General features: G+C 33.7%; 7 protein-coding genes and 2 pseudogenes across 7 annotated transcripts; 3 read left to right on the top strand and 6 right to left on the bottom strand.

Moving 5' to 3' along the window:
* Positions 1 to 2,822: 2,822 nt before the first annotated feature.
* Positions 2,823 to 5,011, bottom strand: LOC123561481 (ovomucoid-like). Its single transcript, XM_045353882.2, has 4 exons — positions 4,887 to 5,011; positions 4,230 to 4,332; positions 3,295 to 3,510; positions 2,823 to 2,955 (listed from the first exon to the last, which is right to left on the bottom strand). The coding sequence occupies exons 1-4, from the start codon at positions 4,924 to 4,926 to the stop codon at positions 2,886 to 2,888; spliced, it is 429 nt and encodes a 142-aa protein (XP_045209817.1). The 5' UTR covers positions 4,927 to 5,011; the 3' UTR covers positions 2,823 to 2,885.
* A 644-nt stretch (positions 5,012 to 5,655) lies between these two features.
* On the top strand, positions 5,656 to 8,279 carry LOC123561488 (agrin-like). The gene is made up of 4 exons (XM_045353895.2): positions 5,656 to 5,817; positions 6,113 to 6,227; positions 7,539 to 7,751; positions 8,124 to 8,279. The coding sequence occupies exons 1-4, from the start codon at positions 5,775 to 5,777 to the stop codon at positions 8,185 to 8,187; spliced, it is 435 nt and encodes a 144-aa protein (XP_045209830.2). The 5' UTR covers positions 5,656 to 5,774; the 3' UTR covers positions 8,188 to 8,279.
* A 4,682-nt stretch (positions 8,280 to 12,961) lies between these two features.
* LOC123561494 (perlucin-like protein) lies at positions 12,962 to 20,372 on the bottom strand. Its single transcript, XM_053524355.1, has 5 exons — positions 20,252 to 20,372; positions 18,828 to 18,910; positions 17,220 to 17,310; positions 15,743 to 15,968; positions 12,962 to 13,045 (listed from the first exon to the last, which is right to left on the bottom strand). The coding sequence occupies exons 1-5, from the start codon at positions 20,289 to 20,291 to the stop codon at positions 13,024 to 13,026; spliced, it is 462 nt and encodes a 153-aa protein (XP_053380330.1). The 5' UTR covers positions 20,292 to 20,372; the 3' UTR covers positions 12,962 to 13,023.
* A 3,650-nt stretch (positions 20,373 to 24,022) lies between these two features.
* On the bottom strand, positions 24,023 to 27,180 carry LOC123561496 (perlucin-like protein; annotated as a pseudogene).
* Positions 27,181 to 31,045: 3,865 nt separating this feature from the next.
* On the bottom strand, positions 31,046 to 35,094 carry LOC128548840 (perlucin-like protein; annotated as a pseudogene).
* Positions 35,095 to 38,311: 3,217 nt separating this feature from the next.
* Positions 38,312 to 41,013, top strand: LOC123561505 (uncharacterized). The gene is made up of 3 exons (XM_045353935.2): positions 38,312 to 38,875; positions 39,334 to 39,493; positions 40,561 to 41,013. The coding sequence occupies exons 1-3, from the start codon at positions 38,744 to 38,746 to the stop codon at positions 40,743 to 40,745; spliced, it is 477 nt and encodes a 158-aa protein (XP_045209870.2). The 5' UTR covers positions 38,312 to 38,743; the 3' UTR covers positions 40,746 to 41,013.
* A 1,687-nt stretch (positions 41,014 to 42,700) lies between these two features.
* LOC123552504 (uncharacterized) lies at positions 42,701 to 46,654 on the bottom strand. The gene has a single exon (XM_045342217.2). The coding sequence runs from the start codon at positions 45,844 to 45,846 to the stop codon at positions 45,268 to 45,270; it is 579 nt and encodes a 192-aa protein (XP_045198152.1). The 5' UTR covers positions 45,847 to 46,654; the 3' UTR covers positions 42,701 to 45,267.
* A 2,171-nt stretch (positions 46,655 to 48,825) lies between these two features.
* Positions 48,826 to 51,149, bottom strand: LOC123561510 (uncharacterized). The gene is made up of 2 exons (XM_045353947.2): positions 50,504 to 51,149; positions 48,826 to 49,750 (listed from the first exon to the last, which is right to left on the bottom strand). Exons 1-2 carry the CDS (start codon positions 50,609 to 50,611, stop codon positions 49,364 to 49,366), a joined length of 495 nt encoding a protein of 164 aa, XP_045209882.1. The 5' UTR covers positions 50,612 to 51,149; the 3' UTR covers positions 48,826 to 49,363.
* A 1,859-nt stretch (positions 51,150 to 53,008) lies between these two features.
* On the top strand, positions 53,009 to 54,336 carry LOC123561517 (uncharacterized). The gene has a single exon (XM_045353959.2). The coding sequence runs from the start codon at positions 53,374 to 53,376 to the stop codon at positions 53,959 to 53,961; it is 588 nt and encodes a 195-aa protein (XP_045209894.2). The 5' UTR covers positions 53,009 to 53,373; the 3' UTR covers positions 53,962 to 54,336.
* The last annotated feature ends 543 nt before the right edge of the window (positions 54,337 to 54,879 follow it).

Below are 54,879 nucleotides of genomic sequence, written 5' to 3'. Positions count from 1 at the left end.
ACTTTAACATTACAATATTATTAAGCATATTCTAAGTCGAAAAAGAGCCATAATTCAGCCATAATTCTGCTTGATAGAGTTGCCTCCTCCTTTTTACAGACTGGGGTCATAATGGTAAACAAGTATGCAAAATATCAAAGTAATATCTCAACGGACTTTGAAAATATTTGAGGTGGTACGCAAACTTTAACATTACAATATTATTAAGCATATTCTAAGTCGAAAAAGAGCCATAATTCAGCCAAAATGCTTGATAGAGTTGCCTCTTCCTTTTTACAGACTGGGGTCATAATGGTAAACAAGTATGCAAAATATCAAAGCAATATCTCAACGGTAATATTTGAGGTGGTACGCAAACTATTGTGTGACGCTCACGCTCACGCCGACGATGGGGCGAGTAGGATAGCTCCCTATTCTTCGAATAGTCGAGCTAACAATGTCAATAATACTGAAGATTTTTTTCTGAAAGAACATAACATGCACCATTAACAACAAGGGTCACTACTGATCACTTGACTTAATTGAATCGAAATAATTTATAGCAGAAGGGTGTTTTAACACTGTTTATACACACGGGCGATAATATAACCGCCCATCGTGCATAAGTAGTGTTAAAACACCCTTCTGCTATAAATTATTTCTTAATTAATCAGCCAGCAAAGGCATTGACACACTCTTACTAAGGCAGCTGACCGCTTAAGGCCGGTTAAAATTAGAAAAAAAATGTAAATTTGGAGAGTAAGTTGACTGGCTGCGTACGGCAAGTGGCCGCTAAGTCCTTACACATTTTAGCACAAATTGGAAAGTTTTACCTGTCACTGATTACAACTAAAAGGTTATTAAACCGTTTGGATATTCATCCTTGTTCCACTTCCCCCTTCACCCACCTCACCCCCACCCACTTGCCTTTTTTCTACTCCTTACCCCTTCCTCCCCTCTTTTTCTATATTTTGCATTAAGTTCAAATGTACTTGTTGGATTTTGCCGTAGCTTACTCAAAAGTAAATGGTTTGCTTTATATAGGTATGAGAAAATCAAAATAAATATCGAGACATTAATTTTTCCAATATCTAAATAGAACAGCCAAAAAGACCCGCCCACGTTCAATACAAATACAGTTCTTAGTCTTCTTTAAAGGCATATTAGATTCAAATTGCATATCTAAAACATGAGCATATACTTTATAATATAAAGTATATGCTCATGTTTTAGATATTATTATATTGTATGTTAACATAGAATTAAGACGTTTATGTGTATTAACAGTACTAAGCATTAGGAATAAAATAATACACACAATACATAGATAACACAATATAAATGTGTCCTATCAACTGTTCTTTGTGACATTTATTTATAAAGTTTAGATAAGGTCAATGCAATTAATGAGGATTTTATACATTAGAAGTAAATATTAAAAGATTAAATAATTTAGTGAAAGACGCCCATTGGATATCTTTAACGTGGAATGCGCCTAATTTGGAGTTATTGGGTTTCGTTTCGAAATTTTGATTAATATAAAATTCAGCATATTCCCCATAGACTGCTTATTTTACTTTTTTGATATTTCTGTAACTTTTTTTCTGCAAACCTTCAAAAACGACAGTTGACGCCCATTTTGGATGAACCGCGATTTCACGTCTATCAGACGATTTTTGTAAATCGTTCTGTTCATTCTAAAGAAATCGATTTGCTTGCTACTCATCACATTTTCATTTAAAAATGTCTTTAAAATGGTGTATAATTTATGGAGATCATTTTAACTTTAAAGTCGATATTTACGTTAAAGTGACGTCAGAGTGACAAATATGACGTTGAATTTCGAATAAAAATTTTGCTTTAATCTTATCTCATGTAAAACCCAAACGATAGAATTTGAGAAAAAACTAACATAATGATGAAAATTTTATTTTCTGTCGATTGAAGGAATAAAATTATGGGGTCACCGAATTCATTTTCGCGTAAAATTACATTATGCTACCCCTACCCACAAATCACAAGATAGCATAATTTAGTATTTTTCCAGAAACTCTTCTTCCATAAATCTACTATTTTATTTTCTTAGTACAATTAAATCAAAATACTCTTTAAAACTCTGCTACCTTCGGCAAAATCATTTCAGTGTAGAACTCAAATTTTAATGTTTAGATTATATTGCGACAAAATCGATACCACATTACCGTTGTCCTGAGTTACATTACTCTACCACAATCCCAGGTAAAAACAAAAATGCGTAATTCAGTGGATTTTCTAATGTTTTGTGATAAAGACAAACACATTTTTGAGTTCTTTACAACTGTGCAATGATTTCATTCAACATTAAAATTGAAATGATTTATTTCGCAAGTTAATAATAAGATACTCCACCCTTTCCCACAAAAGGCATGGACGAGATATATTGTATTTTCCCTCATAATTGGGATTTACAAAATATGTGTTACATTGGATTTACTCCCAATATGAAGATGAACAAAATATAGGTTTCCTTATATCTACACACAGAATGGGGATGGAAAGAATATATAATTATTGTATTTACTCCCACAGTTGGGATGGACAAGATATATGTTACATTGTATTTATAACAAATTTAAGTAAATTGTGAATAAACCTATTAAGATTCATAATTTTCTATTTGTGAAAATAATATATTGGAATTTACGAGGACTTCACAATGATAAATATCGACCGTTTTCACTAAAACAATATTTAATTTGTGCGTTATATCCTGGAATATCGTGATACATGTATAATATTCTAATATTTATCTGATCCTTTGGTAAGTTATGAAAATGCATTAATTTTTTGCAATGAAAACAATCTTTTCAAGATGATACATTTATTGAAAAGTTACGATAAGACCGCAAAACATTTCATACAACATTTCAGGCACAAGGTCCAAAGTTCTTTATCTTCAAATTTCTGTGAGTACATTTCGCTTTGTCGTATTCACAACTGAAAATAGTAAAAAAAAATCGTTAAGTGAACTTCAAGCTCGACTTAAGAGCGAGGTTGGATGCGTGAAAGAATAATCGAGTTCTTTCATGCAAAAACAAAAACAACATATCATTGTATTTCATAGCCTAATTACAACAATTTATTGTCTTTTTTATTAGTGATTAAGTCAATAAGCTGAGTCGACAGGAATACAAAATAATATACAAAATACTAATACAAAGGACTCATTTAAAAGATTGTGTTTTAGCATACTTTCCTATTTCGTCCATTTCGACGAAAGTTCAACGAAAACATCTTGATTATAATTTAGTTATGAGGTTTTATCAATGTACTTACTAGTTTCTGTAAGTCCAGTTGTCAGTTGCACACACTTCCTGAATCTCAGGCCCACAATTTTCTTTGCTTAGCGCCGTGCAGAAGAAATCGAGTACAGCATCATTGCCATTGACGAAATTTGGTTCTGGAGTCGTACTTGATTCAGAAGGGAGACACGCACCGTCGTGGAGAATATGAAGGTTGCTGTCGACACATTGTTGTTTTGCGAAATAGCATCTGAAAGATATATTCATAGCAAATATGAAAACGTTAATTCATTTCCCCGGAATTCCACACACTCGTGCACGATCTAGCTGGTTGAACGCATTCACAAATTAGCTTGTACTGTTGCTTCTGTATTTACCAATGGTGCAGAAACGTCTATAAATCAAACAAACAGGCCAAGTTACGCATACGAAAATTTCAATTGCTTATGTAACCATGTAAGTTCCATAACCTTAAGAAAGTTAAAGACACATTCATAAATATAAAAGATATTAGTTTAGCACAGCCACATTAAGGCAATGTCAATTTTCAATACGCGGCGTCAGTTTTTATTTTCATCTTATATGCTTTGCCATCTAATATGCATTTGTTAATATTTAGTATGACTGAGGGATTGTACAATTTTCTCTGTATTTGATACACGACTCCCGCCGGCAGAACGAACTAAAATATAATTGCTCATAGACTTTCTTAAAGACAGACTTTCTTAAAGACAGACTTCAACACATTTTGAAAATTAAATTAAAGACTTGTCAAGCGACTGCAAACTTTCTTATATTCAATTTGCTTCCACAGTTGTTCTCCAGATATTCGTGTGATGAAATGGCAATACTATTTTCCTTCCACACGGACTTTCTACAGTCACCTGGACTCGGTCAATGGGCAATAACTTTTACTACTGACCGCAAAGCCTTCCTGTAAGTATAAAATATAAACTAATTTCCTCTCACCTGTTATCATACGTAAGACCGTCCGTGCCACATTCCAAGGAGGGTGTATATGTTGTGCAATCCAAACTGTTCACCCACGGACAGTTTAAAAACTGGCCGCTCACTAAAGTAACGAAAAAAAAAAACAATTTGTTTGTTTAATGCTATTTGCATGGTCATTTTTTCCAGTTTTGTTACTACTAGTACTCGATCCTGAAATAACCGACAATGATAAGGATTGCCACCTCAGTATAGCTGGTCGTATGCTCTGTCTACATATACAATATTTATTTTTTCAAGTATTACTTAATCCTGGGGGCCTCCGTGACCCGGTGGCTAAGGTCGCTGACTTCAAATCACTTGCCCCTCATCGATGCTGGTACGTGCCTCACTTGGGACATTGAATTCTTCATGTTAGAATCCATCCAGCTACTTTACGGAAGGTCGATGATTCTACCCAGGTGCTGGCCCGTGATGCATGGAGAGGCACCTGGGGGCTCCCTCGACCATCAAAGCTGGAAAGTCGCCATTTGGCCTATAATTATTAAACCTAACAAAACAATAATTTGATAATCTCTTCATACAAAGAAGCGTACCATGCCGTCTTTTTGAATATTGTAAAGGTCAAGTACAGATGTGACATTTCGTAAATAATAATTATATATGTATTAATTTTACCTGACGATATAGCCAACACAAAGACAGTGAAAACAAGCATTGTTACGTTGGTGACCCCTCCAGATCTAAGATTTCACATCATGACTTCTTACAAATGTTATCATATCTCTAAAAATGGAATAAAACGTGACTATTTCATGTAGTTAAACGGTATCTTCGGCGTGTCTAATTGGTTGCTTTCAAGTACAATTGTTAAGGAGAATTTACATATTCATTGGTTTGAAAGAAACATTTAATATATTTCTTGATTTTGAAGCTAACGATTTCAATGCAACTGTTAGTTAGCATGTAGTTTCAGACAAGTACGTATAATACCCAACAATGGCCTAGAATTGTTTTACGAATAATTTCGGCCTATTTAAATCATTCGTCATTTTGTTACAAGTAACTGTAAATGAAACGTGACTCAAAGGCGACCGACGTAGTTTTACCCTGTACCTACCTTTGAAACACCCATCTGTGAAATATGCACAAAATGTCTCTACTTCCTTAGTTACACAGCATCCTCGCAGTCTGGTCAGGATCCATGCTGTTCGCTAACAATTTCTCTAATTGCAATAGGCTTTGAAAGCGAACAGCATGGATCCTGACCAGACTGCGCGGATGCGCAGGCCGGTCTGGATCCATGCTGGTAGCTAACGCACTATGTTGGTTTTCTCATGGCACGGCTCATTTGACTTTGCTTCCTTCGGAACGTACTACAACCATTAATACTGGAACAGAGTTATATAAGCATTCCTAAAGAAAGTTAAATTTGTTAAGTGAACAGTGCTTGATTCCCACGTTTTTGCGATAACAACATTCTTGTGTAACTCGTACATGACCGTTTTCTGTTTTCAAAGTCTACAAATGTTCAGATAATTTAAAACTGACTTTCTAAAGATAGCAATGAGACGGCTAGCAATATTGGTTGGTCTTCTATGCTGTTCTGGTAAGATTAGTTCTTTTAAGTATAGTTTTATTGCTCAAGGAAAATAAAATAAGTATTTTATGTACTATTTAAGGAGCATGCAAATTTCAACAGAATCTGAAACAACAAAAAAACGATGCTTTGAAATTCAGGGGCACGAGAAAACGAATAAAATTTTGGATTTACTAAACTTAGCCGACTTGGGACTAATCTTTTGCCTTGGTAAAGCTAACTTATTTACGTCTCCATTTAGCATGTTCAGTGTGATTACAATTTGTTTGTTTGTCAAATTAACAAAATATTTATGATATTTCAGTAACATTTTGTGCAAAATTTTATCAGTGCTACTGGGTCAACTCGCCTACTGTTGACTGCAACAAATTTGCCACTGATCCAACGTGTGGAACTGATCTTGTTACTTACAAGAACAAGTTAGTATAACTCTACCTTCCAACAGCATTGAATATCGACAGTGCACTTTTCTTTATAGGGCAAGCGGTGGGCGGAGGGTCAAGTAGTATAATACTATTGCAGTGATAATACACATCTACCTGACCATTATTCTTTTGACTGCTTATGCGTTTGGGAAGGGGCAATTAGTATAATTCTATCTTCCTGTAGTGATATACCCTCCTAGCTGACCATTATACTTTTGACAGCTTATGGGTTTGGGAAGGGGCAATTAATATAAATCTATCTCCTGGAATGTTTAAATTTTCTATTAGCACATTATTCATTTTACTGTAAAAAGGTTGGGGAGTTCTAACTTCCTGCAACGTTTAAAATTCCTATCAGTACATTGTTCATTTTACTGTTATAGGGTTGGTGGAGGTGCAAGCAGTATGATTCCTGTTTCCCACAACGATTTTGATTCCCTGCAGTACATTATTCATTTTACTGTGATAGGGTGTGTGTGTGTGTTTGTGGGGCGGGGGTAGGGGGGGGGGGGCAAGCAGTATGATTCTAGCTTCTCGCAACGTTTAAAATTCATAGCAGTACATATTTTTCATTCTACTGTGAATAATAGTGGGGGTAAATTATTCAACGGGAGGCGCTAAAGCTAATATACGTATGTATCTTATTCTAGTACCTACAAACATAATACTGCTTTTATTTTTCAAAGTCGAAGACATAGTTATGTCGAAATTAAGTTTTCAATGCATTTTTTCATATTTTCATAATATTTTCTTGTTTCCATAACCGTGATGCGGAAACTTTCAGATCGACGCATCTTCACACTAGATTTCGGCATTTTATTCCAAACTACAAGATTAATGTATCGCTGTATCTGCTACTGGTGTTAACAAATTAAAAGTTAATACTTATATTGCTTAGTTTTATGGATGTCAGTTTATTTGAATCACTCAAGACTACACCATAGTACTGAGCCAGTTTTAAGAATGAAGCTTAAATATTGAAATTAAAGCTAAAGTAGCTATTTTCCCTATAGTTGTTAATTGTGTAAGGGTTTAAATGGACCATAGGATAAACAACAACAATATGAGCAATATAGATTCATTAAAAAAATAAAAAATAAAGTCACAAGAATTTGAACTTAACATGCTTAATGTTGATGAAAAAGGACCCTTGTGACATACGTGAAGCAAGGAGAATATCCAATTGGGATTCAAGTCTACGACCTTCGGGTTGACACACAAGAAGTGTTGCATCAGTATGGTAATTTTCGCTTTTATATTGCAAGTTGAATTAAACGCCATTCAATGTAGAGACATTCGTTACAGATGTGAGTTCAGCAGAGCGCACTGTAAAGACAGCACCCTTGATCTGAGGCACAGCGGATCATGTACTGCTGCTGATGGCTCAACACCGGCGCCAGTGAATGCTGCTGGTTCTGAGGTGGTGTTTGACTTTATGTGTACAAGCCTCAGTCACATGGATTGTCAAGCAGGGGGAGAAAAAACGTGTGCGTCTGACGGACGGGCATACGATAACTAGTTAGTATGACATTTACTTTTAGTCAGTGTCAAATCATATGCAAGACGTAAAAAGGCAACATTCCTTCAGAGCGTTGTTATTAAGAATAAACGTAGTCATTTACAATGCATTTTGGGGAGACTTAAATAATGTATTCCTTAAATTATATACTAGATAATTCTATTTCGTATATAGAAAGGAGTTACTGCTTAGTAATGCAACATACAGCAATCTTTCTACATTATCAACTTCTTTATAAAAGGTATGGATGTGCCTTTTTTCCACCTTTATCATGTTGTATAGCTGTATAACACCTATATTATCAGAGTGAACTGAGAAAATAAAGGATTTACGTACTACATCTAATTAAACATTGTAACTTTGATTTTCAGTTGCGAGTATGAGAAGCAGAAGTGTACACACCGTCACCTCCATGTGGTAGACTGTGATGTCTGAATTTTTGTTCGTTTTGCTTGTACGTTTCATATTTGTGTAATATTCATATATTTCATATATCAAATATGGATAAAATTACCCATAGAATTCAACTTTTTTGTTCATAATTCTAACACGAACCGATTTATCTCCCACTTAAACAAATCAGACTGAAACTTCTTTTTTACATAACGGAAAAAAGGCACGGAGGAAATAGATTCCGTTAGTTCGTTCAATGAATTTTTGGCTAAGCTGTTACCATTTCCTACACCTAGTTGTCAGTTTCATCAAAATTCTTTTTATTATTTAATTCTAATTTGGATTCATTGATATTGTTTCTGGTTTTTAGATAGACAAACCGTACACTGGAGCATATATACAATAATTACTCGGTGGTTTTGGGATTACTCTGAGATATTCTGCATAGATACATTTCTTCACCCAACATGAAAATGCCGTTCGTCGCTAATACATATTTCAGCATTTGTAGATAGGAAAGTGCATGGAATGGTCATAGCGAAGTCAAATTTTTATTGACCGAACCGTCAAAATCCCTCTCCTCCGTGCAATTGTGCTTTATTTAAGAAATAGTATATTCCAAACTCATGTCCATCGCTCCTCTAAGTAGATTCTTACATATATTCAAGAAGACGTTAAATTGTTAATCAATTATAGATCACACTTAGGCTTGATCATGTGCAGCAAGTTGGGGTATGGGACAAAGCGGGGTAAGGGGAAAGCAGCAGACTCAATACATATTCATTTCAAAATAAAGTTACACCCTTACAACTTTTATTTTTTAAAACATTTTTAAACTATTATTATTATTATAGACTGAGACCGCTAGATTGCAAGTGCTCCCATGTTTATGCCAAGATTTCCATTTAGAATTTAACTCCATCAATATGATTCTTGTTTCGGTATTTCATTTTTCTAACACTTACCTACAATACTATACAATTAGTTAAGACGTGTTTTGTGAATTGTTAGAGATCGTACCGAAAAATTCAAATTGCATCTGATCTAACTTAATACTGAAGTGCCTCAATTATATAATGGTTTTACTTTCATACATCATTTTTCATGCTGAAAGGCAATATTTATTCCGAAAAATTTGGTCCTTCTTGGAAAAGTGAAACCAGTAACAGATAACTCTTCTATGGCTATTTAGGTAACTGAACAAAGTATACATAGATTCGGATGTGTTTTCCAAAACTATAGTTTACTTCAAGATCTATCAATAATCATTCAAACATAAAAGTTGAGCATTATCTTTCATTTTCAAACGAACTCATTCAAAGACATTCTTTTTATTTATTATTGCCGACAATTTACAGGTCTGGTATGATCATAGAAAAGAAAACATTATTCGTGTGAAAAAATATAAATAGACTATATGAATTTTACGACATCGAATCCCTCAACAATTTACAAAATTCGTTTGCCAAGAATAATCAAAGCCTCCAAATGTATGAGTTAAAAACAGAGCGATATAAAAATGTATATTCTATCTCATGGTGACACCAGAACCACACCAAAAACTGTGCCGAAAGAAGTTATTTCACTTTTTATGACACGCACCTTGTGTTAACAAATGTACCTAATTTGCATATTGACCGAGGCGTGCGGAATCGCATTTATCTTGCGGAATCTACCGTTACAGAAACTTCTGTCAATATAATACAGACGTTCTTTAGTATAAATAAAATGGTAGTGTTAATTAAAATGAAATTACAATCACCTTTCCTTAGCTAATCAACTAAAAACAACAAAGCCGGTGTCGCTGTCAAAAGTTCCTGTATTTACAGCACGATGCTATGTTAAATCATCACATGTGTGAGATTAGCGATATGCGCTTCAATTTTGCACATGATTTGTTGTTGTTGTCGTTGAATACATAACCTTAGGTACCATCTCTAGAATTGTCTTTTTTTATTTTATTTTCATAACTAGTCTTTACATCCAGTTAGAAACAAGAGATTTTTAAAGTTTAATCACTTATAGTATAACTGGGCTATGTGACCAATTTTTCTAATTTTCTATCCACCTACTGGTTAATTATGTCAGCTTACGCTGTACCTATTAAGTGAATTCATTACATTTAGTGAAGTTCATCCAAGTTGCGAAGACCAGCATAAGTAATGATTAATCAAAATGTTCATGAGAAGAAGCCAGAAGGTAAATAACACAAGGCGACGATATCAACCTTTAAAGAACATAACTTTCCTTTTGCAAAAATTGTAGTTCTGATCTTCTTTACCTTTCTTAAGCAGCCATCTGCGGCCAGACTGTGTCGCTCCATTGAATGGCTGCTAAATGCAGGTTTCACTGTATTCTAGCATCTTACACTACCATGGCATTTTGCAAATTAGAAATAGCGTGAGGGTCATGAAGTCGTTTAGCTTGGTTGTGACAAATAGAGCGGTTACAATGACCAAGCGTAAATACATCGATCATGTATAAGCATAAATTATATCATGGTGTCTTTATTCAAAAATCATTTTCATTGTTTTTGTCACCTAAAACTAGTGCATATTATAATTGAACTGAAAACTGAAAATAGTATTATTCTTGACCTACGAGGTACTGACTGAATGCAATATGAAATTAATGTTATTCATGGTGTATATCTATGCGACTTATTTGAATATCCGCCCATGCATAAAAAATTCTATATGAACGAAAAATAGTCACAAACACAATTTCTAGAGTATAAATAATCGTTTCCGTTGATTTGAAAATGTTCTTGTAATTTAAAAACGTTTCGAGAATATATAAGTAGGGTGATCGTTTTATGTGTCCTTTCTGACCTTCCTTTTTCGTCTTTGTTCTTTTTTTTTCTTTCAATAGTTTGATGACCCCAAGGATGTTAATGCGAACGTATTTAAATATATTTATTTGGAATTTGTCATAAAAACCATTTTTAATTGGGTACTTGCAATTGTAAATTTCAGCCTTTTCAGGCATCGAATGTTTTACTGAGAAAACTTTGACTTCATTTATTAATGAATTCTGATAAATATCTGGACTATCTTAGTTAGCATGCAAGCAACCACTTATATAAACACTTTTAGAAAATTAATGGGCTGTTATTGTGCACAAGGACATTTCCGGGAGTTGCTACTGCGCAACGTTTAGCGCAGTTGCCGATCTGTTACCAACTGATTCTCTTTTTGTGTTAAATATGAAGATGGTATCGGGCATTTCCTGTTAATTGAATGAAATTTTTTTAGCGTGCTAAAACTTGAAAAAGCCAGTTAATATGTAACGGAAAGGCAAATGCAATGAAAAACAGGGAAAATTGTTTGCAAGTTAAAAGAAGACGTAAAGTAATGATGATATAGTAAAAGGTTGTTACTGTTTACTTTTTACAACACGTATTGCATAACATGGTGACAGTTTATATCTATGTTTTAATATATGTATAGGCAGTCATATTTAACTATATAGCCTATCAGAAATAAGCAACGTAACACACCCTAATTATAGCTGGAATTGAAAAGGAAATATTAAAGTACGTAGATAGATCTATGTGTAAAAAGTTTTTAAAAATCTGTCCGTAGAAAAAAGATCTTGGAAATGGTCTTAACATGCGTTTCAAAAATATTTAAAATATTTTCAAAATTCAAAAAAAAAAATGTTACAAATACGAAATAGTATAGACCTTTTAAATGATTAAGATTTCTAAATGGACCTTAAAATATGAAAATATATTTTCTAAAAATAAATTTTAATTACTGAAATGATGAAATCGAACAAGAAATGGAGCAAAGCAAGTGCACGTGACTAATAGTTATCGTCTTTCTTTTTTTTTTCCGTCTATTTCAATTTAAATAACATTACCTTCATTTTGTTTCGCAGAATGGAATTAATAATTAAAACATACAGACAAGCACACAGCGAACTGATGAACTTTGTTCATCTGTCATTCAATGTGCTGTATTTCAAAAACTGTAGGGGCCTCAGTGGCCGAGTGGTTAAGGTCGCTGACTTCAAATCACTTACCCCTCATCGATGTACGTTCGAGCCTCACTCGGGGCGTTGAATTCTTCATGTGAGGAAGCCATCCAGCTGGCTTACGGAAGGTCGGTGGTTCTACCCAGGTGCCCGCTCGTGATGAAATAATGCACGGAGGGGCACCTGGGGTCTTCCTCCACCATTAAAGCTGGAAGTCGCCATACAACCAATTATGTGTCGGTGCGACGTTAAATCAAACAAAATAAAATAAATAGTATTCAAAAACTGTTTTACGAAAGGTGTGAATCAAACTAAATCTTATGGTCATATACAGGGTCATTGACATGTCCTTGGTACACATGTTTCTACGAGACTACAAGAAAGTTATATAACCCAATGTTCCTTCAGATATTGTAAAATTGTTAATCATATTTACACAGAAGTCATGTCTTTATGTTACATTTAATTGCCTACACAAGGCATTAAACACAAAGCCCCAGTTTGGATATGCAAAATTGCAAATTGTGACATTAGTAAGCTGATTCAAAGACTTAACAAGTTTTTAAACTATTAAATCCTGTCTCTTTAATGAATGTTTTATACGAAATGGATATGGATATGTATAAAATTGTAAATTGTTCAGCTGGTCAGCGTTCTGAAGTCGTCATTATATTATATATCTTAACTTAATAACAATATAAGAATGCATATTGACCAAGCAACACGATACAACCGCCTCAATTGTCTCTGACATTCCGCAAGCTGGCTGAATGGCGTCCTCACGCGAAAGGTTTATCCTAACAGAAATACCGGCGAATAGAAAAGGAAGAATGCGAAATCTCATATGTCTGTTTTATTACAGTGCTTGATTTTATAATTTCAATTTAAATTCAAGGACAGTCAGCCAACGACGTCTGTTTCCCTTGAATAAATAAATACAATATATAACAGTAAAATATCCTTTGTTAGTATAAATTGTGTCACTTTGGCAATATGTTTGTTTTTTCGCCCTCACTTTTTCAAAGAGATCAATTGTAATATGATATCCATGCTTCTACACAATCTTACTGGACTACTTGAAAACACCAAGGTACCCAATGTTCACTTTTTTTTCAAAAACATTCAGCCTTTTACCATACGTTTGAAAGCAGTATAAACAGAAAAGGATATTATTCACCTTTTATATAAAAAATATAACACTGATAAAGGCATCACTTTGGCAACCACGTTATATACCCTTGCATTATTTAGACCTTTTCACAAAATGCCAAAAGCTATAATTTGCGAACACTCAATGTGTATCATAGATCATAGTACATGTTTCATCTAAACTTTGTATACCGCTCTCGTTCTTGTTTCGCAGATTCGTATAACCCTGACTGAGATTAAATAATATAGTTTAAATGGGTCTATATATGAGCCGCACTATGAGAAAACCAACATAGTGCCTTTGCGACCAGCATGGATCCAGGCCAGCCTGTGCATCTGCGCAGTCTGGTCAGGATCCATGCTATTCACTTTAAAGCCTATTGCAATTAGAGAAACCGTTAGCGAACAGCATGGATCCTGACCAGACTGCGTGGATGCGCAGGCTGGTCTGGACCCATGCTGGTCTCAAATGCACTATGTTGGTTTTCTCATGTTGCGGCTCATATAGTGTTTGGATATTTTACGATGTTTCAATCAGTCTAGTAAACAAATAAAACGCAGGACCCTATCCTTTTCTTTTCATTTGGTGATTTTTTCTTCGTGTATAATCTAAAACTCTGCATTGTAAAATAAATTAATCCTAACATGCAAAACTGCCGCTAAGCAAGATACGATCTCTCTGGCAACGCATTCCTAACTTAAATGCAACTTTTTACAAAGTGCATCTGACATCAAATAAGAATATAATGCAATACGGGCTAGAGTATAGAAAATGGACACCGTTTCCATTTCAAGCACTTGCCGCTATTTACATAGGTAGGAGGGCAGTAAGGTAGGGCTTATCATCTGCTTTTTTTTAATATCTGACTTGAAAGAGTAAAAGCGCGAAACGTATGTGAAAGATGTATTTAATTTGCAAATCGTGTACGTCTACCAGAAATTTTAAAGCTGCTTTCATAAAAGTTTGATATTGAATTGACACGCTTTTGTGTGGAACGGAAAAAAAACAGAGAACCGGAGGTATATTATATCAAACATTTAAATCTTAGTGTGATTAATTGACTATGGTTTTAGCAGTGTACAGACGTGTTGTTTCTGATTACAATGAGACTTCACTCTGATATACGTTATCGAATTAATCAATCTTTAATTTCAGGTATCTGACATTCATTTTTTTTTTCAACGGCGCTATTGCAAAGTAATTGATTTATATTTATAACTGAGTAAATCATTTTATTTTATGCTAACTGGTGAAATACTGACAAATATCACTGAGATATTTCTCTATATCACTCACTGTGCCGAACTTCTTTTTTTTTTTTTTCAGATAAAATTATCTCCCTTGAAATATATTCTTTAATTAACTGTGTTGCCTTTAGACAAACTGGTACCCTATGATTTTCCTAATATTCAAGCCATGCACGAGTCATGTACAGCTAGACAATCCTATATAGGACAAGCTAGCTAAAATAAAGTTCGCAAAAGAAATAATAGTAATGCTTTAGAATTGTTACCATGGTTGCTTGGCCTTGCCATTCATCATCATGTAGCCATAGATACGTGCTTTCTCCTCTTTTCATCGGTTCATCACTATCGTGTGGCAGATTTTACTGGCGACAGCACATTTAGTTGGTTGTTGTCTTAGTTTATAATCATAAGACATCAACTTAACCTTACGTAATATGCCAGCATTTTCATCTAAATACTTTCCCACCCAGCAAGTTTTGTTCCAATTTCCATCCCTATTCGTTATGCATTGCAGCTCCTTGATCAGTATTTCCCTTGAATCCATGATGATATTAAATTCTGCAGCTTGATTTTACAAGGACTTTCGGACATCCCTCAATTGTTTACGTTTTTTGTGCTGTTTTTTTTTTTTATCTGACCTTCAGCGTGTTGTAAACAAAGCCTGCTTCCGGTTATTCAACAAACTGACGGTACTGACCCGAAAGTTTTAAACATGCTTACTTAACTTCTACATTTGCCACTGTCTGTTGGCCGCGGATTGTGCATTTTTTAAACAAAATATTTTAAATGCAGTTTTTGATTTTTAAAACAAAATTTGCGTCGTGTTGATTTCACAGACCTAATCACCAATATTTGATATCAATGTGCGTAGTGTCCATGGTAATTTAGCAGATGCATCATATGTACACGGAAGTCCAGAGCTATAAAAATAAATGTATTTTATACTTCTTTGAGTAGCTTAAATAAATCCGAATTTCATCATGAAGTATTGGTCTTATTTGAACATGTAAGCGTGTAATAAACAGAAAATTCGTTGACCTTCACCAGTCAGCATAAAGTAAAAAGAAAAATTTTTTGTTTTTCAGTGATATATCTAAACATATCTCCACCAGTAAGAGAGAAAATTCTGATATTTTCACTCTGCAAACAAACAAATATCCTCTATGTTTTGTTGGGCCAAATGATAAAATTCAGTAAAATTTTATACTGAATTGCTAATTACCTATCTTTCTCACATATATAATTAGCTTCTTTTCCGTTGCAATGCCAGTCATTCCATTTACCTCCTACGTCAAAGTTAATTGTTGCACAGTTTTCATTTGCTTCTGAATTATCTGGTTGATTGGGATACCAGTGACTGAATCCAGTAGTACTGAGTTTTTCTTTACTTTCCATCCACATCCAGATACCTTCTTCTTGAACGTCACTGAGACCGATCCAGTAGTTGTCTAAAAAGAAATGTATCCATAGATGAAAGTTAACTTTTATGGTCAAACTTATATGTTGATATACATTTGTAACAGCTATCAGACTTGTAATTATACCAGTCACGGAAAAGAAGTAATGCATTTTAAATTTACGACAAAGAATGCCAATTTTCTGTTCAAATATAATATTCATCTTTTGAATGTGAGACACAATTTGTATTTTGATCTATGATACGTTTCATGTTTTAATTAACTAGCTCAAAAATGTATACTTTCGAAAAATATTACAACTTATTATAAAATATAGCTCTGACATTAACGGACCTTTTTTTCTCAAAGGAGTCATAGTATGATCATAGTTTGTTGAATAATTTCGACATCCTTCTATATACATATTAATTAGATATAAACGCGATACTTAATATTGTGTCCATTTTTTAAATCAGTCCAGTCTTTTTATTTTCTGGATTTTATTGTGGTTCCAACTGAATTTGTAAAAAAAACAAAAAAAAAAAAAAACATTACGGAAAAAGTTTGATCGGAACATACAGAATATGCTTTTAGCAATTTTTTTTGTCAATTTGCTTTTATCACTATCAAGATAGACAATTTCCAATTTTGTGTGTCCACGTACAAGTCTTATGCTAAAATAAATTCTAAAAATATGTTGGGTTCAAACAAAATAATTTACAGTCGTATTTTACTAAATTACGAATATGATTTATAGATCAAAGTTCTTTATTAACATTCGCAATTGGACAAGAAACAATAAAACTCTTGTATTCCAGTGCTGTTAATACTGCTAGTAAGTGCGTAGTTTCGAAATAAATAAAGTGTCCGAGATTGCGTATAGCATTTATCTATCATATTTTGTGTAAATGATGAGTAATTTGCAAACATGTGAATAAAATGTGAGCAAACAGCTTTAGTATATTTCGGTAAAAAACACAAGAATAAATGCTTTTCTTCTTTAAAACCTGTATATCTTAGTTTCGACATTTCTTTATGAGACATACGACTTTTCGAAATCCATGCTTTAAAATATCGTAAAGAATTCAATTTGTTCATTTCGTACAAATGTAATACACAGCCGATCCTCGCTGATTTCTTCATGACTAAGATCTAGGAATATACTGTCTGAATAACTTAGAGTTATATTGTTTTGTCATTAAAATAAAAACAAACTTTGAAAGAATCAATATTTGCAATGAAACCCGATAGTGCCAATCTACATATTTCAGTAGTAATTATTTAACATCTATTGAAACACACGCTTCTGGGAGTCCACAATAGGTGTTAAGTAGGCGTTCTCAGCAGCTGTCTCGATTTCTACCAATTTTCCGCCCATTTTTTCACACATATACTGAAGATATAGCGCATAGAAAATTATAAATATTTGTAGGTCGTAACTACAATTAACATGATAAAAGCTTTGATCTAAATAATGGAGAAAGACAATTATCTACTAAAATATATTTATTACTGCAGCCTCCTAAAGGAAATTATTTGCGAGAAAGCGCTGCTCGTGCGGGTCCGGAAAACCCGATAATGGGTTTCGATCAAAAATAGATGTGTCTGTCATATATTTAGTCATAACTTAAACGGGGCCTCCGTGGCTGAGTAGTTAAGGTCGCTGTCTTTAAGTCACTTGCCCCTCACCGATGTGTATTCGAGTCTTGCGCGGAGCGTTGAATTCTTCATACGACGAAGCCATCCTGCTGGCTTATGGAAGGTCGGTGATTCTACCTAGGTGCACCCCGTAATGAAATTATACACGAAGGGGCACCTGGGGTCTTCCACAATCATCAAAACTGGAAGGTCGCCATGTGATCTTATACTGTGTCGGTGCGATGTATAACTTAACAAAAACAAATCAAAATTATTTACACGGGGCAGTTTTGTTGACCTACCTGAAAATTAAAATGCACTACCGTCACTTCAGTACATAGCCGACGGCCGTGTTAACTTTATATACACCAGAAAATTTCGAAATGAATTGCACACCACGGTTAATTTCTAAGAGCGATGATTTCACCACGAGGAAATATAAATGTTAAATGAATTATTTGTACTAAGTGATACAATAAAAAGGTATTGAGAACACACTGATTTTTTATGACATTAAGGATAGTCATTTTTGCTACATGTAAAAAATGAAAACTGTAAAATCATTAAATTTCGTGGGCATGAAATTTCGTGGTTTTGGTCAAAACGGCAATTTCGTGGGGACATGAATTTGTGGATTTCAACTTTTGAATATAAAATTAATTGGAATTTAACTTGTTCGTTGTGAAATTAAACTTTGTGAATTGACTCAGCCACGAAATCCACGAAAATTAGTCCCCCATGAATATTAAAGATTTCAAAGTATTCAAGTTTACCCCTTTGTTACGGTGGTTATTTTATTACGAAATATTTACCCATATTCTATTATACCTGAACTACTGACACTTACACGTAACAGGTATTGATTTTACAACAAAGCCTTACAAAACTTGCGCTGACGTTTTGCACACGAGGCTCGAACCCACATCGGTAATGGGCAAGTTAGTTGAAGTCAGTGACCTTAACTACTCGGCCACGGAGGCCCCGTGTAAATAATGGCCGATGTTTTGCACTACTATTGAATCGTTCATTGGCCGTGATGTAAAATTTATAATTAGACAACAATTAATATACTTAGCAAAAACTGTTTGATCTAAAGGCAGTTCCTTGCGAACAAAACGGTAAGTGAATCATATCTACAATCTAGTCTTCTACGACAATAAATTGAAATCTTTGATCTCCATCAATATTAATTTTCTTCCACAGAACGCTTGACTTGAAATTGTATTATAATGAAGTTCACAATGATATTTTAAAATATTGTTAGAAAATTACGTCTGCTCCAGGCCAGGTTTCAAGATCATGGCTGAAATGGTAGCAAGAAAGGCTATGTTGAATCCAGCCATCTGGGCAACACCCTAAAATGTGCAATCAAAACATTCCAACCAGTAAACAGGTCTTGTTCAATATGTAGAGCAAACGAATGAACACTGAGCGGCAATTGAAGATTTATTTTTCATCAGAATAACAGAATATATTAGTTGTAAAGTCAGCACAAATGACACAGAAAACCTTTAAAACGCCAAAATTCAGTTATTTGTACCTTTCAGATCATTCTGTAATGAACAATTCATCGAGGACTATAATTATTTTAATTTATATTACTATCATTAATTATACTAACTAAAGAGAACATTAAATATGTATAAACATGATAAACGCTCTTTAAAAGTTTTAACCGCCCTGCAATAAGTTAATGCATTTGAGAGAATTTTAATTTGTTACCATTTATTATACGCCGGTAAAACGGTACGTATTGTGGGAACACCTTTGGCAGCGGGCGGCTTCCCAGAGTTGTCCACTTCCTAACATAAGCATTTCATAGCCATGTTCACAAAACTAGGTCACAATATTTATTGGTATACTGTCTTGGTCGTGTTTGAAAACCAGTATGATCTTTTAAGTTTCTCTCTAGAGTTATGGTCTTTGAATTACTCAAAATATCAAAACAACTGACAGTGTTCAACCTGTTTCTTGAGCAGCTCTTTCCATATGCTCACCAAACTTGATCAAAATGTGTTTTTTTGGGTATACTATTTTGGATAAGTTTGATTACTAGCCGGATGGTCTTAGTCATTCTTGAGTTATAGTGAATAAATTACTTATAATTGCGAAAATTGACAGTGTTTGCTTTGTATCGTTACAAGTTCGTATCCATTGTTCACCAATCTTAGTCAGAACGTTATGGGTATATCATCTGCGCAACTGCCGATAAATAACCTGATAATCTTTGTCGCTATAGACTTATGGGCCTTGAATTAGACGAAATTAAGAAAATTGTCACCTTGTCTTCTCAGTAAGTTGAGTATTTTATATGTCAAATGTAACTTGCTGTGAAGGGTTTTACTTTGACAATTTGCCACTCTTGTTCATTTTAAAGAGGGCTCTAATTTAAGTGTTAATCGACTGTTGTTGATAAGATTTGGAGAGTTTTAATGTGAACTAGAGCCAACAACTTGGTTGTATGGTTTTCAGCTCACTCTTTGGCCAACATTCTGAAACGCATTATCTAGTTTTAGTTGAATTTAAGTAAAATCTTCTCTCTGCAGTAATTTAACAATATGACAAATTCTCTCTCAAAGTTTAAGGTCAGCATTTCAAAAAGACAACTAAACCAACTGGTTACACCATGAAAGGCCACCAGTAGATTAACATTCTGAGAAGTATTAATCTGGAAAGAAAAATCGAGTTCTACTCACGTGCCCCCAAAACTAACGTTAAAATTACAAAAACTCTCATAACTTGGGCTATGCACTTGTTTTAAAGATACATGTATTTTTTATCATCACGCTACGGTCACTGTTACACTGATACTTTCTTATCTCTAGTTCAAAGTAGACTAATGTTTATTCAGAGACTTCTCAACAAAAGAATTCTGATTTTTTTAACATTAATACCAGACAAACATTTCAAGAGCAGGTGCAAAAACTAGTTACCACTTACTTTTTCCTCGTACTGTATTAATTGTTTATCTAAGCAGGTTTTACTAGAATACAGAAACAATCTATTACTTGTTAGTTTTAACCGTAGTCTTTAATCTAAACATTACGCTTATTTTTTCAGGGTTATAATCCTATATAAAATTGAAACCCGTTTGAACTATATCTTTTCTAATATTTTCTGATGGATTTGATTTGGCAGTGAAAGGATATGCATGTTTGAGTAAAGAACGTGATTTACAACAGTGAGTTTCCCGTGCCGCCACTGTTTTAAAGTTTTGTAGTTTCGGCTCAAAGTTTAATTTGATATTTAATAATGTTCTGCCATTCCGGGGACTTCAGCGCTATGTGATGTCCAAATGAATTTTTCTTTGTTGCGCGTTTTACGATAGAGTTTTAAAGGATCCTAGTCTAAATATTATTCCGAACTGTCACGACGGGTCAGTATTACAGTTTCTGTCTTGTATCATTTTTCCTTCTTTGATGTATTGAAGAACAAGCATTTTTGGACATGAATTGTGAATTGCCTATAATATGATTCTAGTAAGGAAAGCAGCAGTGTCTCAATTACATCTGTAATCACCGGCGTCACCATTACCCTTGCAGATATCAGTGTCTACATTAAATTTGCAGTTACCAGCGTTAGCAGTATCTTTATTACGCATGTAGACACTAGGGTCTCCATTTTAAACTCCTGCAGTCAGCAGTATATCGATTACTCTTGTTGATACTTGTGTCTCCATAGCACCTTCTTGTTGAAGTTTGTGCGTTTTGCATTTGTATCATATATGTTAAATAAAGAATATTTAAAACTAACTTTTATTCAAGGGCTTATGATATTTCGTCGTTTCGGTCAATGGAAAGTTGACACAGCTTAAATTTACAATAATTTCCAGTTAAACATAATTGTTAGTGTTATCATAACTCTTTTTAAACAATTTTGTTTCGGTTATCTTTTCCGGTATAGTAACTTCGATGTTAGAAAAGGAAATGCCACTCACACTGTCTAAACGAACAAGAATATTACACCATTTTGAGCTTTGGTCAGTCTTTTTTTAGTACACTATATATCATTTTTGAAATAGCACAGAGAACCGTTGGTACCGTACACGTAAGTTCGGTGTGCTCGTAATTTCTCGACGGTTCCGATATAATACTGTGAGATATTCTGTATACTAGATAGTTTTACATCCAACATGAAAATGACCAGGAAATAACTAGTTTCGCCGCTGAAGCACATGTCAGCATTTGTAGACAGGAAAATGGGTTTCTACTCGTGTTTATATTTGATTGCTTTTATTACGTATATACACCGCATTCAGGCTTGATCACGTCAATGCCAAGTTTCCAATTTATGCTACCAGGTTACACAGTACTTACTAAGTGAATCCATTAAGTAGATATTTATTGGGCAAATATGGTGGATATTAATGGTCCCCAACAGTATATAGGTTATAGAATTAACGGGAACATTCATCCAAGTTTTTTTTCTGTAACGCTAACGAAAACATGAAATAAGTCTCTGAAATAAGAAAAGTTGAGACAATGTAACTGGCATACAATGGAATACATATTACAACTTGCTTGATATGCATAGTACCCAGTTACCGAACTGTGCTTTTTAGGTGGGAAATGCGCGATTGAGATGGGTAAGTATATTTTTGCGTTCGTGATAGTGGTTCTTATATACTTTTATGTACAGGTAAGCTACAACATTGATAGTGGCATTTTCTATCTGGACTGGTGTCAGTGTTATAACCTACTAGTATAACATTGAAAGTGTATGTGGGCGCTCTTCAGAAGTACCAGTGCGCCAGAACGAAATGGCAGAAATCAGCCACCATAGGATTCATCTGGCGTGACAATTGTTTATTTACATTGTCCTGTATCTTTGGAACGTGGTAGAGAAAAATAGTGAGGAACGATGCAACAATGAATACTTTAAACTTCTCATTCGTGTTTTTGCCACTGATTTTGCCAAGATTGTGCCTCATTGGATTCCTTTTTCATCTTTCCTTTGTCTTTGTTGTCCGTATGTTTTCCTATGTCTAATGATGTATTTTTACGTGTTTTCATGATGTACACATCCATGCATTCGCAAATATTGGGGTTTGGTTTGAAGCGGCTGGGATCTATCAACGTTTTTATAGGATTGTTGTCCTTGAGATACGCTTCTGAAAGGTTTATGAACAAGAGTTTACATGAATTCAGAAAATAAAATAGTGTTAAGTGTTAAAGGCAGAGGAATTTTGTTATGTTTTATTTATTCTAGTATAATGTATAGTTATAAAACAAAATGGACAAGAAACAAGTTACATTCATGAAACTAAAAGGCATTTAAGAAGTTTCTCTAAAACTGGCAGCCAGTAGAGATGCAAGAGGTTATTGTGAAGAAACCATTTCAATGTGGTTTTTTTTTCTAACTTTAACTAAGGTGGCAACTGAAAGAAGTCAAACTGAACCGAAAGGGTATTTACAAAAATGCTACAGCGAAAGTTAAGTGAAACAGAATTTCTATTTATAGCTGTGGCTGCCGCTACATGGGTTTGAGCAAAACGATTTGAACAAAATTAGGAGAAGTAAATACACGTATGCTACAAAGTCTGGTGAAGATTTATCAGAGACAGTTGCTCAAAGACACTTTTCTATCATTAACTTTAGCTGTCCCTAAAAGAGGATCTTGAAGTTGTTCTTGAGAAGAAGTCTTATAAAGTTCTTTTTTTATCAATTTTTATCTCTGTCGCTGTGTTGCCCCCTTAACGAGACCAAGCACAACTTCTTGAAATCCATTTTTGGAAATGCATGCATAAACGCTACGGGCCAAGTTTGGTGATGATCCATCAAGTGATTCACTGGAGGAAAAGAAGATCTTTCAAGGATGCTTGAAACCGAGTTTGGTGATTATCAATTACTAGTCAGTGTTTCATACGAAGTCATTTAAGGTGTGTGTGGGTTTTTTTTTATTTTTACTTATCGCGGTTCTTAATAGGGGCCAAGCTGAGCCTTGTGAACAAATACAAGAGAGGACACCAATAGGATGCTACCGAACATGTTTGGTAATGCTTTACAAGTGTTTAATGATAATTTGTTGTTGTTGTTGTTTTTTTTTCTTCTATTTTAGCCCCGGCGATATAAAGACAGGATATGTAATGATGATCCATCAAAAGATTCAGGACGAGAAGTTTTTTTCTTGTTTATCATTAGCTATGTCAGTCCCTAAAATGGATCAGGTGGAACAATTTTAATAATTTGAGCGTAGACCTTACATGGATAATACAGACCGGGTTCGGTGATTAACCATCTAGTGGTTCATGAGCTGAAGTCGCTATTTGTTTTCTATTTTTCTACATGTATTTTTAGCTCTGACCACCCCTAACAGGAACCAAACGGAACCATCTAAACAACTTGTATAGAAGACCTTATAGGAGTACTATTGACCAATTTTAGTGACGATCGTCTGGTAGAAGCAGAAATTTACCCCTAAGATACTAGATAAGACGATTTACGATTTAAAGAGAAACAGTATGGAAATATAGTATAACTGTTTTATTTCATATGATTCCTTTTACAATTTCAATTCTTATTCAAAAACAGTCAGCCAACGACGACATCATTTTCCCTGGGAATAGATAGATACAATATATAGCGATAAATACACAGTCTAAAGCGTCATATTGCAATATATTTTCTTGCCTTTACAAGATATTTGTGACATTTTCAAAGAGTTCAAGTAAAAAATGTTACTATATTCATCTGTGATATCTTACCTGACATCTAGAAAAGAAATAAGGGCAACCCGACATTCACTTAAACAAAATATATTTAAATTGGTAGGCATTTTACTTCAAGGCTATGACTTGTAATGTGGATGTCAACTTGGCGAACACATCACATCCTTGCTGAATTTTGACTTTCAAGCAAAATAAAAAGCTGAACTTTTTGCAATCAATCTATTAAAACAATAGGCCGTTTGGTTTGTATGACACATCACACTACATGTATAAGCATGCCTTTTAGTACAAACGTTCTTAGGCATTAATTAGAACTTTGATAACCTGTTCTTATGTAAACATCTTTGCAACGTTAGTAGCCATTTAGTTTATGCAGAATACAGAATACAAATTTTATCCCAAGTCGGTATGTGTACATAGCAAATAAAGATTTAGATTTATAAATATAAAAGAATTCGTAAGTTATTGATAAGAAACGTTAACATGCACTAGTAAGTAGATATCTAACCTTATTGTCAGAAAACAAAATCATACAAAGAAAAGACAGTGAAACAAGTGCGTTTTAAGATGATTGTTAGTAATACTGCTAATCAATCTGATAATATTTTTGGCCTTTGCGACAACATATTTTCAGAAAACTTCATGGTGCTTTAAATGCATGTAGACTATTTATCTGACAACAAACAATTGCATATTGCACATTCATTTTACAGTATGGTACGGTATACAAATATGAAGCGTACCTATTTTTGTGGGTTGGGGCGGGATTGGGGCGGACGTACGGAAAACCAGGAAAAAAAACGTTCTTTTGAGGACGACATGTAAGCATAACATCTGAATCATTTAAATTTGACATCGTCTAACAGTTAAAAATGCAACGCTTCTTAATATAAGACTATTTCAAATTAATACGCCTGTACGTCGTCGAATTAAGCCTTCCTTGATTTCATTTGACTGACAATCAGTGTTTTTCTACAACTACAAAGCAATTTGCAAAAAAAAAAACATGTTTTGGTGGTTTACTATGGAAGATTGATATTTAATTTGGTTGATACCTCTCTTTCTCGCACATGTAATGTAATTGTCCATTACAGTTCCAATCATTCCATTTACCACCTGAGGCATAGAGAAATACTGCACAATTTTCATTTCCTTTTACATTATTTGGCTCACCAGTATGCCAGTTGCTGAACCCAGCGGTACTCAGTTTGACTTTACTATCCATCCACATCCAGATACCTTCTTCTTGAATGTCACTGAGACCAATAATTTAACAGTAGTATTCTAAAATGAAAAAAACACATTTATAAAAATAGCCAGACATTCTAAATCAATACATATGTGGATATACATTTGTATTGATGTTACAATTTTGTGAACTGAAATATTGCATTGTTATACAAAATACTCTGACTTACTCGTAATAATGGCGCTAGATTCCAAGATCGAAAAATATATGTCTGATTGTACAGTACAGTAAAACTCACACTGAACTCGATTATGAGAAAATCTCGGTTATAAGGAACTCATTGTTCTTGTCAGATTTTCCCCTATATATTCTTTGTGAAAACTACACGGATATAACGAACTCGGACATAGCAAAACCTTGGTTGTTAGGAACAGATTTGTGTGGCCTTACATGATATTTCGCTCGATTATAACGAACTTAGTCCGTAATTTAAAGATTTACTGCCATTTGTTACACACTAAATAGGCAAATTCATAAGTTCTTTGCTAAATGCATGACTGCATTATTTTGTGTTATGATCAAGTCATCCATACTTTGAATAATTACAATGTTTTATTTAAACAACTTTATCTCTAACATACAACAATAGGTGAGAAAAATACGTTGTCACCGCGTTTTGTCATTGTGCGATGAGTGCCAACATCGCATTTATAATTAGCATACATCTTAATTTCAAACATTTAATCAAGTGAGATAAAGCTAAAGTATTATGAAAGTACATTGCTGTATTGATCATCTTAATAAAATTCCAAAATTATTGAAAGCAGTTACTTCCCTTGATATACCCTTCACACGGAGGTAAAGAATTCAACGTTCAAATTTTATTGGAACGCGGCTTTGGACTGGTTTGAAAAAGTGTAAGTCAATGAGGCATAAGCCAATTGGATGAAAAGGTAGTGTTCACAATCATAAAATGTTTTATTCTTAAAATAGAAAGAAAAACAGGAATCAAAGCGGAAATTGTTAGCCCTGAGCCATCTGTAATAATTGGAAAAAGAATAGTTGCAAACACACGCTTCAGATTGTCCACAATAGGTGTCAGGTAAGCATTCTCGGCAGCTGTCTCGATTTCCACCAATTTTCCACCCATTGTCTTACACATATACTGAAGATATGACGAAAACACATCAATTCAGATGCTGATGATGCGTACCTGTATACCTTAGTTTGCACAATGAGAGATTTATTTGCATCGTGAAAATGACAATTATTTGTACTAAAAAAATGTATTAACGCTTTTAAAAATTGAAAATGTGAACTAATATGTAGACATCTATACGCGTAAGTTAAACTCATCTATGAAAAACTGAAATAATCAAACCTTTGATCTAATCTGTCGCAGAAACATGTTGAACAAAAAACAAAACAAAATAAGGATAATATTATTGTTTCACAATAAAATGCTAATAATGATGCAAAATGTTACGGCGGCCCCAGTCCACGGTTCAAGGTCGTGGCTAAAATGGTAGCACGTTGAGTCATGCCGCATCCAACCATTTGGACAACACCCTAAAAGTGTAAATGTATGCAAGATATAGTGTTCATGAGTAACAAATATTTTGATCTTATATGTAAAACAAACAAATTTTCTTTTGAGTAAATTCAAATAGTACTTACATATCCCAAGAACTAAAGTTAGAAATACAAACACCCTCATAACGTTGAATATTACGAGATGCACTATTTCAAATTTTTCGCATATTTCATGATCTTATCTCACATTTAGGTTAAATTCAGTTCTTATCTCTACTTCAAAGTAGTAGGCTATTTCATTGAAAACATATTGTTCGAGTAGAATCTTTTCGACATGAAATTTCTGACAATCTTTGTAAAACATTAATGCTGCGAAACGATAGAAATTTCATGTAGAAGAGGACACATCATGAAAGGCAATGCCAAATACAACCATCTGCTTGCTGGATACAATATTATTCAAACAAAGGTTACCGTAATATCCATTTACGTAAGACTTGGTACGCTTTGGATATATTCTTGCAAAAACAACAATATCATCAATAGTTATAGCAGAACACATTTATCCCTAAAAGCAGCCAAGAAAATTGAAATAAAATCGTTTCCATCTACAGCTTCAGCTCACTTTTCAGTTGAATATCAAGGTAAATTGTTTTCTTTGTTTTCGTAATAAAGTTACTGGTTGATTAGTAGGTAAACTTCAGAGCTTCTCTAGGTATTTGACTATTTTTCTGCCTTTATATTGTTTTCGTGTTTCGTATTTTTTGTTTAGGCTAGTAATGACAATCGCCTTTCAAATTTTCCGTTATTTACGTATGCGATTTTCGCCATTCTCCGGATGTTGTTTGAAATCATTTTATGGATGTGGCTGAAGGATGCCGATATTTCATACGATGATATGGAATCGCACGGAATTATGGGTTCAATACCTTAAAGAACTACATCAATTATGTTACCGAACAAAACGATGAATCATCATATTCGCATTCCCTCCTAGCAAATATTAATTTGCACATTGTTGTATTCTTAAATGTATATTTATAATATATATTGTACTTGGAAGTCAAGTTTTCAGTTAAGTAATTATTATAATTTTTCCAAATTGTATAAATAAAATATTTTAATTCTGTAGTCTTTAACTGAAGTTAAACAACTCTAAGAAGCACAGCTTGGGATCACGTTTAGATTTTTCAAGATTACGGACAGTTCTCATGCAGATTAGTAGATGCTGTTTATTTTGGTTCTTATCTTATCATTTTCATCTCTGTAAATTACATTTCTTCGTTGTTCTTGTGTCCAGATGTCCCATGTTCCTTTAAGAACAACGCAACATCGGCGCATAGTTATCTCGGTTTAACCAATGGATAACTTGAATAGAGACCTATTAAGTGAATCCAATAAGAAGATAGTTATTGGGCAATACAGTTTAAGATATCAAAACTATAAATAGGCTTTAAATCACTAATTAAACTTGCCGAAAGTTCATCAAGTTTTCTCTGTACCGCTAACGAAAACATGAAGTACGCGGATTGACTCTGCAATGAGAAATATTGAGACAATGTAACTGGTGCAAGATGGAATATATATTACCACTTGTTCAATATGCATAACACCCAGTTACTGAACTGTTCTTTTTAGGTGAAAAATGCGCGATTTGAATGGGTAAGTATATTTTCGCGTCCATAATTATGGTTCTTATAGTGTACCTACCTACAATTTCAATGTTTGTTTTTCTAAATTTAGCTAGGCAGCCAAGCTTAACAGAAAGAAGACTTTTCAGGACTGCTACACAGAAAGTTTAGTGAACAGATCATATTGAGATATTTCTATTTATAGCTGTGGTTGTTGCCTAAATGGGGTTTGAGTAGAACCATTTGAACAAAGTTAGAAGAAATTCATACTCGAATGCTACAAAATCTTTAACATTTATGAAAGGAAGTTCTTCAATTTTTTTTTTCAATTTTTAACTCTAGTGGTCCATCAAGGGGTTCAACAGTATCATTTTATAATATTTAAGAGAGGATCTTACAATCATACTAAAGCCAAGTTTGATGAAGATCCATCAAGTGATCCTTCAGAAGAAATCGTTTAAAACTTCAGTTTTCATTTTCTTCTATTTCTGTCGTTCGCATAATTAGAACAAGTACAACTTCTTGAAAAACATTGTTAGTGGTCCATGCATAAACGATACGGGCCAAGTTTTATGATCCATCAGAAAGACAGAACTTTCCATTGATGCTTAAGACCGACTTTGGTAATGATCCATTAAGTGATACATACGAAGTAATTTAAGGATTTGCTATTTTTAGCTCTGATGGTTCCTAACAGGGCCAATCTGAACCTTGTGAACAAATTCAAGAGAGGACCTTATAAGGATGCTACCGAAACGTTTGGTAATGTTTTGATAAGATGTTTTTTTTTTTATCTTAGCTCTGATAGTCTCTAAAAGGGACCTAGCCAAACAAAGAGAAGACTTTTCAAGCACGCTTCAGACCAAGTTTGGTCAAACTACATTTAGCTCTGGTTATCCTAACTTTTAAGGCCTTACCAGAATTCTACATACCAAGTTTAGTGATGATCTGTTGAGTTGTTCAAGATGAGAAGTTTAGAATTCTACATACCAAGTTGAGTGATGATCCGTCGAGTGGTTCAAGATGAGTTGTTTTCTCTTTTGTTTTTATCTCTGACAGCCACTAAAAGGGTCAAGCGGAACTATTTCAATACTTCAATCGTAAACCTTACAAGGATAATACAGACCAGGTTTGGTGATTATCCATCTGGTGAATCATGAGCAGAAGTCGCTATTTGTTTTCTGTTTTTAGCTCTGACCACCCCTAACAGGAACCAAGTGGAACCATTTGAACAATTTGAATTGAAGATTTTATAACGATACTGTTGATCAAGTTTAATGATGATCATCTAAGAGAAGCACAGATTTACTCCTAAGATACTAGACTAGACGATTAACGATTTAAAGAGAAACAGTGTGAAATACATAATATAACTGTTTTATTTCTTGTGATTCATTTTACAATTTCAATTCATATTCAAAAACAGTCAGCCAACTATGATATCATTTTCCCTAGAAATAGACAGATACATAAAATACACAGTCTATATATTACGAATAGCGTCATATGGCAATATGTTTCCTTGCCTATTCAGAATTTTTGCTACGTTGTCAAAGAGTTCAAGTAGAGGATGTCACTCTTATTATCTGTGAGATCTTACTAGATATCTAAAAATAAGAATTTACAGCAACCCGACATTCACTAAAACAAAATATTTTTAAACCAGTCAACCTTTTACTACAAAGCTATGACTTGAAATGGGGATGCCAACTCGGCCAACACATCATATCCTTGCTGACTTTTCACTTTCACGCAAATTTTAAACAAGAGGGTCATGATGACCCTGGATCGCTCACCTGGGTAATATGAACTACATGCTTCAAATGTCAAACTGAAAGTAGGTCAATAGGTCATTTTCATGGTCACTGGAAGTCTGTTTAAGAGCGGTGTGCAAAACTGTATATGTCATCCAAATTTCAAGGCTGTATCTTAAAAATCCAAAAAGTAGGTCAGTTGGTCAAGGTCAAAGTCAAATGACCCTTATTACTTGGGGTAACCAGGTAATTATAATAAAACAGTCTAGGAAATATGATGAGATAGTTTTTAAAATATTTTTTTCTATATAACTCATATAACAATTGACCCCCAGGGCAGGGCCTCTTTTACCCCAGGGGTATAGTTAGAAAACCACGAAGCAATACTAAATACCAAATATCAAAGGCCTAGGCCTTGAACTTTCAGACAAGAAGATTTATAAAGTTTTTTTATATAAGTCTATGTAATATTTGTAACTCCCATGGCAGGCCCTCTTTTCAATCAAGGGTAGATGACCACATGGCCTAGGTCTTGTACTTTCAGACAATAAGATTTTTTTCCTATACCAGTCTATGTTAAACTTATGAACTCCAAGGAACTCTTCAACCCAGGGGCATAATTTGAACAATCTTTATAGAGGACCATTAGGTAATATCACATGACAATTATTGAAGCTCTATGCCTTGCGGTTTTGGACAAGAAGATTTTCAAACGTTTTCCTTTCGGTTGCAAAGGCAACCAGAGTTCTGTGTGGAATTCAATTCTTTGAGCAATTTTAAAGAGAATCATCAAACAAACATCCCTGTGAATTTTCATAAAAGTTTGCCTGACGGTTATGGAGGAGATGTTGTTTAAAGGGAAGTGGGGGTGGGATGGGGCGGCTGGACGTACGGACAACCAGGAAAAACGTTCTTTTGAGGACGACATGTAGGCATAATGTCTGCATCGTTTAAATCTTACATCGTCTAACTGTTGAACTGCGATGTTTGTTAATATAAACCTATTTCTAATTAATAAGCATGTACGTCGTCGAATTGAGTATTATTTCATGATAGTTTTCTATATTACACATGGAAGATTGATATTTAATTTGATCGATACCTCTCTTTCTCGCACATGTAATGTGATTGTCCATTGCATTGCCAGTCATTCCATTTACCACCTGAGTCATGGTTAAATGTTACACAATTTTCATTTCCGTGTGAATTAGTTGGCTCCCCAGGAAGCCAGCTGCTGAACCCAGAGGTACTCAGTTTGACTTTACTGTCCATCCACATTCAGATACCTTCTTCTTGAATGTCACTTAAACCTAATAAGTATCCAGTAGTTCTCTGAAAAGGAAACACAATCATAACAGAAATCTGGCATTATAAATCTACACATACTTACATATTTGTATTGATCAATTTTCTGTTACAAGCTTATGTAATACTTTCCTATTTGATGGTGCGATGACTAATAGTGTGTAAGACTCCATGATGCTTTTCTCCTAAATCCTACATACAACGGACGGAGGAAGTTGAATTCTGTCTTGCAGCTTTCTTAGTCATGCCCTTAACAGTTAAGCTCTTGGTGCTCTGACTTCAGACAAGTTGTTGAGTACATTGGTGTAATTATACCTTAGATTTACCTTAATTTTATGTTTTACTTAATTAATCTGGTATTTTTGCGCTAATGTTAGAGCCTTTCTCAGCGGGGATTTTATTTACACTGTGTTGTCTATCTAGTTGAAAATAGGGTAAGTGTGAGGTTGGCATGCCCTAAACGCGTTTAAACCCCCAGTTTCCTTTATATAGGTTACTGACCATTCCAAGGCGGTGCCCCTATTTTCAACTGGTTTTCTGTCTGTCTCGTATTGTTTGTTGCGTATGTTTTCTTGCTTGATGTAAGCGTTTTACCTCCTCCTCACTACCCCTATCGCCCCCTCCTTTCCCCTTTCATTTGTGCTCTTTTTTTTTTGCATCCCCTCTACCATCACTTCTACCCTCTCTATCTATACTTTGCATAAATTTATATGTACTTGTTAGACTTTTGAAGCAACCCGTCTGTAATATTTTTCCAATACAGCTTCTTTTTGTTGTGGGCTTCCTGTGCAAGTGCGTGGCTCTGAGGATGTGTTTTTGGTGTTCTATGCTTCCGAGAAATCAACCCTTACCTATACTTCTGTTATATAAGTGATTAAACTGAGGTATGGCATTGTTGTACAAAAACCTCTGACTCTGATCCCAAGATCGAAAAATACATAACCTATTGTACTGTACAGTAAAACTCACTTACACTGTGCTCGGTTGTAAGGAAATCTCGGTTTTAAGGAACTCATTTTTCTTGCCCGCTTTTTTCTCAATATATTCAATTTGAAAACTACACGGATATAACGAACTCGGATATAACAGACGACTCGGTTATAAGGAACACATTTCTGTGTCCTAACTTGATATTTAGCTATTTAGTTCGAAATTTCAAGATTTACTGTCATTTGTAACACATTAAATACGCTAGATGTGTAACTGCATTATATTTATTTAATGATCAATTCATGTATATTTTGAATAATTACAATAATTTATTTAAACAACTTTTAAAATCTCTAACATAAAACAAAAGATGAATAAAATATGTCGTAAACTCTCCTTGCCATTGGGCGACGTTTTTATAATTAGCATACATCTTAACTCCAAATATTTAATCAAGTGATATAAAGCTAAAGTATCATGAAAGTACATTGCTCATCTGATCATCTTAATTCAAATTCTAAAATCATGAAAAGCAGTTACTTCCCTTGATATAATGATTCGCCGTCCATATTTAATTGAAACTCGGCTTTGGATTGGTTTGTAAAAGTGTAAGAGTCAATGAGACATAGGCTGATTGGATAAAACGGTAATGCTTACAACCATAAAATTTGTGTCAAAATCTAGCAATGCATTGTTTTCTGTGATATATGTCTGACTGAATGCATGACTTTTCAATTGTGACTTTAAAAGAGTAGGTGTCAGTACGCATGTGGCCTGAAACTATGCGATTCAGCAATGGGAGAAGTTGTGTTTGAAGAGAAATTGTGCGGGAAAAGTGGATAGGTTAGGTTTATTCAAATTTTGGTGTCTGAAGTGTTAATTTATTAGAGGAATCACATTTTTATCTCTCATTTAGATCTCTCGGTTTTGGGGTATGTGACTGAGTCATTTCTTAAAATGAAAGCCTATGGAAAATTAATAGCAGCGCCTGACCATAATTTGTATTTTTTTAATTATTACCAATACTGAAATCTGAATCATTTGAATAAAATATCAGAACTAGACCAATGGCAAATCAATATGAAGTCATTAATATTAATGAATATGAATACGTAAGTACAACTCTGTTTTGATAAAACAGCAATTAAACATGTCAAAAATGACTGAAATCACAGTTTTCCCAGACATGTTTGCTATACATCAGATAATCGTTATGCATTACATTTAAAGCGTTGTGTGTTCGCCACAGCTTTTTGTGACCCCAACGAGTTATACTGTAAAACATAGACATTTAATGTAACATTTTGTCCCAAACGAGTCATCATGTGTTCCATATTTCAGAAAGTAGTGTTTCGTTAATAGTAAAACATTTGAGAAACATTTCAGATGATGAGTAAAATCTACAGTCTTCAAGCCAGGCTTTATTGTATATTCTCTATTCAACTGTGTGTTAATGAGAACCTTTATTCTGAATTTTTCACATCCGAGGTATTAAGATTGACCAGGTAATTATGATAAAATTGAAATTTACAGTTTCGTCCTTCAAACAGACAGAAAAACTTTGCATGAATCGAACAAAAAATTTGACAGGGAAACTAGTAGCTCCGATCCGTCTGTAATAATTATAAAAAGAAAAGGTGCAAACACATGTTTCAGATTGTCCACAATAGGTGTCAGGTAAGCATCCTCGGCAGCTGTCTCGATTTCCACCAATTTTCCACCCATTGTCTGACACATATACTGAAGATATGACCTAAACACATAAATTCAGATGCTTATGATGCGTACACGTATACCTTAGTTTGCACAATAAGAAATTTACTTGGATCTTGAAAATGACAATTACTTGTACTTAAAAAAAATGAATTAACGCTTTTATAAATATTTGAAAATATGAATTGATATGTATAAGAATAGTAAAAAATCATCTATGAAAAACTGAAATAATCAAACCTTTGATCTTATCTATCGCAGAAACATGTTGAACAAAGAACAATAACAATAAGTTCACAATAAAATGCTTATAATGATGGAATAAACGTTACGGCGGCCCCAGTCCACGGTTCTAAGTCGTGGCTAAAATGGTAGCACGTTGAATCATGCCGCATCCAACCATTTGGACAACACCCTAAAAGTGTAAATGTATAGAAGTATAATGTAGTTTACAACAATCTTGGTGACACGCTGAAAAAATGTAAATGTAGAGAAATATAATATTGTATCCAGCAATCTTGGCAACACGCAGAAAATTGTAAATGTAGAGAAGTATAAAGTTGTATTCAACACTTAACAGTGTATATATAGAGCGTATTTGTTTGTTTCGGTGTAGGATTAAAGTTTCCCTCACAAGTGAACACAAGATGTAATGTTTACACGAGTGGCATAGCCACAAGTGCAAATATAAGTTAAAGTGTTCATGAGTGATAGATATTTTGATCTTATACATACAGCAAACAAATTTTCTTTTGACAATATCTAAACTGTACTTACATATCCCAATAACTAAAGTTAAAAATACAAACACCCTCATAACGTTGAATATTACGAGATGCGCTAAATGTTACCTATCTTTCATTATAATATGTCACAGATAGGTCAATTTAAATTGTTATCTCTACTTCGAAGGAGTAGGCTAATTCATTGAAAACATTTTAAGATTTCTGAATTCTTTGTTAAACATTAATGCTGCGAAACGATAAGCCCTTTCATATAGAAATTTGCTTCCTATGTAGAAGAGAACACATCATGAAAGGCAATGTCAAATACAATATGGGTTATTACTCTCATTGATAAAATATCCCCGGTTACATTAATCAGCTTCATTTATTTTAAAAAGTTGACAAATCAACAAATCAACAAAGTCTGTTTATCAGTTTTTACCTGTAGAAAGATATATGCATATACGTTATTGAAAATCTTTCAAATGCAATACAACCATCTGCTTGCTGGATACAATTTTATTTAAACAAAGGTAATAACCATTTACGTAGGACTTTGTACAATTTGGACATATTCTTGTGAAAACAACAATATCATCAATAGTTACAGTAGAACACATTTATTCATGAAACCAGCTTAGAAAATTATAATAACAACTTTTCCGTCTACAACTTCAGTTCACTTTCCAGTTGAATATCAATGTGAATTGTTTTCTTTTAATATTTGCTGCCTAATAAAGAATAAACGTGCTGGTTGATACGTAAGTAAACTTCTAAATTTATTAAGATTTTTTAATCTTTTTCTGAAGTCCTACTGTTTTCGTGTTTCGTATTTTTGTTAAGGCTAATAATGGCAATCAGCTTTCAAATTTTGCGTTCGATATAATTATGCGATTTTCGCTATTCTCCGGTTGTTGTTTGAAAATATTGTATAATTTTATTATTGTACTGAGAAACAAGTGGCTGAATAGATAGTTCCTGTTTTCTAAATAACTATATATGATTATGATATGAATAAGATAAGACGAATGTACGGACATTGACGAAAATTTACCGTTAAGGTACCTGCCAAATGTGTACAAAATGGTCACTTACGCTTAATTTTAATAGCCACCATTTCAAATATTAACTGATCCAGTTTAAGGCGGGGTCAAACGTTTTATGAAATCTTATGCGCTAAAATCTTCACAAAGTATTGTAAACATTTTATTATATTTAGAAAATATACATTTTTGGAAAGGTATTTTAAATCTGTGAATATATAAAAACTGATCATAATTCTTATAATTGTAAAGACATATAAATCAATAAATGTAATATAATACCTAACACAGCATCAAGTTGTAAACAAGACTCTCGGATCGTGGCGGCTCTCTGTACTCTGTTTTACTGCACTTCATGCAGTATTGCCAGTGTCAGTTAATGGTGTCACAGAATTCTGACAGCACAGAGAAGAACCAATTATAAGCAATATCAAGTACATATTTTGTCATTCTAACGGCTTATACAATAATGATAATTGCAGTATTAGGGTTTCTACAGTGAACGAAGCAGAGAATGAAACAGTCCTGCTGTCTAACCTTGCAAACAAATTGACGGATTCTATTCAGTAATATTGTTTACGTTTCCAAACACATTTAAGGAGCATGAATTTAGTTTTGCATCATTTCTATATACAAAAGAGTTATGTTTTTGAAGAAATGCGTTTATTTTGACATAACAGCGGAAAAAAGCGAGATCTTTTCCTCTGTAAAATTTGAACATTTATTAGCGATGCTGGGTGAAATCTATCGTTCAATGCCTAAAGGAATATGATCAAGCATAGAAGGCATTGGCGTACGACTGAAGCGCTTAAATGTGAAACTGAATAAGATGAAAGCCAAAATAAAAGACATCTACCACTCTTAATGTGAATTTTCCGCCATAACAGACCTCTGAGACTCGTTCCCTACGATGTGGTCACCAGTCTAAGGGACATGTCGGCCTACATGTACCGTTTATGATGTTTAGCTTTACCACTTATGTATTTTGGTGATCCTTATAACTTATGAGTTTGTAGTGTGGGTCTTTTCTTTAAATATGATTTTCTCTTCCATAATACTTGTTTTGGTTTTACTATCCATTGTCTAATATTTTGTTTGTTTTTTCTTGTTTATGTTAATGTCTTATGTTTTTCTTTAATATTTGTTTTAAAGTTGCATACTCTATTCGATGTTCTCAAAACAGAAACTTGTACCGATTTATTCTGCATAGGTGTCGTTCAACATTTCTTTGTTTATACTTTAATCTGGATCCTAATATTCTAAGTTTGTTTTGTCTATAGCGTAGTTCACACATTCGCCTGTCTCATTTATAAATGTTTTAATTGTGTTCCTTCTTTTTCATTAGTTTTGGAAACTTGCTTGTCCATGTCCTATGTCTTAAAGCAGCATATTTCTTTGCAACTCCACCTTTCTTGATCATAATGAGTCAACAAAATATCAAATCATTACCAACTATTATTTCAGAACTGTCTAAAAATATTCAATGTCTATGATAGTTCATCTGATCTGGCATAATTTATTTCCTATATTTAAAAGCAGAGGTGTTGATTAATTATGATATCTGTATATAGACACAAAATGACAAATTAGTACAACACTAACTGCACAAAGCACATCGACAATGAGATAACCGTCTATAGATAATACTTGTTTATTAAACTGTTCACCAAATCCGTGTGAAAAAAAGGAATGCCTTCAATAATTTAAGCACATTGTCTACCTATATATTTTGTTTGTCTACTACGAGCACGAAAACGACAATAATCAATGCTTTCTTACTGAAAAAGAATGAAATAACAAAGAAAGGGTTTGAGAAAAGGAAGAAAAGGGCTTTCGCTCCAGTCATGTACTTAATTGATGAAAACAACTTGATAATGTTTAAAAGACGAAGCTATAACTATAGAATGAAAATTAGAAAGAGAATTTCTTTGGTTAAATGAATGAAAGGGTTTGAACAGTATTATGGCTACAAACCCTCTCTCCCAAGGCCAGTTGCTGAAGTACACCCCATGCTATCTAATATAAATACAATCAGAGACTACACTTGATACTGATTTTTCACAAAACATGAAATTATAGTAAAGTTTGAGGAAAAGGCTCTCGCGTGAATGTATTTGTCAATATGCAAGAGACTTTCATCATATAGTATATTATAACCATATGCATTGTTTTCAACAGAACTGCAAAGTGGGTTAACCTGAGCCTTAAGATACGGATAAACTAATCGGTCAAGATAGCGGCGCGTCAAAGTTTACAAAATCATCCAGTGGTGTATTAAACAATGCACATTGTATAGATCTGTTCAACGCGGATTATTGATTTAAAGGTTTTTAAATCCCTTAATACACTATTTCAATCACTTTCAAAAGTACAATAGCGCACATAATGCCTTTATCGGATATGTTCGTAACTGTTGAAAGATTAAATAACACTTTAATATATGTACAATATTAGAAACTTGGATTGATATCAGTGATTTAAACATTAAATGTCAACTATAAACGGGAGTGGAAATTAAAAATATTTTGAAAAATAAATAAACAGACGTATTAATCTGAAGAAAACTGTATAAATAAAACAACAGTGAAACTTTTCAAAAACAGGATAATTTAGTTTCTTTGTGTAATATACTTAGATAAAAAAAAAAGAGAAAAAAATAAAAGAAAAATTTCATTGCGTCAAGGTTTTTTAGCAAATAATGGGAGAGTTCAAGACATCATTCAATTCAATCCTTAGCAGGGATTTAAAACACATTTACAGTGGCTTCCCGCAGGTTCTCAAATACAGGCATTCTGCGCCGTATCCAACACAAGAACAACTCAAGCTCAAGGTTTGTATAACTACAGCATCAGTGTTTGAAGGTTCTGTTGCGCTCTCAAGGTATTGGGGATTACCTTTTACTTATTTTTCCAGAAACAGGACAGACAATGTATTTTGGCTTTTTATTACCTATTTATGTACTTGTGATTGTTTAATATAATTGCAACATAGGTGATTTAATTCAATATAGGAATTTGCCTAAACTAGTTTTAGAGAACGAGGGAGAGTAACAAAGTTAAGTATTTGTGTACATGTTCAGTATTAACGCGAACACATATTTCGCTTTACTATTACATGGACTTGACAGGAATTTCTCTAAACGGTAAATGCGTTCATTTATTACAGATTACATTATGCCATTTTGATATACTTGCCTACAGTTTTAAACTGAGCTTGCGTCAGTATAACGTTACTTATATACAGTTAATTCATGTCTTAGTTTGTAATATTTCGTTTGTCTATTTCCAGGAAGAGAATAACCATCTGAAAACATATGTTCTCAAATCTTCCGAGTTTGTTCCAGAATACAGTTGTCTCATACCACGTGCGCCAGCCTTCCGGATTCTTTCCCGCCATGAGGTTGATGGGGTCGTTACTCGCCTGACAACTCCCACAATAGCAAGCAGAGGTATATAAGTGACCTTAAATCACCATCGTTCGTAGTTAATGGCATTGCATTTGGAAACAAACTGACGTTATTTGTGTTGTTGCTTTTTTTCCATTCGGCCTTATCTTTTGTTACATGTACATTTTGTTGAAAATTGAATGGTTTTGAAAATATGAAAGAGATGTGGTACACGATATATCAAACTATTATACAAACACTAATCAAATTTCGTTATAATTTAACTTAAGTGCTTGAAAGTTGTATGATACAGGTACGCCACGTCATGAAACAATACCAGAAAACATCTCAGATATAGGTAGCATAAACATTAGACAGGATTACAGTTAGTCAGTCTCACAGTCAGTATCAGCTTGAGTATGTTTGTTTGTTTGATTTGGGTTTATCGCCATTTTTCAACAGTATTTCAGTCATATAACGGCGGGCAGTTAACCTAACCAGTGCTCCTGGATTCTGTACATGTACAAACCTGTTCTCCGCAAGTAACTGCCAAGTTCCCCACATGAATCAGAGGTGGAGGACTAATGATTTCAGACACAATGTCGTTTATCAAATAGTCACGGAGAACATACTCCCCGCCCGAGGATCGAACTTTGCAACCCCGCGATCCGTAAACCAACGCTCTACCTACTGAGCTAAGTGGACGGGCAGCTTGAATATGTGAACCAATGCTTGAATATGTGAACCAATGCTTGAATATGTGAACCAATGCAAATGCATAAAAGGAAAAGAGGATACCCTTCATGAATATTTTAATTGATAACGACGTTTATATGGAAGTTGACGCGTACTATTGCCCTTTGATAACAATGGCAGGTCTCCGCCAGTTAGGCTTTCGTCGAACATAGTCCTTATCCTAATCTAGGTATCGGGATGCTTTTGTCAAGTACGGATGTTTTATCTGTCCATGTGAATTAAATAGCAAACACAGTAATCGACGCTGAAAGGTTAGTCAAAGTACATTGCAATATATATTATTAACAAAGCATTTATTACAAGGCAAAGCTGCTTACTATCTTCAATGATGAGTACCTTTGGATAAGATTTTATTTTGTTTTATTTTTTTATAGGTATTTCCTTAACAAGTGATAAAACAATGAGAGAAGAAAAAGAGAAATCGCACTCAAAATATCTCGGACTTCAGAAGATTGATGAACGTGAACAGACAATGCTTACAGAGAGGATGACGCGACCAACCCAGTCTTCGCGCATGCGTGAATACCAGACTAGGCGACAGCTGACGCAAATAGGATAACTGTTGACACGGATTTTTCCTGTTCAAATTACCGAGACAGTATTATTTTACCATGTATTTACATTGCTATTGTTGTTGTTGTCCTTTTTAAATGAAATGTTAAAAACATTGTGTGGTTGCGTTTAGTAGAAGCCATCAAAGAAATTTGTTTACTGTTTTGCGAACGTCTTTCACAAGGTAGTTAAATGTTAAAATCGAAACTATTTATGACAATGTCTTGTTAAGGATATAACTTCAGTTCGAACAATAAAACAAGATACGCTTCTTGTCCATGTGTTTGTATTCATCTAATCTGTCTGAATGATGAGCTACTTAAGTTCAGTTCTCAACAGATAAACATATCTGCTAAATCGATATGTTTATCATGACGGCCCTCTTTGTGGCTATCTTGGTTTGTGTTTTTACTTTTTAAAGGGGCTTGAGATGTTTTTGGTGTACAAACTTAAATCTCTTGGTCTAATAGACACATAATTTGAAGACGCTGAGGTAAAGTTCCGAGGCACCTGACCTCGGGCAATACTAAGCATACGTCATCACAGCTACTGAGGCTAAAAGTTTGTATGAAACAAAATATTCGTGTTTCTGTTTCAGATCAGATTTTTTTCACAACATAGAAATAACGTTAAGTAATTAGAAAAAAATGTAATATACACAAGGACATTTTCACCAACTAAAGCAGCCAGTATATGGTAAAAGTTTCGTAAGATATATATACATAGTATGCTATCTCAAACTTCATTAGATCGTTTAAGTCAGTATAATCATGAATGGGGGAACTTGTGTTTTGAATGATATGTTTGGCCGATGAACCACGAGGAAAAATAGTTTGCATTTTGTAAGAAAAGAACGCTGTCCAAAATTGTTACTTTTTACATCAGTTCCTCCAAGGGGTAAGACTTAAAAATACCCGAAATTTATAAAACCATAAACCTTGCACAAAACTGAAGAAAATTCTACTCAGAGTCGTAATGCAGACACTGATATATATCAGTAGTAGAAAGAATAAACCGGGATTCAGTCAGCTTTGACCAAAGGATGTCTGAGTTGCAAGAACAAGATAGGGAGTTGACAAACTGTTTAAAAGCTGTCGTCGAGGCTGTAGATAATTAAAATGAGAGTCGAAATGCTGAATTTGCTAATGTCCGTTTAAAGAAGGACTAAAAATATGGAGAAATGAATACAAATAAAGAAGACCCAGTGAATTATATGACCAGACTCTGGAAAATCATGACTGTCTGCACGATTCTAGTAATCAAAGAAATAATGTGAGCTTAACAGATATAACAAAATGTCGAAGGCACACATTCTAGTCCACACGAGACGAAAACAAACCGTAGATAGAGTAAATGATTCATACCTATGAAATACCTCTAATGAAATAGAAGAAAATGCATTGGGAAAGGTATTTGCACTACAAACAATTAGAATGCATCTTGTGAAATAAAACAATAGGATCAAGCAACAATGGTGTTCCATAAGATAGAAAATCGTGCAATTAGTAAATAGGAGGAAGTTATCCAAACTGTAAAGCATTTGATAAAATATACGGACGTGTAAAATCTTAGCATATTCTTGAAGGAAGTTTTTGTTTCTTTGTTTGGTTTGGGTCTAACGCCGTTTTTCAATAGTATTTCAGTCATGTACTGACGCAATGTCTATTATCAAATGGTCACGGAGAACATACGCCCCGCCCGAGGATCGAACTCGTAACCCCACGACCCGTAGACCAACGCTCTCCCTACTGAGCTAAGCGGACGGGCCCTGCTTGCATGAAGAGTCTTTTTTGGGCTAAATAGTCTAGGTTAGTTTATTCTCAGCTTTTTGAACAAAACTCCCCTGCATTTGAAAGATTCAGTCTTGTTCCTTGTTTTCAATTGTAATAACGTCCCATCCATCGAGACAGGAATAAAATAAAACATATTGGAATGCTTTTAATAAACTACAACTGCTTTTCTGGATTTAAATTTTATTAATCTATAGCACTAACAAACAAACGAAGTGTAATGACAAGAAGTCATTTATCCTGTAAGCTCAGTTATAAAAAATGTTTTGCGAGCTGCAAACGAATATGGTCTGTTTAATTCAAAAGAATATACATGTTCATCTCTTTTTTGATTTCATCAATTTGATAAATATATTATAAAGTGAATGTAATATAACTATCGAAATAAAGTTATGACATTTAAACACTAAGTAAACAAGATGAATGTAATGCACATTTCTATGGAAGTTGAGTACTTCCTTTTAAGATAAAAAATTTAAAAAGATATAAAGAATTTCTGAAGTAACCAGATTATTAACAGAAAGTAACTGGCAAACTTCAAATGACTTTGAACTATTTAGCGGTAAAATTACACCGCATGTCAACAGAAAATGCATAACGTTAATTACAGGTATTAGATAGTGTACAATTCATAACAAATACAACTTCACCTGTTTATCAACAAATGACAGTCATCAGACTAGTATCGAAAATATAAAAAAAAATGCATTAAGTAAACAAACTATAACATCAAAAATACCCTTTGTGACATATACGAGGGGCGTTCAATATGTAATGGTACTCCGTATGTAGCTCCGTTATCATTTTAGTGAGGTGTACTCAGGTATACTGGACCATAATTATAATTTAGGTTTGTCTTGAGCATCCAGAGTCTCCGAAAAATAGAATAACTTTTAAAATCACAAAATTCTATCATTTTTCTACGAGCTATAGCAATTTGTGATGAGTTTGCGTTTGTTTTAACCTATTTATTGCATTTTTAATTTTACAACAACTAAAAAATCTAAACTCAAGGTTGATTCCATCTGGAATGGGTGTTGAGAGCGATTAATCAAAATTGTAAGAACTAGTTTCGCAATCGAGAATTAAGATACTAGTATCAACTTAAAATACAAGAATTTTTAAACGATGATTATCGCGCCTGGCAAAATTGCAGAGGCTTACTGTACTCGTCTTATCATGTTTCGAGTAAAAATATACACACTCAATTTAAAACTGTTATAAACTGTTATTTATTTTAGTTTTCATGTGTTTTTAAAAGAGAGAATTAAGAGGAACAACACATCAAACTCTGGGTGCAGTTAGCTAATTTAATAAGATCTACCGGTTTCGATCATATAATGACCTTCATCAGGATGTTTTCATATGTTTTTGTAAAGATCATGATTTGTTCTATTTGTTTAAACTGAAAAATGAACTATAGTTCTAGTTGTTGAATAACAGATCAAGGAATTGCATATTACAATCTCAATATTTTGGACATAAAATTGTCCAGTATACCAAAGTACACCTCACTCAAATGATTATATTTTTACTTTGAATCGACCGATTTTTATAATTAATATAACACTGTGTTGCCAATAAATTGCTCTATTATTGTGCCGAAAACCGCATCTAAAAATAATAAGCGGTTACGGAACTACATACAGAGTAATATTACATATTGAACGCCCCTCGTAGACAAAATTCAAAGACCTGAAAAATGTGTTCGTAAATATTTACTTTTCCACTGCTGTTTTAAAGACATTCTTTTCTAGAGTTGCCGTAACTTCATCAAAGTGTGACAAACAGTTAAAGGGGGTTGAAAACTAAAAGATACGCTTATCTTCTTACATTCTTAAATAATTTTATACTATACTATGCCATCATATTGATCAGCAAAGACCTCAGGTGCAAACTAATTGTGTGTAGATTTGAGAAGTCCTTGTAATATCAAGAGCCTAGCCGAACGGAACACAGTACGCACGCTTGCACTCGGAATGCGCTGTGGCCGCCAAAGATGCGCATAACAATGCGACAAATTACTAAGTGTAACTTAGCACTGTGTTCCTGTGTGGACAGTATTTAGACATATTTTAAATAATAGATAAGATTTGTATTTCGTTCTAATCCTTTCTTTCAAATGTACATGTAAAAGTTAGTTTGTATGGGTCTTTTTTAAGTTTAACAGAGGTGATTCTAATGAAATTTGATATTGAACTTTCACATTCACGGCAAAACCTTCTCGGTTATTATCACACTTTCTTAAAACCTCCCATGCAGTTTTATGCAGGGACTAAAATGCATGACTGGTAAACGGTAAAATTAATTGCGTTCTCTTATAATATAAGATATATTGGGTCTAATATATATTGTTTTATTTTTTGAAGATCAATAGCTATATTTTTTCATTTTGAAGTGGAGTGATTCTACTGAAAGTGCACCAGACAATAACATGAACATTTAATGTAAGTCCATCTGTTATTGACCTGTTTTTAAATATTTTGTTGTTTTTTGAACGCATGAAAATGTACAACAGTACAACATATAATGGGTACCAACAGCAAATTGGTTTGGGCTACAAGTAATGAGCTACTGACCCCCTCCCCCCTCCCCACACCAAAAAACAATAAGGAATATTCTATATTGTTTATGTCAGTATGCTTTCAGAGTTAGTCCGGAAACGAAACTGTTAACTTCAAATCATATCCTAGCGAGAATACAAATGCTTGCAACTATAAAGAAAAAAATAAAACCAGATCAAATATCGTAAATACTGAACTCTTTAGCAAATCTGTTAGATGGAGTAAGTGAACATTTTTCGCAAGCATCGCGTACTTCCGTTACACTGAATTCTCTAAGACTTCTCATACTACTCCGCACGTTACTTGTAACAGTTGGCAGTGAAATTCGTTCTGTAATTTCGTCTGCCTCTCGTCTGCTCGCTTTTGGGCGTGCAGATACTGCTCGGCATTTCCTGCAACTCTCGATGAACGACCGCCGCATTTCTCTCTCACATATATCTGACGCACGCCGTCTCTTGCTTACAGTAGGTTGAGAGAGTCTGAGTACTATTTCGTCAACACTTTCACGTGACAACCTTCGAAATGCTGGGGCTCTTGGAATTCGTATTTCATTCTCGTGATCATATTCAAAATATCGTTCATTTAGAAATTTCTCATGCGGCGCTGATTTCTTCATCTGTTCATGAATTCTCTGCGCAGGCACAATTGCTTTCTCATTTGCTGATGTCCGCCATTTTATTTCCGCAGGCAGTCCGCCATACAAGTTCCGAATGTTGTGTTTAGAAAGACTGTGGTATGTCACAACAAAAGCCATGATTATTTAATCAAAATAAAAATAACTATATTATTTCCAGTTCCGAAAAGTTTTATCGCACAAGTGTTGTCACTTTACAAATTATCACTTTATCATATTGTGATAAATTTTGTGATTGCTGTCTTGAAATAAGACTTTAAATTTGCATTTCAATTGTTTAGTTGATATTTCTTAAATCTTGAAACTCCTTATTCTGTATTTAGTTTGTCAATATAAATAACAATCACTGTTTACAAATATTATCTTTCAGAGCGTAAATATATTCCTATATGTTCATGATAAATACTAGCGTGTAAATTACCAACAATGTAGTCATTGGCTTTGCCACCAAATTAAATATCCAATTTATCAAAATACTGCATTCATTTGTTGCTACAAATTCTCAATTTATGACCTCGGTATTCCAAATATGTTTTATGAAAATTTCAATAGTCAATATATTGAATATAAATGTTCTTTTCAGTTTCCACAATAGGTTTTTATTGTAAATAAACACATAACGCATTAATATTTTAAAAGTGTCCCAAATATTATTTCAAAAAGATCACTATGAACTTCAACAAGCACTTTCCTTCAGATTTTCAACTTGGTTTTAGATAAGTTATTTGCGATAACACAAAACAAATATTGAATAAATGATAAAACAGAAACTTGAAATGATTGAGAGAAACTTCAATTTAAAGCCCGATGACTACTTCCGGGTACACACTACTTTTAATTTAAACAGACCAAATAATTATTTTATAAATTATATAGTCACCTGCTAAACACCATTAATAATGGCATTTAACTTTTAATGTTTTTTTCTTAATTATGACGAAAACGTTATTTCAAATTTCATTCATGTACAATAAAGTGATTTTTTTATCGAAATCAGCATTTAAATATTCATACCAAACAGGATATACGCTTAGTGATATTTTTAAAAAGAGTAAATAAAGATTACATGTGTGAATCTATTTTACTTTTGAAAAGCGTTGTTTATGAGTAATTAAAGTTCTGATCAGCCATTTGTCACATTTTCTTTTCTGAACTGCAAGATTTCTTAAACATGCTGTTCTTTTTGTTTATTGTTTTTAAATTGTTGGCAAAGTGTGCATGTTTATAGCACGGTTTTCATTTTAATACTATTATATTTGTGTATTTATATCTATGGATTGCAAAATCCAGTAAGAACAGATCAAACAAACAAAACTAGAAATTTAAAAGCTAAGATATGTCAGTTTCGGTTTAGACGGGCCTTGTCTAATACTTTTATCAGTCTACGTCTTCGGGTAGGTAGTTTTGAGTGGCATGTACTTCAATGTACACAAGTACTTTAACATTCAATACAGTGGTAAATTTTCTTCGTTTCTTTGTAGCTGAATAATTTGTTTCAGTTTGTTTAATGTCAGACTGATATATGATTGAGATAATGTAAAACAAATATTTAAATGTACATTAATTATGGTTCTTTAGTCGAAAGCAGGTAAAAGACACGTACAGTTTAATTTCTAAAAGGCCATGGCGCGGGTAGCCGCACAATCGCAAAAAATGCTCAGTGAAGAAGAATTTTAGTTTCATGTATGTTTAAGAAATAATAAATTTAGGGTAAGCTAGACATAAGGTCACTCTAAGAACTATCTATACAAGTTCTCAGAGTGTCTAAAAAATAGATAAAAAGGTGGTATACAGACAGTCATATTAAACTTTACATAACAGTTATAACACAACTACAGGATACAGGATACCGGGAAGTACAAACATTTAGACGTAATAATCTGTAATGTCTCAAAACATTACTTTCGAGTTCCAACTATATTTAGTCTGCTTATATTAAGGCAGCATGTAAATAACAATCATAATAAAATAATCTGTAGGTGAGGGAGTACACCTAGTGATAGAGTGTCCTCTTCGATTGCGAGAGGTTGTGCGTTCGATCCCCGGCCGCGTCATACCAAAGACGTAAAAATGGTACCAGAAGCTCCCTTGCTTGGCGTTCAGCATTACAAAAAGGGCACTGACTTCTCTTCTTTCATACACTCGTTGCGACTGGTTTCATCAAGAATGAAGTGTCGACAGTGGTTAATATAGGTTGCTTCACAATGGATATAACATAAATTAGTACATGCTAAACCCATTTCAGTACAATATAGTAACAACATAAAGATTACAACTTTTAAGAATAATGAAAACAAGCGATAAACATTATAATAATGTAGAAATGAAATAAAAGAACACAGAATCGTTTTATTTATAAACACTTTATAAACAATAACAAAACAAAATTTGAGCAATATATAAAGACAAGATCTAATTCCTAATTAAACCGTTTACATGTACCATTGTGTACAATTACACTCAGTTCCAAAGCAGTGATCGTTGTCACTATATTTTCTGTTATTTTTTCTCGTTATTACATTGAAACTTTATGACTTCTTGTTGACAAAATTTAAAATCAGTTCGTAACAAATTAGGTGTGCATTTAGATTTTGAGTTATAACCTGACAGTTTAGTGAATATGAAAAAATGAAAAAAACGTCGGAATGTTTTGAATACTTAAACTAAAAGTGCACACTTCTTCTTGATGAGTTATGGTTTAAATCATTTCTATCGATACAACGAGAACATAACCGTTATATTTACATAAATACACAGAAGGCATGATGTCGCTTTGTCAAACTTAAAAACTACAATATTTTTCTTTTATATCTCTTTATATCTACACTTTATTTTCATCAGACCTTCTGCACTTGAAAAACAACATCAATCTATATGAAAAATAACTGAGCCGTGCCATGAGAAAACCAACATAGTGGATTTGCGACCAGCATGGATCCAGACCAGCCTGCGCATCCGCGCAATCTGGTCAGGATCCATGCTGTTCGCGTTTAAAGCCTATTGGAATTGGAGAAACTGTAAGCGAACAGCATGGATCCTGACCAGACTGCGCGGATGCGCAGGCTGGTCTGGATCCATGCTGTTCGCAAACCCACTATGTTGGTTTTCTCATGGCACGGCTCAACTTCCGTTTCAACTGTATTAGATAAACATGTTAAATACCGGGTATATATACAACACCAACCACTTCAATCGTTGTATGAAAGAAACACGTCATAACCAAATAAATAACGTTCACTTTGCTGCACAAGCTGTATATACAATATCCTGGTAGTCATTTTATTAGATTTGGTTTTTTGATTCCATTTTTCATCATTTCAAGTTTAGCCGAGACCATAAACACTTAATTATTTTTGTATTCTTGTGTGTATCTTAGCGTTACAACAATGCCGAATCAGACGGCAGCAATATTCGAAAAAACTGCCATTACTTTCTTATTTTTCAGTGAAACATATAAGTATGAGTATTTATTCCCTTAGATAGATCATTTCCTATACGATGATCAAGGTTTCGATTGAAAATTTGATACAAATTTGTTTTCGAAACAGTAAATGAAATATCGAAAGAAAAAATAGATACAAGCAGTGAGTAGAAAATCTAAAAATGCTTAAAAGTCACTTTTCATGTAATTTAGTTCCTAAAGAACAGGTAATGTCTCTCCGTCCTTTTGTTTGACATTTTTCTTATGCCTTTTCTCCTTCTTACTCTTCTTATGAGACTCCCGCCTTATCAGATGATCCCTACTTCCACCAAACATACTAATTGTTTCTCTCAAATGGTGTATTTTCTCTTCACGAGCAGTTCGCCAGTCATTATAACCAAGGTGATCCGTATACTGAAAATGGAACCTTTCTTTTGGCGGCATTGTCAGACGCTTGACAATTTCATCTACTTCCGGTTTCGGTATGTTTCGGAACGCCGCTGCTTTGGGGAGCTCTATATCGTTTTTGGAATCGTACTCCATGAATGGTCGATTTCTTAGGCGCTGCTTTCGTTCCGCGTCTAAATCGTTCAAGAATCCAGGCTGGAAAAGAAAAGACGTGCTTTTATTCAAAGGTATAGATTGACGTAAATGATTCTGTAAATAGAGCCAACTTGTAAAATTTCAGAATTTCTCTTCAACTAAATAAGTGTGGTTTACTGGAACACAATAGGAGATTCAAATTGCTTTTAGTCGGTATAGGTATTAAAGCATTATTTATCTCATTTAACAAGAAATTAATTAATTTCAATTAAAGAAAATATTCAGCAAATGATTGTCTTTTCATCATGAGTTTCTCTTGCCTAATTTGATGACTTGCAGGCGGAGATCATATTTTTTATCATAAACGTCCTGTAGATAGACAGGGTCCTGGGAGCAATATGATGACCACATTGCAGATATGCAAGTATGTATAAACGTGAGTCTATAATTTAATATTAGTATAAGTGTATGGGGGCTGGATGTTCCACATTTCATTACCTCCCATGAACAGACTCAGTCAAACCGAGTCTTCTATTGTGTTGCTTTGTTGAGTTGTATACTTCTAAACGATCTTTTCACAGACTTTATTATCTACACTAAATGACTTATGAATGTGTTGTCGATGCATGCTTCGTTTGAACCTTAGGACATACTAACAATTACTTTTTTCAAGCTTTAAATTAACATATCGGTAGACATACATGGCATTTGAAGATACATTTGAAAAATAACAGTAAACACTAAACTAGCATTATGTAAGCACCCTGTTTCCTGAAAATATAGAAAATAAAAAGTACATCACATACGATTCACCTTGTACTGTGGCGACTTTCGTGTAGCAGGTTTCTTTAAAGTCCTTGTTGTATATAAATGCTGAATGTTCTTCTCACACACCCCTACGTAACCTATACTAAAAGCCATCGAAAACTAGAATTGTCCAGTCGAAAGCAGCCTTACAGCTGACGGCAGGAATTCAAAATTTGTTGCGTTCGGCGCTCGAAAACAAATTACAAATCCAGCTCAAAATAACTGATATCAACTTAGCTTATCGTTACACGTTATACTTATGTAATTCTCCGCTCTCTTTTCTTACATAAAATTTTAAATATACACAACCGCATGCAACTAGAAGACAATGATGAAGAAAGATGCGAGTCTAGACCATTGTCCCATTTATAAGTGTTATGCCGATAATCTGAGTTCCTTTATATATTATCTAAATGATCTGGTTCCGATCAATCTATTATCTAACCAAAGGATTTCGTTTATTTTGTATCTCCATTCCTCCTTTATGAGATAACACACAAATTAATGCATTTTGTTACAAAAATCTTAAAAGGCAACACTAACTTCCTATTAAAATCTACCATTTTTAAAACGTATTGAATAGTTTCTATGAATCGCTATTGTCTTTATAAAACGTTTGTTGACAAATATATCGGTACCTATATCATCTATATATCACAATAGTAATAGAACATATGCAAAACAAAGATACACTAATTACTATATAAAGCAATTATACAGTTGGGGATTTTATCAAAATATAAAATCTAAAGTCATTGTTAAACTGGATATTAACACTTAGACAAATATAGTATTGTTGAAGTGTAAAACAATAGAAAAAATGATCACGATGGTATTTAAATTTATACGATGGTTTAACATGTTTTTAAAATAAATTGTTAATTGAGATGATGATGTAATTGACAAGTTCTCAGATAACTGTCCAAAAGGATTAAGATCACAGGTCCCCTGTGGATAGATAATGAAATTATACAAATATATAAACTGTTTTACATGGCCTTTTATGAATTTTGCCTTATTAGGTGTTCCCTTCACTGATTTGCCACTCTTCATTCAGAAAACATGCTAAATTTGAAATTTTTCTTCATTCAGTTGGATTATTTTTCTTCTAGTCCCTGCTAAATGAATAATTCTGACTTTAAAAGTAGCTAAATTAAATATATTGCCGCAAGACATCTTGATTAAAATAAAAGATATTATTAAAATTCGATAATACAGAATCAACAATATTTATGAGACATCACTAAATCAACTATCCTTATGAGGCAACATATCAAATCAAACGTTCTTATGAGACAATACTAAATCAATCATCTAATTCAGACAATGCTAAATCAATTATCCTTACGTCAAAACAACACTAAATCATTATCCTGTCCTTATGAGACAATACTAAATCAATTATCTTATTGAGACAATACTAAATCAATTAACTTATTGAGACAATACTGAATCAATTATCCTTATGAGACAACACTAAACCAGCTATCCGTATGAGAAAATGTAAATCAACTACACTAAATAAATTATCCTCATGAGAAAACACAAAATCAATTATCCTAAAGAGACAATATTAAATCAATTATCCTTAAGATGTGTAATACTTATAATCCAACAACGCATTGCTCATATGTGAAAAAAAAATCATGACTTGTGTTTATTTCATGTTATTTTGAATGGTCAAGGGTGGTTGGAAACAAAATTGAACTCGGCAGATAGAAATAAGGATAAAGATGCAGTCTGGCTCCGGGGAACGTTGCCCCTACCCTCGGGTACGAAAATCTGCAGCAGTTAGAAACAATCGACATTTTATACTCAAATTCATATACAAAATTCACAAAACAATCACATAAAGGAGTACAATAGGACATAGCCTTGGAACGGTCAGTGGTAAAAACACTACTGAAGAGGTTCACCTGTTAACTGCATGAACATCCAAGCAAGGTTCAAACTTACAAGTTACTAGTACTGTCAGGCAGACCAACAAAAGGAAGACCTTTTAAGTACCAAAAAAAAAACCAAAGCTGTCAGTCGAAAGCACAACACAAAACAAAGTCAAAGGAAAAGATTTAAACAGTACATACATTATGGAAACAAACATTTGAAAACGAGGTATTTCGAAAGAAAAACAGTCTGAAATTTTGATACTATGAAACATAAAACCTTATAGTCAATAAACAATATTCGCCCAAATGTAACCTACAACAGAAAAATATTTTTATCATACTGAAGATGGATTCCAGAAATCTAACTGAAATATCATTTAATATTAGCAACGGTAACAATGGTTTTGGATTACAAAATGTATTTTAATGATTGCGAGTATCTTTTGAAATATAATAAGTCGCGTCGTTATTCTACGTATTGCGACTGTACAATGCAGTACCTTTCATGATTCTTCAGATAAAACCAAAATTGCATATATAACAGATATTATCAGCATATAATAAACAGAACGAATCTAAGCTTTAAAACAACGGGTAATTAAACCCAGTTGAGTGGAAAGTTTTGGTGAAACTTAACACCCTACAACTGTACAACTAGAATAACAATTAATACTGACAATGTATAATATCAATTATCGTCTGCCCAACTATGCTAGTGAAAATTCATTAAATTCATTCAGTGTTGTTTTCTTTTGTGAAATTAACGTTTCAGTCACATGTATATACAAGAAAAATCGCAAAAGTGAAAGAACTTCTGAAGGGCTATATTGTCGGAAGACTAAAAGCTAGAAGAACATTTAAAAAGGATAAGTTTAATACTTTAGTTGTCAGTGACTGTGATAAAAGGATATATGCCATTTACAAATAATATTATACATTTCTACTATAAATAAACACTGAAATACAAAACATCTAAGACAATTAACGAATATGTCGACAGGATTTCGATACTCACATCGCGACATAAGAGATTTAGATATCCGCCATATTTACAGTGATGGACTGGTATCTACAAACTATAGACATGAACCATCTGTGTTTCACCAAGGTATAAATTATCTGGACAGAATTCACGAATCAATGACACGATCAAAAGTCTCAAAATTGCCCGAAAAATCGTTCGAGTACAATCGGAAATATAAAACGGTTTTGCCGCGAGCTCCAGCGTTTAGAAGGCTCTCTAAATTGGAGGTAGAAGATGTTGTACATAGGCTAACTAACCCAAGAGATCCAAACGAACACAATGCAAAACATGAAACAAGAGTGACAAGTGCTCCGGCAAATATGAACCGTGACGGAAAACCAGTGAAACCATCTCCTACAACTATGCAAAAGACACAGTTACCATCGAAAGATATCGATGATATGTCGAACAGATTATTTCGTTCCGAGACGCAAATCACGAAACTAAAGCAACGTGAAAAGGTCGTTATGATGCCAAAGGCTGCTGCCTCCAAGGAAGAAAACAAAAGTGTTCAGGTCAAGAAAAAATCCGTTAAAAAACCATTAACTAAGTAAATCAATTGTACTACTGATAAAAATAGACTGTGTCACAGTTCAGAATTAACTGATTTGTTTTCAAAATATTCTAAATCATTTAAAGAATGAATTCCAGTGTTAAAGCTAAATGCCTCTAGATGTGTGCCACTATTATAAAAGCTACTTCTGTGTGATTTACGAGTAAGATGTTTTTATTAAAAGAACTATTTTGATAGTAAAATATTAGCACCAGACGCGCTCAGTTGAAATCGATATAAAGTCGATGCTGCTAATCTGTTTATAAAAATACATTTTGTTATTTACCTGGAATACCATGTCCTATCGAATTCTACGGAATCATTGTATGATTTTTATTGAATTTGTTGATAATAAATTGACAATATTGCCATTGAATTTCTTGTTTCGGGATTTTTGAAAGCTAGATTTTACTAGTAGCTAGCAATAGTTTGGTTTCAAATAAGGACATTATGTGTCGGTGTTGCATCAATATTACAATGACGAGTAAAGATTTGTAATGAAATGACAATAGGAATATATGCTATACACAATTAAGAAATTCGGGGGAAATAATCTGGTTAAACACCTGTTCCGAAATGGGAAGCTTATAGAGAAACTTTCTTCTTGGGAAAACGCCAGAAAACCTCTGTTGATAGGCTTTCAAAACGATTGCTTTTAGAAAAAATGAAGTAAAATATAACACTTGAAAGAATTAATAAGGGAATGGCTTAATGTAATGTTGTTAGAACTTGTTGCCCAACCCATTTGCATTGGTATTGTTGTAATTATATGTATCTATTGCATGTATATATGAGCAAATATGGTTAAATCAATAAGCAGGAGCCGATTAAAATTGGTAAAAATGCCCAAATGGTATTACTCTAATATTAACAGAAACTCTATTTCTAGGCGTGATATATAATATTAATTATTGTAACA

The sequence above is a fragment of the Mercenaria mercenaria genome, chromosome 15 (genome assembly GCF_021730395.1).
Source record: "Mercenaria mercenaria strain notata chromosome 15, MADL_Memer_1, whole genome shotgun sequence".
Classification (NCBI taxonomy): Eukaryota; Metazoa; Mollusca; class Bivalvia; order Venerida; family Veneridae; genus Mercenaria; species Mercenaria mercenaria.
The sequence above is the reverse complement of the archived record's forward strand: the minus strand, read 5'-3'. Positions and strand labels throughout refer to the sequence as shown.

Coding starts and splice junctions, on each gene's coding strand:
- LOC123561481 (XM_045353882.2), bottom strand. CDS start 4,926: ATGCTTGTTTTCACTGTCTTTGTGTTGGCTATATCGTCAG. Junction 3,511..4,229: donor GGTCTTACGTATGATAACAG/GTGAGAGGAAAT, acceptor TATATCTTTCAG/ATGCTATTTCGCAAAACAAC. Junction 2,956..3,294: donor AACTGGACTTACAGAAACTA/GTAAGTACATTG, acceptor TACTATTTTCAG/TTGTGAATACGACAAAGCGA.
- LOC123561488 (XM_045353895.2), top strand. CDS start 5,775: ATGAGACGGCTAGCAATATTGGTTGGTCTTCTATGCTGTTCTG. Junction 5,818..6,112: donor TGGTCTTCTATGCTGTTCTG/GTAAGATTAGTT, acceptor ATGATATTTCAG/TAACATTTTGTGCAAAATTT. Junction 6,228..7,538: donor CTTGTTACTTACAAGAACAA/GTTAGTATAACT, acceptor CATTCGTTACAG/ATGTGAGTTCAGCAGAGCGC.
- LOC123561494 (XM_053524355.1), bottom strand. CDS start 20,291: ATGAGAGTTTTTGTAATTTTAACGTTAGTTTTGGGGGCAC. Junction 15,969..17,219: donor TATTGTGGACTCCCAGAAGC/GTGTGTTTCAAT, acceptor ATTTCTTTTTAG/ACAACTACTGGATCGGTCTC. Junction 13,046..15,742: donor TATATATGTGAGAAAGATAG/GTAATTAGCAAT, acceptor TATTTATTCAAG/GGAAACAGACGTCGTTGGCT.
- LOC123561505 (XM_045353935.2), top strand. CDS start 38,744: ATGGGAGAGTTCAAGACATCATTCAATTCAATCCTTAGCAGGGATTTA. Junction 38,876..39,333: donor AAGAACAACTCAAGCTCAAG/GTTTGTATAACT, acceptor GTCTATTTCCAG/GAAGAGAATAACCATCTGAA. Junction 39,494..40,560: donor TCCCACAATAGCAAGCAGAG/GTATATAAGTGA, acceptor ATTTTTTTATAG/GTATTTCCTTAACAAGTGAT.
- LOC123552504 (XM_045342217.2), bottom strand. CDS start 45,846: ATGGCTTTTGTTGTGACATACCACAGTCTTTCTAAACACAACATTCGG.
- LOC123561510 (XM_045353947.2), bottom strand. CDS start 50,611: ATGGCTTTTAGTATAGGTTACGTAGGGGTGTGTGAGAAGAACATTCAG. Junction 49,751..50,503: donor GAAAGTCGCCACAGTACAAG/GTGAATCGTATG, acceptor TTTCTTTTCCAG/CCTGGATTCTTGAACGATTT.
- LOC123561517 (XM_045353959.2), top strand. CDS start 53,374: ATGTCGACAGGATTTCGATACTCACATCGCGACATAAGAGATTTAGAT.